The following is a 72089-nucleotide window of genomic DNA, read 5'->3' on the forward strand; positions in this document are numbered from 1 at the left end:
ATCTTGACCACTTCCTGTTGTGCTGTATATTGATTTTAGAAAAAATGTTGCCATTTATGGATGTGTCCTTCATCCTTATAAACTCCAGTGAATACAAGCCCAGTCTTTTCAATCTTTCCTCATATGACAGTCCCGCTATCCAAGGGATCAATCCCGTGTACCTACGCTGCACTGCCTCAATTGAGACCAAAACTGTACGCAATACTCCAGATGTGGTCTTACCAGAGCCATATACAACTGCAGAAGAACCTCTCTACTCCTATACTGAAATCCTCTTGTTGTGAAGGCTAACATTCCATTAGCTTTCTTCACTGCCTGCTGTACTTGCACGCCGACCTTCAGTGACTGGTGTACAAGGACACCCAGATCTTGCTGTACCTTCCCTTTGCCTAACTTAACCCCATTGAGATAATAATCTGCCCCTTTGTTTTTGCCACCAAAGTGGATAACCTCACATTTATTTATATTATACTGCATCTGCCACACATCTGCCCACTCACTCAACCTGTCCAGGTCACCCTGCAACCTCCTAACATCCTCTTCACAGTTCACACTGCCACCCAGCTTTGTGTCATCTGCAAACTTGCTAGTGTTGCTCCTAATTCCATCTTCCAAATCATTAATATATATGGTAAACAGTTGCGGCCCCAACACCAAGCCTTGCGGCACTCCACTCCAATTTTGAAAGTACTAAAGCAAGCTGCATTGCCTTTGATTTTGAAGGTGCTAAAGCAAGTTGCCTTTGGTTTTGAAAGTGCTAAAGCAAGCTGCTTTGCCTTTGGTTTTGAAAGTGCAAAAGCAAGCTGCCTTGCCTAATTAGAGCTGCCTTGCCTAATTAGAGCTGCCTTGCCTTCTATATAATTAAAAGTCTAATCTTGATCACTTCCTGTTTGCACTTTATATTGATTTTAGAAAAAAACGCTACCACGTACGGCTGTGATTTTTGGCCATCTTACTCAGTCCCCCTCCGCTCATCAGTTGCTGAAGATTTTTCCGTCGATGAAAAATAAAAGTTAGTGTTTTAAAAAATGTTGAGATTCTCTCTCCTGAAAGCCACGCCCCTTCCGGGGGGACTATAACACCCGGAAGTGTGGAGGTGCCTCAGTTCTCTGCAAGATGGGGGAGTGAGAGGATGCTTGAAATTGTATGAAACTGTACTTGAATTTGGTGCCCTTGCACCCTGCTTGAAATGGAATTTCAAGGAATAGCCGTGAGTCAACTGCGAGCCCACCAGCCGTGAGTGAGTGAGCTGCCAGCACAACAGGCTTGAGTGACTGAGCCGCCAGCCCAAGAATCCATTCGACCCACAATGTCCATTCTAGCCCTCTGGAAACCAGTCCCTTCAGCGCATGACAACCATACTAGTGCTCCAGAAAGTCCCCGTTGGGGGACCGTGTGATGCTGGGACCCAACGGGTCCCACTTAGTTTCGTACCTCATAAATTCTGATATTGACACAAAACCATGCAAACTAGTCAACATGTAAAGATACCTTTGTGTCAGTATTTTAAAAAAACTAGATTCAAGAAACAATATTATGACTGATAAAGCATTCTTCAAAATAGTTATGTCAATAGTATTTGTCAGAAACCATAACGAGCACTGAGCAAAAGCCAACGCAAGAAAAATTCTGGCATTTTTAGTCCAGAAAATTTGAACAATGAATCATCTTTTGGAAGAAACGTTTAGTTATGTGGTGATCAATCAAATTCCATTAGTTCCCTGCTTCATCTTCCACCGCAGTTTCTGCAAAGATCATTTTAGCCTGCAGCAGCTTCAGAGTTGCAATTCTGCCAGACAGCACGAGGCATGACTTAACTGAAGCAAACTGATCTCTGCTTGTTTCACTTTCTTGCTGGAATACTGGAAACACAGACTTTCGCAATTGCTCAATAAAAGCCAGAAAGAGCTACATTTTGCTATCAATTCATTTGCAGACAGAATTCTTTATTAAGATGACTAATTGTCTAATTGTCGTGTTGCCATACATCATTTACCAAAGTAAAAAGTCTGAAAAAACATTACACATTGAAATTTTATTTTTTTCTTTTATATTTTTCATAGTTTGTTTTTGAATGTATAATCATTTACAGTAAAGTGACATAGAAACATCGAAGATAAACACAAAGTACTGGAGTAACTCAGCAGGTCAGGCAACATTTCTGGAGTAAAGGAATAGGTGATGTGTCGTGGTCGAGACCCTTCTTCAAACAAAAAAAGAATCAAAATTTCCTTTATTCGGGATAAAAGATATGTACAGAATAAGAACTTGCAAAATTCCCGACATTCTCCACGGCTGCACATACATTAGTTAGCGTTCTATTTGATAGTGTTCCCTTGATAGAGACCCTTCTTCAGACTACATAGATTATCAGATTAAGGAGGAAATGATTAAAATCAAATGACAGGGTGCTTGTAATTTATTCCCTTGTTTGTAGCCAGGATTGGGAGAAGCACATAGGCTAACTATTGAGTTAAGTTAAGTGAAATTGGCATATTAAGAGGTCCATCCTTCCTAATTAAGACACTGCAAAATACATTCAGTTAATAGTGTTATTATTTATTTGCCTAAAGTTGGGTAATTAGTGGTTCATTGCTTCTGAACATACATTGCTCCAAGGTACACACGTGCCATGACCTGTAATACTAAGTGTATTTCCAAAGTGTACTTTCCCCAATTTCCAAAGTGTACTTTCTATGAGACAGCAATTCATTTAGTTTCAAGGGCTTTTACTCTATTTGATTTATAGCATATAGGTTGTAAGAATTGGTGTCTATGTGAATATGCAAGAAATGGAAAGATATACAGTTCACATGCAGGCAGAGGAGATTAGTTTAACTTGGCATCATGTTGAGCGCAGACATTAATGGACTGAAGGGCCTGTTTTTAGGTTGTGCTGTTCTATATTCACCAAAGAAAAGGATCACAAATGCTATGAGTGAGAAAGTTGCTGAGTTTGTGGCCGAGATAAAACAGAGAAAGACGTGATATTCTAAAGAAGCCCAGTATGGAAACAGTGCTCTGTAAAATGGTCGCTTAGTCCACGTTCAATTTCTCCAATGTAGAGATGCCACACAGCAAGCATCAAACGCAGTAGCCAAGGTTGGAAGGGATGCAGGTGAACCTCTGCCTCAAATGAAAGGGCTATTTAAGTGCATGAATAGTGGTAAGCAGGATTGGGTAGGGACAGGCGTTGCACCTCCTACGGTTTCAGAAGGAGCAGTAGGGAAGATTGCCAGTTGGAATGAGTGGACCAGGAGTAGTGAAGAGAGTGGTCCTGGTGGAAACCAGAGAGGGGAAGAGAGGAAGATGAGACTGGTGGTGGGATTTCATTGGATCTGGCGGGAATGGTATATTGGATGATATGTATTGGATATGGAGGCTGGGAGGGTGATAGAGTCAATGGTGGGGAGTTTGTGCTGGGTGATGAACTGGGCTACATACCAACCCTCTGGATTTCTTGAGATCTTGGGCAGAACTGTTCCCAAATCAAGCTAAGTTGCAATCCGACATATATGCTTTCTTTTAATACATATGATAGGAATTTGTAAGTCACTGGAGACATGCCAAATTTCTATTTCTGAGGAAGTAGAGGTGCTAGTGTGCCTTCTTGGTTGTGACTTCAATGTGTTTGGTCCACGACAGTTCATTAGTGGAATTAACTCCAAGGAAAGTTCTCAACCATTTCCACATTGGCACCTTGATGCTGTTGGGCATGTGCCTGACCACGCTTCCTGAAATCGATAACTAGCTCCTTCATCTTTCTGACATTGAGGGAGGAGTTGTTGTCCTGACACCATATTATTAAGTTCCTTAAATCCTTACTGTACTCCATCTCCTCACTGTTTATGATTTGGCCCACCACAGTGGTGTAATCTGCAAACTTGTAGATGGAGTAGGAGCCAAATTTGGCCGCACAGCCATAAGTATATAGGGAGTAGCTGAGATCGCGTCCTCCTGGGGCAACCGTGTTGAGAATGATTGTGGAGAAAGTGTTGTCATCTATCCTCACTGATTGTGGTCTGTTGGTCAAAAAGTCGAAGATCCAGTGACAGAGTGGGATGCCGACTCCCTGATCTAGGAGTTTGGAGATATTTGGATGGGATTATGATGTTGAAGGCAGAGCCACAGTCGATGAATAGGAGTTTAACGTAGGAGTCCTGCTGTCTAGGTGTTCCAGAGATGAGTTTCGGGTAAGGGAGATAGTGTATGCTGTGGACCGTTGTAACAGTCATGAGACAGAGCATAGAAGGAGATCGAGAACCTTGTGTCCTGGTGTTGAGTAACAACCTTTCTCTCAATGTCAGCAAGACAAAGGAGATAGTGATCGACTTCAGGAAGCGAAGAGGTACCCCAGTTTGCATTGAAGGAAGATTGGCGCCGAAGTAGAAATGGTGAAAACCTTCAAATTCCTAGGAGTCAATATCACCAACAACTTCTCCTGAACCACCCATATTGAAACAACGACCAAGGAAAGCACACCAACACCTCTACTTTCTTAGAAGGCTTAGGAAGTTTGGCATGTCTCCGACAACTCTCACCGACTTCTACAGATGCACCATAGAAAGCATTTTATCAGGATGCATCACAGCTTGGTTTGGGAACAGCTCCATCCAAGACCGCAAAAAATTGCAGCGCCAACCTCCCTTCTATTGTCTCCATTTATACCTCACGCTGCCTCGGCATGGTCAGCAGCATAATCAAGGACGAGTCGCACCCTGGCCACTCCCTCTCCCATCAGGCAAAAGGTATAGGAGTGTGAAAATGCACACCACCAGATTCTTCCGAGCTGTTATCAGCCAACTGAATCATCCTACCACAACCAGAGAGCAGTGCTGAACAACCGTCTACCACTTTGGTGACTATCCTTGATCCGTTGATCGGACTTTGCTGGCTTTACCTTACATCCCTTATCATGTATCTATACACTGTAAATGGCTTTCTGCTGACTGGATAGTAGGCAACATAAGCTTTTCACTGTACCTCGGTGACATGTGACAATAAACTAAACTAAACTAGTGCAATGGCTCAAGGGTGGCAGGGAGGCTGGAGTTAATGTGCATCATCACCAGTCTCTCGAAGCACATAATGATGGTGGAGGTCAAATCCAATGGACGATTGTCATTAAGGCGCACTATCTTACTTTTCTTTAGCGTCGGGATCATGGTGGTCATCCTGAAGCAGGTGGGGACCTTGGAATGGAATAGCTGGAGACTAAATGTGTAAGGAGGAACTACAGATGCTGGTTTAAACTGAAGACTGAAGAGTTACTGGAGTAACTCAACAGGTTACTCCAGCCTTTTGTGTCAGTTAGAGGTTCTAAGATGTCTGTAAATAGCTCTGCCAGCTGGTCTGCATAGGACCCGGGGATGTGGTGGACTCAGCCCAGTTAATCACAGAAGGAGCCCTCCCCACCATTGGAAGCATCTGCATGGGTCCTGTATGAAGAATTTATGCATAATTTATGTTTTTGTGTGTTGTTTAAATCTATGTGCATGTGACGTTGCTGAAAACGAGTTGTTTTTTTACCTATACCTCGTTAAATGTGCACATGACAATATTGACTTGATTGCTGTTTGCAAACTGGCGGTCACATTTCCCACAATACAGAGATATCTCTACTTCAAAAGAATATCACGTTGTTTTGAGATATCAGAGACTGTGGATGCTGGAATCTGGAGCTGGAGATAAACTGTTGGAAGAACTCGGCAGGATACACAACAGCTGTGGAAGCAAAATAATGATTTATGTATCAGGCATTTTATGTCTTGACCCAAAATGCAATCCTAAGACTCCACAGATACTATTTGACCTGCTCAATTCTTCCAGCAGTTTGTCATTGGCTTTAAAGTGCTGAAGTACTGTATGGGATGTAAGGAGGTATGCGTGGAAGGCAACAGGGGAAATGGGAAACAGGGCAGGATAAAAGGAAAATGAGGGACTTTGGGGCATGACATGGGTGTACTAAAGAGGGGAAAGGAGCAGGATGACCAGAAATGTGGGAGACAGTGGAAGAAATTAGTGTGTTCCACGTCAGTTGGATGAAGGATAATAAAACACAAGATATTTTTTTATACTCAATATTTGCATTTATTTAACAGGCAGAGTAGCTTAACTGTAACACCAGAGAATTCAAAATATGTTAACTTATTTATTCACAAAATGTTGGGACTGCTGGCAAGGGCAACATTTACTACACATCCATGACCGTTCTTTAAATGGATTGCTTTTTTTTCAACTGAGGCAGTGTCATTGGTGAGGTCCAGTGAACTAATGGTTGTGATTTATGTTCCTGGTTATAGAAAATCGATGCAGGAGGTGGTCATTTGGCCCTTCGAGCCAGCACCACCATTCATTGTGATCATGGCTGATCATCCACAATCTGAGGTGGATGATCAGCCATGATCATATTGAATGGCGATGCAGGCTCGAAGAGCCGAATGGCCTACTCCTGCACTTATTTTTCTATGTTTCTATGTCTAATCAGTAACCGTGCCTGCCTTCTCCCCATATCCCTTGATTATTTATTCTTTCACTTTTAGATACATTATCAATGGCAGAGAAAATGGTTCATATGCCTCCAGCTACTGTTACCGATCTGCCTTCTGATACCATACAACACAAATCTGAAGTTGAAGTGGAGGACTGGGTTGGGTTAATCCAGTAAATAATTATGATTGCGGTGAGTACATGTCTTCAAACTATCTTCATTATTGCTACTTTGTTCATGGGTCATTAGTTTAGACTTCAGACTTTAGATACAGCGTGGAAACACGCCTTTCAGCCCACTGCGTCTGCGCTGATCAGTGATCACCCCGTACACTAGCACTTTCATACATGCTAGGGACAATTTTTACAATGTATAGAAGCCAGTTAACCTATAAGTCTTTAGAGTGTGCGAGGAAACTGGAGCACCCAGAGAAAATCCACGTGGTCACAGGGAGAACATACAAGCTCTATACAGACAGCATCTGTAGTCAGGATCAAACTTGTGTCTCTGCTGGCATAAGGCAGCAACTCTATCGCTGCGCCAAGAAGTTCAAAAGAGATTTGTTGGAAGGCGCTTGGCACAAAACAGTTTCCCCTGAATGTTATAAGTGTATAAAACTTGTTTGGTAAAGTAAATTGCATAATATTTCATTAGGGCATGTCAGTACTAAACTGAGAGAGGGAGGGAAGAATGACAACAAAAATACCTAGAAGAGCAATAACCATATCCAATAAGCACAAAAACAAATTTATTGCAGCTGCCATAATCCACCTCAATGATCAATCTCTGGGACATTAATGGATAAGGAGAAACAATCAGTGTTGTTGTGAGGAGCCGTGTGTGGGACATTCAGCTAAGTATAGAACCACTGCGGTTAAAAACTAACGACCCCGCCGTGCTCTTATTTCTTTCACTATCTCTCACCCTTCCCATCATCCTGCTCCTTCCCCTCCTTTGATCTTCCATCCCAAAGTCCCTCATTTACCTTTTAATCCTCTTAAGGATAAAAAAATTTAAGGTTAAGATTTCAATTGATTAGGGAGGGAGGCCACCGTTGCTGGGAATCCAGTCTTCTAAACGATTTGTTAAACAGGAAGCTCTTCGCCAGGATCTTATGAAATATGAATAGTATTTCTGCCTCCATCATGTCCCAGACCTGCATGATCCCCCGAGTGAAAAAAATACCCCTTCAAATCTGCTCTAAATAAATCTCTGTAGAATTATGAAAGATACAAATAGGACACAGTCAGAACCTTTTTCCCCCAAGGTGGAAATGTCAAATATTAGAGGGCATAGCTTTAAGGTGAGAGGGGCAAAGTTTACAGAACATGTGTGGGGCAAATTTTATACACAAACAGTGGTTGGTGCCCGAAACATGCTGCCAGGGACTGTAGTGGCGACAGATACAATTGTGGCATTTAAGAACCTTTTGGATGGGCACATGGATATACAGGGAAAGGAGGGACATGGATTATGTGCAGGCAAACATTAGTTTAACTTGGCATCATGTTCCGCTCGTTCCATTATCATTGTTCAGGTCTTTTCCAGGCCGATCTTGTAGAATATCAACACAATGCGGTCAGCGGCAGCTGTGGTGACGTCTGCTGTGAATATTACCTGGCATGGTGGATATATTTAGCATTTCCTTCTTATTTCAGATCTCTAACCACAGAAGTTGTTATGTTTTATTGTCTGGAATAACATAGTCATACTGATACAGTGTGGAAACAGGCCCTTCGGCCCAACTTGCCCACAGCGGCCAACGTGTTCCAGCTACACTAGTCCCACCTGCCTGCGCTTGTTCCATATCCCTCCAAACCTGTCCTATCCATGTACCAGTCTAATTGTTTACAAAACGATGGGATAGTCCCAACCTCAACTACCTTCTCTGGCAGCTTGTTCCATACACCCACCACCCTCTGTGTGGAAAAAATTACCCCTCGGGTTCCTATTATATCTTTTCCCCTTCACCTGGAACCTATGTTCTCTGGTCCTCGATTCCCCTACTTTGGGCAAGAATCTCTGTGCATCTACCCGACTTAATCCCCTCATGATTTTGTACACCTCTATAAGATCACCCCTCATCCTCCTGCGCTCCAAGGAATGGAGACCCAGCCGACTCAACCTCTCCCTACAGCCCACACCCTCTAGTCCTGGCAACATCCTTGTAAATCTTTTCTGAACCCTTTCAAGCTTGACAATATCTTTTCCTGTAACATGGAGCCCAGAACTGACCACAATATTCTAAACGCAATCTCACCAACGTCTTATACAACTGCAACATGACCTCCCAACTTCGATACACAATACACTGACTGATGAAGGCCAATGTGCCAAAAGTCTTTTTGAGCACTTTATTTACATGCAAACTTCATACTGGCAGCACCAAATGGAAAGGAAATGTTTGGAGGGATATGTGCCATGGGTATGAGTCTATGCCCTTAAACCTATGCGTAAATCTATATCTGAATGTGGGGTTGTCTAAGGAATGGGTTTCAAAGCTGCTGAATCTTTCCACAACACAAGGAACTGCAGATAATCATACAGCATGGAAACAGGCCCCTCACCCCAACTTGCTCACAACAGCCAACATGTCCCATCTACTAGTCCCAGCTGCCTGCGATTGGCCCATATCCTACTAAACCTTTATCCAATCCATGTGCCTATCTAAATGTTTCTTAACAGTTGTGATAGTACCTGGCTCAACTACCTCCTCTGGCAGCTCGTTCTGTACACTCACCACCCTGTTTTTGAACCTCTCAGGTTCCTATTAAATCTTTAATGACAGAATCTTGAGCAAAACACAAAATGCTAGAGTAACCGTGGGTCAGACAGCATCTGTGGAGGGTCTTATAACTAATGAACATTAGGGAATTGACAAGCAACATTTCGGGTCAGGGACCTTTCAAACTCATTCTGGCAGTCCGGTGGCACCATTACAGATCGGCCTTGCCTGGAATGGGTGCTGCCTGCCAGGACTAGAAGATACCACTGGAAAAAGGATGGAAGGAGAGGGGATGGGACAGGAAAGGATGGGAGTGGAACGAGAGGAAAAAATAAGGGGAAAGGATGTAAGGGGAGGGGGAAATGGAGAGGATATAATTGGAGGGGATGCAAGGGGTGGGATGTGAGGAGGGAGTGAGGAGATGGGTGGGGTGAGTGGATATAAATACAGGGGGTGTACGGTTTGGGCGGGGGGAGTGAAGGGGATGTAACGGATGGGATGTGGTAGTGGTGGGCATGTAAAGGATGGGTGGGGCGATTGGAGGTGATGTTAGGGATGTAAGGTGGGAGTGGAGGGGGTGGGGTGAGGGAGTGGAGGTCATGTAAGGGGAGGGGATGGGGAGTGGAAGGGATGTAAGGAATGGGTGGGGGAGTGGAAGGGATGGGGTAGTGGAGGAGGGGATGGGATTAGTCGAGGGGATGTAAGGGATGGGTGGGGGAGTGGAGGGATATAAAGGATAGGGCATGCAAGGGATGTGTGGGGGGAGTGGAGGGTGTAAAGGATAGGGCGAGGGAATGATGTGGGAGTGGGGCGATGTGAGGGATGGAATGAAGGGGGAGTAGAGGGAATGGGGGAGTGGAAGGGATGCAAGTGCAAGGAATGGAGTGGATGGGTGGGAGGGAGTGGATGTTATGGGAGGGGATGTAAGAGATGGGGGCGGGGGGGAGTCGATGTAAGTGCAGGGAATGGGATGGGGGAAGAGGGGGTGGTGTAAGGGGGGAGAGGAGGTGGTGTAAGGGGGAGAGAGGAGGTGGTGTAAGGGGGGAGAGGAGCTCTGTGCGGGGTGGATGGACATGGAGGGGACAGAGGAAGCAGCCGGACGGCGCCGTTGCTGCTGCAGCCGCAGATCCGCAGATCAGCTGATCGCCATCGTGTCGTCCCGCCCCCACCCTGGTCAACCAACGCCCCTGACATCATCCGCTTCGCCCCCATCGCCGGGTGTTCACCTTCCCCTGCGCCCCAGGCGCTGCGCTGCACTACACTACAAGACAAGACACGACGCTGCACCACACTACACGACACTGCGCTGCACCACACTACACGACACTGCGCTGCACTACACTACACGACACTGCGCTGCACTACACTACACTACGCTGCGCTGCACTACACTACACGACACTGCGCTGCACTACACTACACGACACTGCGCTGCACTACACTACACGACACTGCGCTGCACTACACGACACTGCGCTGCACTACACTACACGACACTGCACTACACTACACGACGCTGCACTACACTACACGACGCTGCACCTCACTACACGACACGACGCTGCACTACACGACACGACGCTGCACTACACGACACGGCCCCGACACGACGCTGCGCTGCACTACACGGCCCCGACACGACGCTGCGCTGCACTACACTACAAGACACGACGCTGCGCTGCGCTGCGCTGCACTACACGGCCCCGACACGACCATTACCGGGACCACAGGCGCCTCCATGACGACGGTTGCCCGACGGTGATCGGCAGCACCCGCCCACTCCGCTCCACTCCGCCCGCTGATTGGCTGGGAAGCGGCGCGAGGGGCCGGGACCGGGCCTCACTATTGGTTCCCCCGAGCGTCAATCACAAGCAACATCCGGAGCGGCAGCGCGGTGATAACAAAACCGTGTTTTAAAGCAATTTCACCTTAGGTTTTCACCGTTGGGAGAGGTCCCCGCCACCAGCTGTCATTAGGTTTGCGTGTTTGCCGTCTTAAAAACCCGCACGTGGCGTTTAAAGTTGTTTATTGTGTGGTTTTACAGCAAGATGAACCCGCCCCCTTGTTCTGATTGGTGGGGGCGCGGCCTGTCCCGGGCGCTGATTGGATGAAGGGGCTGTCAGTCACCTTCCGTTTCCGGTGGAGGGCCGGTGCGTGGTCGATGGGGCGGTGACGGAGGCGGAGGCGGAGGCGGAGGCGGTGACGGAGGGTAATGGCCGGCGGGCCAGTGGCCACCCAGCTGGCGGCTGCTGCTGCTTAACTCATCCTACACTTCCGCTGCAGCTTGACGGCGGCGGCGGGGACCGGACCGGACCAGCCCAGCGATGGACAGCGAGCCGGTGGTCAACGGTTACCATGGCGGCGGCGGCGTCGGGAGTCAGGAGGGTGAAGAGCAATGCGGGGCCGCGGACCGGCCGCCGGCTCCCCTCCCTCCACACAAGCCGGCGCCGGGATCCGGCCTCCAACCGGGCCGAGCAGCTGGAGGCAAGGACACGGTGCCGGGCAACAGCAGCAACTGGCAGCCGCAGCAACAACAACAACAACAACTGCAGCAGCGCCGGGAATCGGCCAAGAAGAACAGACCCCGTGAGTGTCCGAGGGACCGGCGCCTGGGTCGTGGGACTGAGTGGGGGAGGGAATCCTGATGGGGGGGGGGGGCTACGGTGGTTCAGGGGGGTTGGGTGTTTGCGGTGCCTGGGGGTGTGATTATTCAATGGGGCGTGAACCCCCTGTGTGGGTGTTCGGGGTGACTGTGTGGGTGTTCGGGGTGACTGTGTGGGTGTTTGGGGTGACTGTGTGGGTGTTCGGGGTGACTGGGTGTTCGGGGTGACTGTGGGTGTTCGGGGTGACTGGGTGTTCGGGGTGACTGGGTGTTTGGGGTGACTGTGTGGGTGTTCGGGGTGACTGGGTGTTCGGGGTGACTGTGTGTTCGGGGTGACTGGGTGTTCGGGGTGACTGTGTGGGTGTTCGGGGTGACTGTGTGGGTGTTCGGGGTGACTGGGTGTTCGGGGTGACTGGGTGTTTGGGGTGACTGTGTGTGGGTGTTTGGGGTGACTGTGTGTGGGTGTTTGGGGTGACTGTGTGTGGGTGTTCGGGGTGACGGTGGGTGTTTGGGGTGACTGTGGGTGGGTGTTCAGGTTAACGAAGGGCAGGTTCAAGGTGGGTGGGTGCCCGTGAGTGGGATCTTGGGTCTTGAGTGCCCGAGTTTGTGGGGTGGGGGTGGGGGGGGGGGGGGGCTGGTACAGGTGTCTGGGGTGCCTGGACGCGAGTGGTTCAATGGAAGCTGGGTTGCTGTGGGTTGGGGTCCTGGGTGTATGAGGTGGGGGTGGGTGGTACATGGAATACATGAAGGTCGGGTGCCCGTGGGTGGATGTTCGTGGAGCCTGTTCTGTGGGGTCTGTGGATGTTCAGGGGAGGGGGGTCCGGGATGCCCGAGGTTGCTTGAGTGGGGTGAGGTGATGTAGGTGGGTGTTCGTGGTGCTGGTGGGTGGGTGCCCGGGGGTAGGGTCCGATGTGCCTGAGTTAGACAAAAATGCTGGAGAAACTCAGCGGGTGAGGCAGCATCTATGGAGCGAAGGAATCGGTGACGTTTCGGGTCGAGAGCCTTCTTCAGGTGTGTCTGAGGTGGTGGTTCAGGGTGGCGGGATGCCCAGGCATGGGGGTGTGTTTGGTGTGTGGGGTTGGTTTGCTGGCGAGACTGAATGGGTGATGAGAGAGGGGTGGTGGAGGGTCTTGATGCCACATATGAATTTATTTCAGTTTACTGTCCCTCTTACTCATATATTCCAATTATTTTGTTCAGGCAGTCTAAAAGCACATTAGGGATAAGTGCTCCATCATCTTTGTTTTAAAAAAAAATGTTTTTGGAGTAGTTATCTTGCATTTCACTGTGTGATATGGGGGGGGGGGGGGGTGTTCTTGTTTTGTAACTGGAATCATAATTTTGATACCCATATTTAAGGATGTGGAAGCAGAAGTTCAAAACCATTGAAGGCTGGGGAATTTTGAAGATCAAAACAGTGCAGGAGGAACTCAGCAGGTCAGGCATCTGGGGAGGGAAGGACAGGTGCTGTTATGAACCTTGATTCTTCAGCAGACTAGATTTAATCTACAGTCAATAATGTCTTAATTATGTAGGAAGTTGAGTGAGGAAAACTGATTAATAGTAATAATCAAAATTTTCTTATGGTGTTTAGTGAAGAAAATCTATGTTCCATTGATAAGACCAGGCATATGGGGTATGTCGTGTTCAAAAGGGAACTGCAGATGCTGGAATATCGAAGGTACACAAAATTGCTGGAGGAACTCAGCGGGTGCAGCAGCATCTATGGAGCGAAGGAAATAGGCGACGTTTCGGGCCGAAACCCTTCTTCAGACTGATGGGGGGTGGGGAAAGAAAAGGATATGGGGTATGTCATTGGGAACAAAGGTAATGTTTCCTAATGTAAAGGGTTGTAAATGGTCAGAAATCTGTCTCCGTAGTCATTTTATATCAGCTTTGTTGGATTTTTTATCTCAAATTATAGTAAAGATGAAATGGGCAGAAATGCATTCTTGAAGCTCAGATTGCTTAGTTGTTGCTTGTAATTCCAACAACCCGGGTTTTATGTACTCTGAGAAGTTTGCACTTTTCCCCTGTGCTCATGTTTATCCCATATCCGAACGATGGACTGGTTGTTGGGGTGATTTACAGCAGCCAAATAGCCGAACTGTTGGTTGGTGTGGGAGATTTGGGGTTGAATTGATGAGCATGTGAGAGAGAACAGCATGGAAAGAATGGATGGTTAAAATGAGATTGCTCTGACAACCTAACAACCTATGTCCCACGGTCCTTAATTCACCTACTCTGGGCAAGAGACTGTGCATCTACCCGATCTATTCCTCTCATGTTTTTATACACCTCTATAAGATCACCCCTCATCCTCCTGAGTTCCAGGGAATAGAGTCCCAGCCTACTTAACCTCTCCCTAGACCCTCTAGTCCTGGAAACATCCTCATGAATCTTCTCTGTACCCTGTGTAGGAAAGAACTGCATATGCTGGTTTAAATCGAAGTAGACAAAAAATGATGGATTAACTCAGCGGGACAGGCAGCATCTCTGGAGAAAAGGAATGGGTGATGTCGCGACCTGAAACGTCACCTATTACATAGAAACATAGAAAATAGGTGCAGGAGTAGGCCATTCGGCCCTTCGAGCCTGCACCGCCATTCAATATGATCATGGTTGATCATCCAACTCAGTATCCTGTACCTGCCTTCTCTCCATACCCCCTGATCCCTTTAGCCACAAGGGCCACATCTAACTCCCTCTTAAATATAGCCAATGAACTGGCCTCAACTACTCTGGGCAAGAGACGATTTAAACCAACAGAGAAGGCCTCAACTACCTTCTGTGGCAGAGAATTCCAGAGATTCACCACTCTCTGTGTAAAAAATGTTTTCTTCATCTCGGTCCTAAAAGATTTCCCCCCTTATCCTTAAACTGTGACCCCTTCTTCTGGACTTCCCCAACATCGGGAACAATCTTCCTGCATCTAGCCTGTCCAACCCCACAAGAATTTTTTAAGTTTCTATAAGATCCTCCCTCAATCTTCTAAATTCTAGCGAGTACAAGCCGAGTCTATCCAGTCTTTCTTCATATGAAAGTCCTGACATCCCAGGAATCAGTCTGGTGAACCTTCTCTGTACTCCCTCTATGGTAAGAATGTCTTTCCTCAGATTAGGAGACCAAAACTGTACGTAATACTCCAGGTGTGGTCTCACCAAGACCCTGTACAACTGCAGTAGAACCTCCCTGCTCCTATACTCAAATCCTTTTGCTATGAATGCTAACATACCATTCGCTTTCTTCACTGCCTGCTGCACCTGCATGCCTACTTTCAATGACTGGTGTACCATGACACCCAGGTCTCGTTGCATCTCCCCTTTTCCTAATCGGCCACCATTCAGATAATAGTCTACTTTCCTGTTTTTGCCACCAAAGTGGATAACCTCACATTTATCCGCATTATACTGCATCTGCCATGCATTTGCCCATTCACCCAGCCTATCCAAGTCACCTTGCAGCCTCCTAGCATCATCCTCACAGCTAACACTGCCCCCCAGCTTCGTGTCATCCGCAAACTTGGAGATGTTGCATTCAATTCCCTCGTCCAAATCATTAATATATATTGTAAATAGCTGGGGTCCCAGCACTGAGCCTTGCGGTACCCCACTAGTCACTGCCTGCCATTGTGAAAAGGACCCGTTTACTCCTACTCTTTGCTTCCTGTCTGCCAGCCAGTTCTCTATCCACATCAATACTGAACCCCCAATACCGTGTGCTTTAAGTTTGTATACTAATCTCTTATGTGGGACCTTGTCGAAAGTCTTCTGAAAGTCCAGATATAACACATCCACTGGTTCTCCCTTATCCACTCAACTAGTTACATCCTCGAAAAATTCTATAAGATTCGTCAGACATGATTTACCTTTCATAAATCCATGTTGACTTTGTCCAATGATTTCTCCACTTTCCAAATGTGCTGCTATCCCATCTTTAATAACTTATTCTAGCAGTTTCCCCACTACTGATGTTAGACTAACTGGTCTGTAATTCTCCGTTTTCTCTCTCCCTCCCTTTTTAATAAGTGGGGTTACATTACCTCCCCTCCAATCCTCAGGAACTACTCCAGAATCTAAAGAGTTTTGAAAAATTATCACTAATGCATCCACTATTTCTGGGGCTACTTCCTTAAGTACTCTGGGATGCAGCCTATCCGGCCCTGGGGATTTATCGGCCTTTAATCCATTCAATTTACCTAACACCACTTCCTGGCTAACCTGGATTTCACTCAGTTCCTCCATCTCATTTTATCCCCGGTCCCCTGCTATTTCCGGCAGATTATTTATGTCTTCCTTAGTGAAGACAGAACCAAAGTAGTTATTCAATTGGTCTGCCATGTCCTTGTTACCCATGATCAATTCACCTGTTTCTGACTGCAAGGAACCTACATTTGTTTTAACTAATCTTTTTCTCTTCACATATCTATAAAAACTTTTGCAGTCAGTTTTTATGTTCCCTGCCAGTTTTCTTTCATAATCTATTTTCCCTTTCCTAATTATGGGGTATGTCCTCCTCTGCTGGACTCTGAATTTCTCCCAGTCCTCTGGTATGCTGCTTTTTCTGGCTAATTTGTATGCTTCATCTTTTGTTTTGATACTATCCCTGATTTCCCTTGTTATCCACGGATGCACTACCTTCACTGATTTATTCTTTTGCCAAACTGGGATGAACAATTGTCGTAGTTCATCCATGCAGTCTTTAAATGCCTTCCATCGCATATCCACCGTCAACCCTTTAAGAATCAATTGCCAGTCTATCTTGGCCAATTCATGTCTCATACCCTCAAAGTTACCTTTCTTTAAGTTCAGGACCCTTGTTTCTGAATTAACAATGTCACTCTCCATCCTAATGAAGAATTCAACCATATTATGGTCACTCTTGCCCAAAGGGCCACGCACAACAAGACTGCTAACTAACCCTTCCTCATTACTCAATACCCAGTCTAGAATAGCCTGCTCTCTTGTTGGTTCCTCTACATGTTGGTTTAGAAAACTATCCCGCATACATTCCAAGAAATCCTCTTCCTCAGCTCCCTTGCCAATTTGATTCACCCAATCTATATGTAGATTGAAGTCACCCATTATAACTGTTTTACCTTTGTTGCACGCATTTCTAATTTCCTGTTTGATGCCATCCCTAACTCCACTACTACTGTTAGGTGGCCTGTACACAACACCCACTAGCGTTTTCTGCCCTTAGTGTTTCGCAGCTCTACCCATATCGATTCCACATCCTCCAAGCTAATGTCCTTCCTTTCTATTGCGTTAATCTCCTCTCTAACCAGCAATGCTACCCCACCTCCTTTTCCTTTCTGTCTATCCCTCCTGAATATTGAATATCCCTGGATGTTCAGCTCCCAGCCTTGGTCACCCTGGAGCCATGTCTCCGTGATCCCAACTATATCATAGTCATTAATAGCTATCTGCACATTCAACTCATCCACCTTATTACGAATGCTCCTTGCATTGAGACACAAAGCCTTCAGGCTTGTTTTTACAACACTCTTACCCCTTATACAATTATCTTGAAAAGTGGCCCTTTTTGATTTTTGCCCTGGATTTGTCTGCCTGCCACTTTTACTTTTCACCTTGCTACCTATTGCTTCTACCCTCATTTTACACCCCTCTGTCTCTTCGCTCACACATTTAAGAAACCTCCAGTTTAAATTCCATTTGGAATATTTTGGAGGACCAAGAAACTAAGAAAAACACTTTCCCTTTAACTCCATCCTCGACTATCCCATTTGACACCCCCACCCTCTTTATTCAGTTTAAAACCACCCGTGTAGCAGCGGCAAACCTGCCTGTCAGATTTATTATCTGTATGGTGTACCCTTTCCAGCTTGACAACATATTTTCTGTAATATGGTGGCCAGAACTGAGCACAATATTCTAACGTCTTATACAACTGCAACATAACCTCCCAACTTATATACTCATGTATAACAGAAAACACTGAAATGCACTGTCTTGTTAAAGCAGCATCTCAAGGGAGAAATGGCACAAAGGTCTGAAACGTAAATTGTTTTTATCAAGATGATACTTGAGTTCCTGAATATTTCTACCATTTTCTGTTTTTATTCCGGTGATAGAACAGTAATTGCCAGCTAGAATGTGCCAGTAGGTTTACAATTTGTCGTGCTTGCTGATCCAAATACCCATGTTTCCAACTTACAATATTTGTCTTTGACCCATTCTAGATATTGCTTTGATATGGGAATATTTTTTTTTTCATTGTTTGAATGTTTGAATCTAATTGGTTCACCTATCATCCTAAATACGTTTTCCAACATTTGCAATTGAATGGGCTATTCCGTGTGATTAAAATCTAAGTACATCAAAACTATGATGAGCAGGTTGGTGATCCATAACACAATATTGTCATTTTCAGTTTTATTTTCATTACCTGGGCTCGTTTTGAAATCTTTGTTCATATATTATTCGGAATTAATCCTGTTTTTTGTTGAATGGCTGGCCAAAATGTAAAAATTAATTCCTGTTGTGAATTATGTTCAATACATGTCCATTATCAGATCTCCCTGTAATCAGTTAACGTTTGAGCAATTTTGAATTCACTTCATGGTAATAATAATAATAATGGATGGGATTTATATAGCGCCTTTCTAGAATACTCAAGGCGCTTTACATCGCATTATTCATACATTCCTCAGTCACACTCGGTGGTGGTGAGCTACTTCTGTAGCCACAGCTGCCCTGGGGCAGACTGACGGAAGCGTGGCTGCTAACCTGCGCCTACGGCCCCTCCGACCACCACCAATCACTCACACACATTCACACACAGGCAAAGGTGGGTGAAGTGTCTTGCCCAAGGACACAACGACAGTATGCACTCCAAGTGGGATTCGAACCGGCTACCTTCCGGTCGCCAGCCGAACACTTAGCCCATTGTGCCATCTGTCGTCCCTGGTAAAGTTAATTCTGACTTCAGTTTTCCATTCATTTTTGTCAACAATGATGATTATTAAGCACAAGGGAATGCAATAGACATCATTACATGGAATCTAATGCGTGAAAATGGATACATCTTCTTTGTGTAATTGATAAAATGGGGGTGTTGGAGCAAGGTTGGAAAGAGTGGAAGGAAGACATTTTCTTCACTGTCTTTGGAATTTCATGAACTTAGAATCTTTACCCTTTAGTATTTCAGCTAAAAACACTAGAGCATATATTTTCTAATTTTCGTTTGTTTTACAATTTTACCAAGTCAATTAACCTACAAACCTGTACATATTTGGCGTGTGGTTGAAAACCGGAGATCCAGAAAAAACACAAGTAGGTCAGGGGGAGAATGTACAAACAGCACACATGGTAAGGATTGAACTGGGATCTCTGATGCTGTAAGGCAGCAACTCCACTGTTCTGCTGCCCTATGACCAGCCATTTTATACTTACCATTTGGGCATTTTTCAAGAAATATGTACAAACTCTCACCTGAGTATATACTGAAGACTCTTAATTTGCCTTCAATAATATAAATAACAATCACTAGAATTGATGAAATGAATAATCTTAGCACATAGTATAGTGTGTGGATATTTTACATCACCAAAAAACAAAATATGCAATTTCCATAGATTTCTGCAAAGATTCATCAGACAAGTATTAAAGATGATGAATTTGGTGCATGAAGCAGGATCAAGTAGACTGTCTACATTCTGAATCTGTATATATATCTCAAAGTTAATTTTTTTGCTGAGCGGTCCACTCATTGAGCAACTTCAACTCCACGAAGATCAAAAGATCGAAGGTGAAGGGATTATTATAGGAATTATGGGGTCAAGCTATGATGGTCTTTGAGGTTCATGCGGTATGTTTCACTCCTCGTGTGAGGGGGGTGTGTTTCACCTTTAATTGCTGGTAACTCAATTGCATTGGTGCTATTTCCAATACTAGTGGAGACTTAATTTCCTCACTGCCAACTAGCATGGCGGCACAGCGATAGAGTTGCTGCCTTACAACGCCAGAGACCCAGGTGCGATCCTGACTGTGGGTGCTTGTCTGTACGGAGTTTGTATGTTCTCCCCGTGACCTGCGTGGGATTTCTCCGGGACCATAAGTGATAGGAATAGAATTCGGCCAATCAAGTCTACTCTGCCATTTAATCATGGCTGATCTATCTCTCCCTCGTAACCCCATTCTTCTCCCTTCTCGCAATAACCTCCGACACCTGTACTAATCAAAAATCTATCTCTGCCATAAATATATCCACTGATTTGCATTGAAAAATAGAAAATAGGTGCAGGAGTAGGCCAATCGGCCCTTTGAGCCAGCACCGCCATTCAATATGATCATCCAAAATCAGTACCCCGTTCTGGCTTTTTCCCTCCACTTGGCCTCCACTGCCCTCTGCGGCAAAGAATTCCACAGATTCACCACCCTCTGATTAAACATTCACCACTCTCTGACTCAAACTGCCCTCCTTGGTTCCTCTTCTGTCTGTCTCTCTCTTTCCCCCCACCCCACTCCCCCTGACCTCTCCTTATTCTATACCCTCCTGACTCTCTTACCCTGTCACTCCATTGCACCCTCACCCTTGCATCTCCTTCCTGGCCCTTTCACCTCTCTTTCCCTCTTTCCTCCCTCTTCCCCCCACCAGCCTCTTTATCCTGCCACTCTCTCCTCTTGCTCTATTGAGGAGTTGAGGCGTGAGATAATCTGTGATCATATTGAATGGCTTGAGGGGCCTGGTGCCTCTATGAAGAGATCCAGCACAGAAACAGACCATTCGGCCCACCGAGTGTACACTGCCCCATTGCTTATTGTGTTCTTATCCCAATCTTTCAATCATCTTCTTCTCCCTCCCTGTTGTTTATGCCCTCATTCAATCCCTCAATCTTCACCGCTACTTTCCCAGCGCTATTCCTTGCCCCCCCCCAGCACCCAACTCCCCTTGATTGCCCCTGCCCTGTGATCTCATCTCTCCCTCCTCCCTGCCCACCTCTCCCCTGCTGGGTGAACCAAAGCTTCAGTGTTCCAGATCAGCTTTGTGTGACACTGGCTCCCCCTGTCGAACGATCGCCGCACCGCTGAGCCGTGTCTCCTCCCCATCCATCTCCCCAGACTGTTATATATTTTGGAGCTAGAAGCTCACCAGGTTAGTCCGTGCAAGGTCATAATGATCTCCGGTTTCCTCCCACACTCCAAAGATGTACAGGTTTGTAGGTAAATTGGCTTGGTGAAATTGTAAATTGTCCCTTGTGTGTGTAGGATAGCGTTAGTATGCGCAGATCGCTGTTCGTTGTGGACTCAGTGGGCTAAAGGGCCTGTTTCTGCACTGTATCTCTAAACTAAACTAAATTTCCATTGTGCTTCTGCTTTCATAATGTCCTCTTGCCTTCACATTGTCCATCTGCCTCTTTCCTTCTGGGTCTGGATCTCTCCATTTTGGCTAATGCTTACGATACAATAGAACTGTCTTTATCCCAGGAGGGAAATTGATCTGCCAACAGTAATAAAACACAAATTAAAACGACTAGTGGAAAGGATTGGGGATGTGCAAAAATTGCGGAGGGGGCTGGGGTGGGCGGAGGGGGTCAGTTTACCCCACGACAGAAGGGGAGAAGGAGTGCAGTTTGATAGATGCAGGAAGATTGTTCCCGATGTTGGGGAAGTCCAGAACAAGGGGTCACAGTTTAAGGATAAGGGGGGAATCTTTTAGGACCGAGATGAGGAAAACATTTTTCACACAGAGTGGTGAATCTCTGGATTTCTCTCCCGCAGAAGGTAGTTGAGGCCAGTTCATTGGCTATATTTAAGAGGGAGTTAGATGTGGCCCTTGTGGCTAAAGGGATCAGGGGGTATGGAGAGAAGGCAGGTACAGGATACTGAGTTGGATGATCAACCATGATCATATTGAATGGCGGTGCAGGCTCGAAGGGTCGAATGGCCTACTCCTGCACCTATTTTCTATGTTTCTATGATAGCCACAGGGAAGAAGGGTCTCCTGTGGTGTTCTGTACTGCTTCTTGGTGGAACCAATCTGTTTCTGAAGGTACTCCTCAGGTTGACCATTGTGTCATGGAGGGGGTGTCCAAGATGCTCCGTAGTTTGAGGAGCATCCTCCCTTCCCAGACCACCTCCCTTGAGTCCAACTCCGCCCACAGGACAGACCCAGCCTTCCTGATGAGTTTGTTAATGCTATTGGCGTCTGTGGCTTTCGCCCTCCTGCCCCCGCACACGGCAGCGAAGAAGGTGGCACTGGGTACCACCGATTGGTAGAACATCTGCAGCATCTTACTGCAGACATTGAAAGAGTGGTGCCTTCTTAAAAAGTACAACTGGCTCTGTCCCTTCTTGTACAGGGCCTCAGCAGTCCAGTTTACTATCAAGGTACACTCCAAGGTGTTTGTACTCCCTGGTAAACAGCACATCTACACCATTGATGGAGATGGGAATCTCCTAAAGCCCACCACTAACTCCTTAGTCTTGTCGGTGTTGAGCTGCAGGTGATTCAGCCCACACCTCTCAACAAAGTCGTTGTCTACACCTCTGTATTCAGCTTCCCTCCCCTCACTGATGCAGCCCACAATTGCAGAGTCATCTGAAAACTTTAGGTGGCAGGAGTCCGAGTTATATCTGAGGTCTGAGTTGTAGATCGTGAACAGGAAGGGAGAGAAGACCGTCCCCTGTGGGGCCCACTATCATGTCCGATACATAGTTCTGTAGCCTGACATATTGTCATCCAGTCAGGTAATTGGTGAACCAGGACACCAATGGAGCATCCACATGCATCTTTGTCAGTTTGCTCCCTAGCAGTACAGGCCGGAGAGAAGTTAAAAAAACATGACTCTCAGTGCTTCTCGGCTTATCCAGGTGAGCATAGGAACGTTGGAGCAGGTGGATGATATTGTCCTCAACCCCCATCTTTGTTTGGTAAGTCTCTCCAGGGACTTCATGATGTGTGAAGTCAGCGCCGCCGGTCTGTCATTGGAGGAGCTGGAGCGCATCCTCTTTTGTACGGGAACCAGGCAGGTTTACTTTGCGGTCCTAACTATACTGTCTCCAACCCTGCCTCCATTTAAGGATTCTCCCAATTTTTCTATTTGCTCCAAAATTTACTTTCCACATACGTGGCTCAAGATAGCACCTCGTTCCCTGAATCATGACTTCCTCTTCACTGCATTTAAAAGCTGGCCAACAGCATCTTCAGAGTTTTCTGCCTCTTAAGTCTTTGCCCTCATCACACATGATTCCTTTTATGACTCTTGTCTTCTCCTCGAGCCCTACTAATTACTCCCCTTGAGGCAAATATACCATGCAGCCATGAGATTTCCACATCTTTCCTCTCCACCATCTAGGGATCCAAACAGTCCTTCCAGATGAAGAATACTGTAATTTCTTGCACTTCCAATCTGGTGTACTGCATCCAGTGTTCACAATAATGTTTTTTTTACATTGGAGAAACCAAATACAGATTGGGTGGCAGCTTTGAGGCACACAACTGTTCAGTCCACAGGAATCGTCCTGAGCTTCCTGTTCCTCTTCTCATGCTCGCTCTTCTCTTGTCTGTTGCCTGTGGCATCATTGTAACATGGCCCAATGTGCGTGAGGAATTTCATGTCTTCTGTAGCTCGACTATTCCTCTGTGCTCTCACTAACTGTTTATCCTTAAAAGCTGGGAATCGACCATGCTCTCTCTCCATAACTTCCCCTGTGAACTTGGTGACCATGCCAAACCTGGTCTTGCTGCCAGAGATATTGCCTTTATCCTATCCACCTTTCCCTGTAGATTGATACTGCCTTGTTTGTCACATCATCCCAGTTCTGATAAGGGATCATTCCTTCTGATGAGGGAAACTAACTCTTTCTCTTTCCATACTGCTGTGACTTGCTGAGTTTTGCTATCATCTTCTGTTATTTCTGACATGGCATGACAAACTGGATGCACAGATCTTTTCTTCCACTGAGGAGTCAAAACCATTTTCAGATTATGGGGTAATCCATTTAGGAAAGAAGGAGCACTCTTGTGCTGTGTATCTTTGGAAGTTTCTATAGTGGAAACATCACCTAAAACAGATTGGTTGATTGCTGATTGATTAAGATTCAAGTGATGTGCAAAAAAATGTGGGGAAATGGTGCTAGCATAGAAAATAACCATGGTTTCGAACGTTGGATGAAGCCTTGAAGAGTCAAATTCACGTCCTTATTGCTTGTGTTTGAGCAGGAATACCATGTTTATGATTTTTCTCTGATTAGAAATGTTGCCTTTATTTTCTTTAATAGCCTTTCCATGGTTTGGCATGGATATTGGTGGGACTTTGGTGAAACTGGTTTACTTTGAGCCAAAAGACATTACTACTGAGGAAGAGCAAGAGGAAGTGGAAAACCTGAGAAGCATACGAAAATATTTGACTTCTAACGTGGCTTATGGATCAACAGGGATTCGTGATGTGCATCTTGAACTGAAGGATTTGACAATTTGTGGACACAAAGGGAATTTGCATTTCATAAGATTTCCCACACAGAACATGCCAGCTTTTATTCAGATGGGAAAGGCCAAACACTTCTCAAGTTTGCACACAACTCTCTGTGCCACTGGAGGTGGAGCATACAAATTTGAACCAGACCTACGAACAGTATGTATATTTTGATTTTTGCTGACCAAAATCTAGAGCGTGTGGTAATAATCTACTTGCTTGTTTCATGTCTTTAGCTCATAAAAAGGCAGCAAGTTAGTCTGGAAACTTTAATTGACAAATCAGTTTCTGCCTTAGAGATTTTTTAAGTGGGGATTACGATTCTTGGGTGGTCGATCGGATGCTAAAAGATGTGTGACCATCTCTGCTTGAAGTAAATGTTATCCTGCAGACTGGAGAACTAGTTGTTTAATCATTTAGCTTAAAAATCATTGGCTTCATCGATTCGTCCGTATAAATTAGTGTAAGAATGGAATTTTAGGAGGTTGATTAAATTTATTGTTTATAAAATACCTCTCGTTCCTCTTTAACAACTTTTTCTTCTCCACTCTATCGGAAGACGAGTCCCAACCCAAAACCTCTGTCCATTTACCTCCATAGATGCTGCCTGGGCTGCTGAATTCCTTCAGCGCTTTGTTTTACACTCGACATTCCAGTAACTGTAGTCTGTTCACCCCATTTTAAAATTACCATTTTATGTTCATCTGCCAGTCTTATGTCATGTCCCCTTTTTTAAATCGGATTTTCTCCTTAATGAATGGGCCTATGGTTATGTGAATTTTCAGAAATTCTAGGGAAAAAACATGCACCAATTATGAGCTTCCTACTTTAAAAAAAAAATGGATTTCATTTGGAAGAATGCCATATTGGTTAATTGTACTGCAATAGTTGAAAAAATAGTGTTAGCTGTATATTTAGTAAAATAATTTAGGAGTTATTTCTCTTGCTAAGTTTTTATCTATCATTATGTTTGTTCTGTACTTGTATGAAACAGGAGCTTAACAATTTAATCTCTAAGGACATTGGTCAAGTTAGTCCATTCAACATACTATTTTTTGAATTTTTAGTTTGACATCTAACAGGTGTGACTTTAAATGCTATGATACAATTCAATTACTTTTTAAAATTTTGGAAAATGAAGAGAATCTTTCCAAAATTCACTAAATACAATGCAATGATCTGAGTGATAATAAAATATGATAAGAGACCTACCAGTCCATACTAGAATTTACAAGCTGAAGTTCTAGTACCATAAGTTTGGCCTGTTCTCAATCCTTTTGTCTTGAGTTTCAATTAACCTTGTGCTTCTGGCATATTCTAAAGAACAAACATTTATGGTCATGTTTGCTTGCAATGACTTGCTAGTTATGAGTTTTGTTATATTACTGTTTTTGTCATGAATGAACATGTTTACATTTGCAGGATGTCTGTTAAATAAGATTTGATTCTGATCTGTCCTCTCTTGTCCTCCATTCAATTATTTTCAAAAGTATATTAGATTTACTTGATTAGTTAAGGTATCAAAGGTTATGGGGAGAAGGCAGGAGAATGGGGTTTAGAGGGAAAGATTGATCAGCCATGATTGTGGAGTAAACACGATGAATTTGAAATAAATATTAACTTAGTTATGTAGTTTGAGCTGAAATAAAACGGAAAATATCTGCTTTCTTTGGATTTTTCTGTCCATTGTTGGAGTGAGGCCCAGCACAAATCGGAGGAACAGCACCTCATATTTCTCTTGGCTAGTTTACACCCAAGACGTATGAACATTGACTTCTCTAACTTCAGATAGCCCTTGCTTTCTCTCTCTCCACATCCTTCCCCTTTCCAGTTCTCCCACTAGTCTCACTGTCTCTGACAACATTCTACCTTTGTCCCGCCCCCTCCCCTGACATCAGTCTGAAGAAGGGTCTAGACCTGAAACATCTCTCCAAAGATGCTGCCTCACCTGCTGAGTTACTCCAGCATTTTATGTCTGCCTTCTTTGGATATGTATTTGACATTACAATATTTTGATTCCACTGAAGTCCGTGGAATAGCCAAGTAACTTAATTCAGAAGATTTTATTCTGCATATGATTTGTTCCATAACAATAAAAATGTAGTGTCCATTGGTTTGCTTATTGCAAATAAATATTTTTGACTGTTTTAAAATGGATACTGCTCCTAGTTGGAAGTTGTGTCTCCAATTAAGATTAACAACACTGACATTGACATAGAGTTGTGTTAACTAGAACGTTTTTCTTGGGTTCATTGTGGAAATATTCTAGCTAGTTCCAAGAACAGTTGCCTGCAGCCACGCGACGGATAACAAATCCATTCCTTGGGTCTCCTAAATGCTTGTTCATGTGTACCGGCTATATATTAGGCAGATGCTAGTAAACTGGGGCGGATCTGTAACTTTCACTTCTGAGCAGATGATACTTGCACTGGAGCAGGCAGGTGAGAAAGAACTAATTAATTTGAAATATGTTTTGAGTTTCTTTCCTTACTTGGCAGTAAGGTTTAATTTGAGAAGTCTTCAGTAGGCTTTCTGTTCCACGGGTGTAAATAGAAAATGTGTTTAGACTTGGTTATTTTTCTGGTAGATTTAGATGGTGACTGAGTTTGTTTATATTAGAACTTTGGAGAAAATGAAATATATAAATTTAACAATTTAAAATTGGATAATGAATGAAAAGCTTTGGTTGAATGCCTGCTATAACTGTTACTTAATATTGAATCTGGCTTTGTGTAAAACGTTATAGATTGCTAATCTGCAGCTTCGAAAACTGGATGAACTTGACTGCCTTATCCATGGAATGATGTATATCGACGCAATGGGCTTCAATGGATGTGCGGAGTGCTACTACTTTCAGCAGCCAACTGATCCAGAAAGATGTCAAAAAATGACATGTGCTTTGGATAATCCGTATCCATTATTACTGGTGAACATTGGATCAGGAGTCAGTATTCTTGCTGTTTACTCCAAGGATAATTACAAGCGGGTAACTGGTACCAGGTAAGCAGCAAATGAGACGGACATTTTTCAAAGGAGAAACATAAAGCCAAGCTTTAGTTTAATTGATTATCATGTGTACCACTTGGAAAAACATTTCCTTCTCTTGGTAATGTTATTTTTTGATGGACAACTTGAAATTGGCTGAATGATGAATACAGAATACAACTTAGTTAATGCAGAAACAATGAACTGCCCGTGCTAGTTTACCAAGGAATGACAAAATGCTGGAATAACTCCTAATCCCAGAGAACATGAATATGTGATTCTTGGGTTGGGTCCCTTTTTCATCAGTCTGAAGAAGGGCCCCATAATATCTATGTAATACTTGAGTTAATGCTTAGGCTGTTTCATGAGATGTTTAGAACTTGGTGCAGAAGAGGGGAAAGGGGGCTGTTAGTTGCTTTTGTCTACTGAATGAGGCGCTATGTAAAACAGCAGACAGCAAAGAAATTGCAGAGAGTTGTGGACGTAGCCCAGACCATCACGCAAGCCAATCCCTCTTCCATCGACTCCATGTACATGTCACGCTGTCTCAGCAAGGCCACCTTCATAAACAAGGGCGAGTCTCACCCCCGATACTCCCCCCTTTTCCCCTTTCCCTTCAGGTGAGGTTTGAAAACATATACCTCCAGATCAGGGTCAGTTTCTTCCCAGCTGATATCAGGCAACTGAACCATTCTACTGCCAACTGGAGAGCAGTACTGACCTACCATCTATCTCATTTGGACAATCTTTAATCTGACCTTACTGGACTTTATCTTGCACTAAACGTTATTCACTTTATTCTGTTTATCTGTTCACTGGACAGCTTGATTATAATCATGTATAGTCTTTTTGCTGATTGTATAGCACACAGCAGAAAAGCTTTTCACTGTGCCTCGATACACACGACAATAATAAATTAAACCAGAACCAGATTAAACTCCTTCTCCAAATTTAATCCTGTTAGTCTGCACGCAACTCAAGTCAGAATATGTTGAATAACATGTTGGGGCAATTGAGCTAATTCCCAGGACTCCAGCACAGGTTTGGATCCTGCAGAGCTAAACAGCCACATGCACCTTAGTCTCCTATCTCACATCAACCACAAGTGGTAAAGGTCACGTAATAAGGTTAGCCAAAAGGTAGACAAAATTGGTGGTGAAACTCAGCGGTTGTGGCAGCATCTATGGAGCGATGGAAATGAGGAAGGGTTTCGAATCTGAAGGAGTCTGAAGAAGGGTTTCAGCCTGAAACGTTGCCTATTCCTTTGCTCCATAGATGCTGCCTTACCTGCTGAGTTTCTCCAGCCATTTTTTTTCTTCTACCTTTGATTCTCCAGCATCTGCGGTTCCTTCTTGAACACGTAGTAAGGTTATCTAAATAACCGGTCAAACGTCATCATGGTGGTGCAGATGTATAGCTGAGGTTCAATTATCACTTGGATAAGAAATAACAAGGCTTCACACAAGGGCCATGCCTTTCAGGACATGATTAGTATGGTGTCTTGACACTGATCCAGTCCTTAATGATAGGGTCACCTTTTTCCTCCTGTATCCAACCATACACTCATTATAGCACCCAAATAATTTTTTGTAACATGTTGCCTCATGTTTCCTAAAACTTATCTTTAAACATTTATTGTAAATTTATATTGGGAGCAAATATGGTTTATACATAATATCACCATACATATAATGCTCAATTGATCATTTAAAGGAAAGATTTATGCTTAATTTTGCAGAAATCTATTTTTGGTTTTCATCCAAAAGATTACCAACGTTTAAATCCTTGAATTATTTGTGTAATCCTTGTGCAGTATTGTTTAATAGTGAAACAGTTTAATGTCAATTGCAGAAAATAGTTGTATTTAAAAAAAAAAAGTCAGATCAACAAATAATGAGTTGGTCTGTGCAGAAGGAATATCACAACTCCTTTTTCAAATCCCGATTCCATCTAACTATTCTGAAATTCTTGTGAAAGCATGATGATAAAACACAGTCCTAACCATCAAAATAACGGCAACTTCACTTATTTCTCTGGTAACTTTAATTTTAAGAAAAGCTGTTGCCATCACAATGAATTTTGATGCAGAAATCGTATTCGCAGGACAAACGCCAAAGACTTGAATGAACTATTGTCATGCCTTGTTCTCAACTTCCAGCCTGTGCACTATGCATTCCAAAAACAATGACAATTTGCAGCCTTTATCACGTGCCTCATTTTCATACGTTTTACACATCTTGCTCTTTCATCTTTAAGCAATCATTCAATAACTCCAATTTCTGTATACAAGATTATATAAATACACGTTTTCTCTTTCCCCAAAATGTTGCTAAATCGGTAGTACTTATAGTGAGTGGTCTTAGTGATCTATAGCCTTGATTTAGCAATACCAAAACTCCATTAAAAGGGGTTTGTAAATCATCTTGCTGTTAATCACTTCTGCTTTTATCTTGCTTCTGCACCTTCCTCCCGTCCACTACCACCATCCTCTGCATTCCACTTACTAAAAGTTGCCTTACCACCTCCCCCTGTTCCAGTGGAGTGGTATTCCTTTTGATAAGAGGTTCATAATAATAATAATAATACATTTTATTTATGGGCGCCTTTCAAGAGTCTCAAGGACACCTTACAAAAATTTAGCAAGTAGAGGAAAAACATGTAAGCGGAATGAAATAAATAGTAGAGACATGACTAGTACACAAATTAAAGACAGAATTCAATTCAAAACACAATATGAGGCAATTCAAGCACAGATTAAAAGGGAGGGGGACGTGGGGCTAAGGATAGGCAGAGGTGAAGAGATGGGTCTTGAGGCGGGACTGGAAGATGGTGAGGGACACGGAATTGCGGATCAGTTGGGGGAGGGAGTTCCAGAGCCTGGGAGCTGCCCTGGAGAAGGCTCTGTCCCCAAAACTGCGGAGGTTGGATTTGTGGATGGAGAGGAGACCGGCTGATGTGGATCTGAGGGACCGTGAGGGTTGGTAGGGGGAGAGGAGGTCAGTGAGATATGGGGGGGGGGGCAGATGGTGGAGGGCTTTGTAGGTGAGCACCAGGATTTTGTAGGTGATCCGGTGGGAGATGGGAAGCCAGTGAAGTTGTTTGAGGACTGGAGTGATGTGATGCCAGGATTTGGTGTGGGTGATGAGTCGGGCGGCTGCGTTCTGGACCAGTTGGAGTCGGTTGATGTAGGTGGAGCTGATGCCAAGGAGAAGTGAGTTGCAGTAGTCCAGTCGGGAGGAGATGAAGGCATGGATGAGTCTTTCAGCAGCGGGAGGTGTGAGAGAGGGTCTGATTTTGGCGATGTTGCGGAGGTGAAAGAAGGAGGTTCATGGCCTGCTTATTAGAATTTGGGAATTCTGCAGAGTTGCCAATTGTTTTATAACACTCCTGTGACAAGGCTTGGGCCACTTTATTGCACCAAAGTTGCTGCCTGTTAAGTCGAGCCAACTGTCTAATGCAAAAGCAGCCAGAGGGTTGCTGCTTGTGTTAACAACGAAAGCATTGACAGTAGTACCTCAAAATTACACATAAGCATTGGAATACAATACATGGAAACTTGATGTGCTTTGCGATGCTCTTCATAGTTATATCTTGTTGTAAAATTCAAGGAACATTTTCTGTTTCCTGATCTGCAAAAGGCGGTTAATGTTTCTAATTCGTTTGCAGATAATTACTGTTTGTACTTTCAACGCAAATTATGCCACTAGGTGGTGCAAGTGACACAGCATAGTCGAATGCATTATTTTAAAGAAACTATTTTACTTTAAACTTGTCCACATGTATAGTTTGTAAAATTGCCCATAATGACGTGTGAAAATTTACTTTCAGTCTTGGAGGTGGCACCTTCCTTGGGCTTTGCTGCTTGCTGACTGGCTGTTCAACCTTTGAAGAAGCCCTTGAAATGGCATCACTTGGGGAGAGTACAAAGGTGGATAAGTTAGTAAGGGATATCTATGGTGGAGACTATGACAGGTTTGGACTTCCTGGCTGGGCTGTGGCGTCCAGGTGAGAGCATTATTACTTGTTTTTATTTCTTAACCTTTGCAGACTGAAGTGGTATATTTTAAAAAGACAAATCTAGTTTATTGACAAGAACATTTTTGCAATTTAAATTACCTGCTTCACTGAAGCATTTTAGAACTACGTGCATATTTTCAGCAGATTGCACGACAAACGCACATTTAACTAAAAGCTTAAAATTAAAAATTGAGATCCTATTGCTCATGGTTTTTTTGCCTGGAATATTTTGCTTGCAATTAGAATGAGCAAAATGTATGCCTTGAGACAAATTCAGTGTCGAAAACTTAGCTCTAAAATATGAACGAGCTGGATGTCGCTTAATTGTTTTGCTCTAATTTGAACACTCTTGTTATTGTGCACCCTGGCTAAGTACAATTCTTTAAACTGAGGTAGTACATAATAAAATGACATTTGACCATGGTAGGCATCCCAGCTCAAACTGATTCTGGTGTGCAACATCCATCATGGGGTTACTAGATATCAAGGATGCAAAAACAATATTTGCAGGTTAGGAACAAGTACAAATCCAAAGGACTCTTAATGATTTCCATCTGCATTGTAATAATTGTAACAGTTTCTGATTTACTACTAGGTGCACACTAATCCCTCAAGAAATGATCAGATAGTATAGGGAAAGATGCAATAGCCATCAAGGTATTTAGTGAAATTTCAAATTTGATTCAATAGTATTTTATTGTCACATGCATGGAGGTGCAATGAAACGCTTTTTGCATACAATTCAGTAAAGGTATTGTCATACATAAGCACATTTAAGATTCAGTTCATGTACAGGAATAGTACACTGAGTCCATATACAAGAGTCGCCAGGTTTGGTACCATTTTCAAGTCTTAAGTTGTTGTAAGTGCAGAGTTCTTAAACTGGCCATAAAGACCCACTGTTGTGGCGGCATTGCAGAGGAAGCCATTGATATCCTCCACCATTGCTGCATCGTTGCATGCTGCTGCAGATTGTGTCCAGTCCACGGAATTCCCCTGTGGTCAGCATTTGTGCCAGCCTGGTACCATTGGCAGAAGAGGCCATGCTGAGCACTTTCTTCAGCGGTGGCTGTAGCTTGGGGAATTTCCCTGTCTCCTGCCAGTGGACAGGGCGAGTGCACTCAGTCACTGCACATCTGATGGCAGGATGGTTGCCTTCTGGCTGATCCAATGCAGCTGAGGCCAAGGTTTCTTCGGGAAACTTGGGAAGAGAACATACATTAATACTAGTCATCTATTATGTTTTAAATACAAAAAATGCTTATCCAAGAGTTGACTGCAATTTGTAGTGATTTATAACAATTAGACTTAAAATTCACTCATTTTGCTAAGGACTGAGTGCAGAAATGAAGAATCAATTTTGTCTTGCCAAAACTTGCAGTATATGCATGATGGATAACCTTTGTTTCCCTACTCCAGTTTTGGGAATATGATGAGCAAAGAAAAACGGGAAGCAGTGAGCAAAGAAGATTTGGCCAGAGCAACTTTGGTCACCATCACTAACAACATTGGTTCCATAGCCAGGATGTGTGCACTGAATGAGGTTGGAAGAATGCTTTAAAACCCCTTTGTATGTAATCTGAAATAATTAGCATAAATTTGGTTTATGTGCAGTCATTGAGTAAATCTGGCTCGCATCAAGGAAATGCTTGTTTGTCAGTTGAAAATCTACAATGCAGACTTAAAACTGAAGGAAATATTTTTAAGATAGTGCAATGCTAGTTATGTAGAGAATATTTTAAATTCTTAAATCATTAAGCAGACGCCAATGGTTCAGTTTGCTCACAGTTCTGTCTTATTTGAAGAATTTCTATCTAATAGGAAGGAATTGTTGCTTTGTGTTTTCAGCTTCTTTACAGTGCTGCCTTGTAGCATCCAAATCAAGCAGCATTGTACAGGGCTATGAAAGCACCAAGACCTGTACTTCATGTGTGAATGTTCTAACAGCCATCTGGGTAGAAATGCCAATATTTATGTTGAGAAATGAATGTAATAACAAATAATGATCTAAATGTAATAATTAAATATTCATGGTTGGACTATAAAATGACTGTACCCTAGTATATTGAAGACCTTCTTAACCACTAAGAGTTCACTCTTAAAGACTTCCTTCCATGTACAACATCTGGTTGCTCTTCATCCATCTGACAGACCCAGGGTGATAACTGAGTGTGCTGAAGTGAGGGGTTTGGAAATGCTGCCTTGTCACAATGTTTTTTTTTTAACCTAAGCATTACCTGAGATAAACTATTATCTGCTCACTTCAACCCTCAATTATTCCCATTAATATTTGAACAGCCACACGTTTCTCAACCACCTTCATAACTCTGTCTTGACATTCAGGAAACTTTTTATAACTTCCAGTATGCATGCTTTACTAATGCTTTGACATCAATATTACTATACTCTAATGTATATTTTGTTTTGCCTGTTTTGCAGGTTTGGTCTAGTGACCATATCTTTGATTTTATTGATGACTATGATTGGATTTCTAAATTTCTTAGTGCATTTTACTCGTAATTTTCAGCAATTCCTTCCATGCTATAGACCCTTGCTGTACCCTATAGAACCATCTTTGTACAGATATGACTAATATAATGCAAAATCATTTGTATAGACTTGCAACAGTAAGATCTTTTACCTATGTTTCCCTCAAAACAGTCATTGTACACCTTCCGCTGTTTCAGTCAGCTCCATGTTTTATCAAGTACATCTATTGCATTCAGCAACATTCCATGTAAAACTACTTGGTATACCAATAACATAGTCAGCCATTCGTAACTCATGTCAACTTGCTGGTAATTCCTATCTTTAGACTTTAGTGATACAGAGTGGAAATAGGCCCTTTGGCCCACCAAGCATGTGCCGACCAGCAATCACCCCGTACACTAACACTATCCCACACACTCGGGAAGATTTACAATTTCACCGAGGCCAAATAACCTACAAGCTTGCACACCGTTGGAGTGTGGTCACAGGGAGAACATACAAACTCATTATGGACAGCACCCATAGTCTAGATTTAATTTTGGTCACTGGTGCTGTAAGACAGCAACCCTACTACTGTGCCACTATGCCACACTCGCCCTGATCCAAAACAGTAAGGGTCCTGTGCAAAACAAAGCTGCCATGCAGTAATGGTTTGAGGAGATAGGTTAAGGTCCAGAAAAAGCCATGTACAGGAACTGGCTGAACAGACTAACAGCTGGCAAAGCTGCTTTACCTAGTTTTACTAGCAACAAAATTGGTCAAGGGGCATTGAATCTTCCTGCTGTTCTGGAAAAACAAAGTATTAACGGATCTTTTAAATAAAGTGATTAACGATTAACAGACATCTTTCCAGTTTAGTTCTAAACTGAATATAAAAGGTTCTCTGTCCAACGTTGTAAATTTGCCTTTTTGTGCCCTTCTCACTCTAATTCCATACCTTCCTATTTTGTGATGTGAATTTAAAGGTTTGTGGCATTGGGTGGGTTTGAAGAGCAGCAAAGATTATTCAACCATGACTAAATATAACCCAGGGCACCAGAATTTCTGCTGCATATTTTATCTCTTTTGAAGAATTCAAATGGTCCTGTCACTGCATTCACTGTGGTAGTATGCATACATATTCTGCATTGCAAATGTAAAGATGCTTAAAATAGTCTGGTCCCGATTGTACTGAAGCTGTATGATTATGTGTCAATAATGAATCACTTCTTTGATTTTTGTTTTGTGTATTGTGTTGATCTATTTGTGATTACTTCTGAAGTCTGCATTTGTTTTGCACTTGTCCTCCTGTGTAATATGGAGTTTTTAAAAGCTATTCATTTAAGATCCCATTTTAATGTTCTGCCCTGGTAAATTATTTAAGACCTTTGTATGTTAAATATATTATCAAACATGGTAAGCTGCTTGCTGATGAGCAGATATTACACCACTAATTTATTCATATTTTGCCGATTAACCTTTAGCAGATGACATGAGTAAAGTTGTGGTGAACTTGTAAACTCCTGCAAATGACTGAAAAGCAGTTCTGCATTTAATTTACACTTGTTTGAACTTCATGAGTGTCATTGTGCATTAGCTTGGTTACATTTTAAATTGGAGTAACTACAGAAGCCTTTACCTTGACCCATTATTTGCTGGGTCAAATAATGGCCTTGCACAAGTATATTTTGTTTTTATATAAACTTATCTTATTTCAGGTACCGTATTTCCCGGCAATGAAGACGCTATTTTTTACCCTAAAATAAGGCTCGAAAATTTACCTGCGTCTTGGAGGCCCAAGGCTAGATTGTTAGCCAAGAAAGATAGACTTGGGCTAAATTGCTTTTAAAACATGGGGGGCGGGACACAATGAGGCCCAACACGGGGGTCGACAACCTATGGCCCAGATCTGGCCCGTAACCTGGCTCTTTTGTGTGACCTATCCTTTCATAGTCATAGTCATATATGATGGAAATGTGCCCCTTGGGGGTCAAATTTATTCTGTCAACCAAAATGGCCCCATCTATGCTAGTCCCACTTCTCTGGGTTGGGCCCATATTCCCCCCCCCCAAAAACCTTGGCTACCTGTCAAAATGTATTTTAAATATTCTTACGGTACCTATCTTAACTTCCTCTTTTGGCAGCTCCTCCCACCATCCTTTGTGGAAAATTTGCTCCTCTGATTCCTATTACATTTATTCCCGCTTGCTTTATATTTCTGCCTTCTAGTCTTTGAATTCCCCATCCTGCAAAAATTCTCTGTGTCAGCCCTATCTCAGTCCTTCATGATTTTGTACACCTCTAAAGATCACCCCTCAGCCTCTTGCACCCAAGGAATAAAGTCCTAGCCTGCCCATCCTCTCCCTACAGGCCAGGCCTTTGAGTTTTCCCTGTGACCACATGGGTTTTCTCTGGGTGCTGCAGTTTCCTCAAACACTCCGAAGACTTAATGGTTTGTAGGTTTATTGGCTTCGGTAAAGATTGTAAATTGTCCCTCGTGTGTAGGCTAGTGCTGGTCGGCGCGACTCGGGCCGAAGGGCCTGTTTCTGCCCTGTATTTCTAAATTAAACTAAACTTCCACCAATGTGCTTCAGTGACAAATTTGGTAATCTGCCCTTCAGTAGATTGCATACCAATGATAAAATAAACTTCTAAACATTTGTAGAATAAATGGGCATTTTTTTACAAATCAGCTCCTGAAGGTTATAATTCAGTTTTGTAATACTGGTGGCATGCCCTTGTATCATAGCGAGTTAAATTGCATATTTCACTTTGAATAACTTGAGATTTTATTGCAGTTATTTCTCTATGCCTAAGATTTTTATATTTTCCTGTTTAGAATATTAACAGAGTGGTGTTTGTTGGTAACTTCCTGAGGATAAATACTTTATCCATGAAGCTATTAGCCTATGCCTTGGATTATTGGTCAAAGGGACAATTGAAGGGATTTTTCATGGAACATGAGGTGAGTGCTTTCAGAATGCGTATGTGGAATATTTTGTAAGAAACTGTTTGTGTATGTTGCTGTTTTTGGTATTGGTAGTAATTCAACGCACTGTGATAAATCACATGGCAAGATGCATGCCTAAAGGCCCTGTCCCACTTCCGTGTCCTTGGCACGCAAATTACGCGACCTCGTGGTCGCGTTGAGGCGCACGGGCATCGTGTGGCCGCGCGGGACCGGTCCCACTTAGAAGCGGGGAGAGGTATGTAGTTGTGCGCGACATCGCGCGCAGCTCTGAAATTATTGTAGCGAACAAAATCTTTGCGCGCCAACGGCCTGTCGTGTAACTGATGGCCAAAGTGGGACAGGCCCAAGACCCTGGCGCGACGCAATGTCTCACCTTCACAGCAGCAGAAGCAGGCAAACAATCGTCGAACTCAGCCTGGGGCTCACGGCTGTTGCGGTCCGGATCTGCCCCCACTTCTACTCCCAGAGCGGGGCTAAAAAATTGAAGATAGACACAAAATGCTGGAGTAACTCAGCGGGACCGGCAGCATCTCTGGAGAGAAGCAATGGGTGACGTTTCGGGTCAAGACCCTTCTTTCAGACTGAAGAAGAGTCTCGACACAAAACATCATCCATTCCTTCACTCCAGAGATGCTGCCAGTCCCGCTGAGTTACTCCAGCATTTTACGTCCATCTTCAAACGACGTCATGTGCTCCAGACGGCTGTGCGGTCGAATAAAGTCGCGCGTGGCCTTCGCGGGACCGTTGCGCCTCAATGGAACCACGAGGTCACGTAATTAGCGTGCCAAGGACACGCAAGTGGGACAGGCACTTAATGCTCATCCCAACAAAGTTTCACAACTCTAGTTTTAAATGTCCTGTATGATGTACTCCGATTCAGAAGTTTTTGCATGAAGAAGCTAATTCCTCACAAATGTAAATAGTAATATTCAAGAATTAAATAAAATGGCACTATACCAATGATAAAAAAACAATGCTTTTTTTTTCTCGTGGCATTCATGGCTTGGCAAAGCTAATTGCAGCTTAGCTTGGTTGGTGGTGCTGATATTTGATTTTGAGTATGCGCACTAGGGGAGCGGTGCTGCAATAAAACAAATTTTCACAAGGAAATTTCTGTAACTTCATTTGAAGAACAGGGTTTTGCGTTGTGTTTTCTACTTGACCACCAACGTCCTTCAAACCGATTGGTTGTCTCGTTTTTAGTATGCCATTTGTTGCTAATTCTAATTGACTGTAAAGCACTTCTTCAGAAGAAGTAGTATTTGCAACCACCTATCTGGCATGCATCTGTGTTCCGAAACTCCCAGGTGATGATCCTTCCCTCATTGGTGACTTCACTGTTAAGACCTGCCATCTTATTGATAGATGGCATACCTTAAAATCTAAGAGACACAAATTCTGGAGTAACTCGGTGGGTCAGGCAGCATCTCTGGAGCAAATGGATAGGTGGTGTTTTTGGCCGGGACCCTTCTTGAGACAGACTCCCACAGTTATCTGGACCACACTTCTTCCCAACCTGTCTCTTGGAAAGATACTATCCTCTACTTTCAATTCCTCTGCCTGCTGTATCTGCCCCCAAGTTGAGGTTTTCCATGTACGGATATCTGAGATGTCTTTCGTATACGTGGTTTTAACCCCCTCATGTCATACACGTGTCTCCTCTGTGTCCCTTAGTACTGCTCTCGCTTTCCCCTTCTCCCAGACGCCACAAGGACAGTGTTCCCCTGGTCCTTTTCACCCCACCAGCCTCTGCAGCCAACACATCATCCTCCCCCATTTTTTTTTTAGAAACCTGTTCAATGATTTTTGTTGTCTTATTTTGACATGGAAAAAATGCTTGTTTAATTTGCTGTTTCATGCTCTAACACCATTTTTTTTAATTGTAGGGTTACTTTGGAGCTGTGGGAGCTTTACTCGAGCTTTTTAACTCTGTTTGAAACTCCATCAAATCTCTGGACTGTGGTTCCTTAATGAGGGTGCTGTGGAAGAGAAGACAGAAACAAGAAAAAGTTCAATACAAGTTGTGACCTAATTAGATACCTTGAACTCTTATTTATGGGGATGTTTGGGGGCAGAGGAAAGGGAATGGTCTGTTTTTAATCCATACTTAAAGCACCTTTTAATAAAATTGTCTATAAACATCTGCACTTTTATATTTATTTCAGCTAAAGTTAGGAAAGAATTGAGAGCTATATTTTGTTTGTATCTTGCATTTTTTCTATTCTTCTATGGCACCTCTTTAGAGAATTATTTTTCTAAACTGGAAATGGCAATTTATTAAAGGAGGGACACAGATACATTTCAACTTTGCTTGGAAGGGGATGAGGGGAGCATCTTTTGAACCTTGATCTAGTTAACTATTAAATTTCACAATCCTTTTGAATTTTAAATTTCACTGTCTTTGTATAGTTTATAATGTATGGTAACTTAAAGTATTGTTTATAACTGTAGTGAAATATAAAAATAGTTATCTACTTGGTATCATGCTAATTTTCTGCTTTTTTTTTTTTTGGATCTAAGATATCCCGATTCCAGCTAGTGAAATATTAAGAGCTGGGAAATTTTGAGTTTCATTGTGCTTGCATTCAATCCTATATCAATTTTCTTTATGTAGCATTGACTGGTAATTTCCTTTTGACTCTCTGCTGCTTAACCATGTATTAATTACAATGGTACATGTTGAATGAACATGTGTAGAGGCATGGTAGACTGGTTCTCTGCCCAAGTGATTGAAGCAGCCATGGACTGACCAGCATCAAATGCTTATAACAGTTTCAGATTTGAGCTGTTACAAACGGCTCAACTTCCATATTGAAGGTTTGAGCGACTGAAGACCTCTTGATTAAGTTATTCTATTTTAATTCTTTCCACATGTCCACTTTATTCTCAATAATCTGGTTATTCTGCAAAGAGTAAATTGAGTCAGATATTTAATGTGTGTATTGAAACAAGTTTTTCACTTTCTCTATTTATTTGTATTGCACATGTAAAAATAAAAACGTTTCCTAAAGGAGCTATTGAATAGTGAGTTTTTAAATTGCATGTGGTGGCAACTTTGATCTTTTGTGGTTAGTAAATACTATGATGATCAGACATTGGATTATTTTAAAATAAAAATTCAAATTAGAATTTTCTGAGCTTCGTTGTTGCGACATGGGATGCATCTTAAATGAGCCAGAAGATGGTGTGAATCGATCCTTGGCCAAGAGAAGGAGTGGTGTATTCAGCAGATCTTTAATGATTTAATATAGAGCAATGCAGCCCAGGAACAAGCCCTTCAGTCCTCGATGCTTGTGCTGTATTGAATATGCCTGCACGTGATCCATTCATGTGCAATAACCTCTTGAATGCCATTCTATCATCGGCTTCCACCACTACCCATGGAAGTGTTCTAAAGTCTTTTCCACCCTGGAAAAAGGTTCAGACTGTCAATGCTATCTGTGCCCCCGCCGTAATGTTATACAGTGCCCTCCATAATGTTTGGGAGAAACGGAGCTGGTCCTTACCCTCAATAACTTCACGTTTGACTCCTCCCATTTCCTCCAAATACAAGGCGTAGCTATGGGCACACGCATGGGCCCCAGCTACGCCTGCCTCTTTGTCGGTTACGCCGAACAATCCTTGTTCAATACGTACCAGGGCCCCATCCCCGACCTCTACCTCCGTTACATTGACGACTGCTTTGGTGCCACCTCCTGCACCCGCACACAACTGACTGACTTCATCCACTTCACCACTAACTTCCATCTGGCACTCAAATACACCTGGACCATTTCCGACACTTCCCTACCATTCCTTGACCTCACTATCTCCATTGCAGGTGATAGACTTCTGACCGACATCCACTATAAACCCACTGACTCCCATGGCTATCTGGACTACACTTCTTCCCACCCTGCTTCCTGTAAGGACTCCATCCCCTACTCCCAATTCCTCCGTCTACGCCGCATCTGCTCCCAGGATGAGGCGTTCCACACCAGGGCATCTGAAATGTCCTCATTCTTCAGGGAACGGGGGTTCCCCTCCTCCACCATAGATGAGGCTCTTCCCAGGGTCTCTTCCATACCCCGCAACACTGCTCTCTCTCCCCATCCCCGCACTCGCAACAAGGGCAGAGTCCCCCTAGTCCTCACCTTTCACCCCACCAGCCGTCACAACAAGTAATCCTCTGTCAGTTTCGCCACCTCCAACGTGACCCCACCACTCGCCACATCTTCCCATCTCCTCCCATATCTGCCTTCCACAAAGACCGCTCCCTCCATAACTCCATTGTCAATTCTTCCCTTCCCTCCCGTACCACCCCCTCCCCGGGCACTTTCCCTTGCAACCGCAAGAGATGCAACACTTGTCCCTTTACCTCCCCCCCTCGACTCCATCCAAGGACCCAAGCAGTCGTTCCAGGTGCGACAGAGATTCACCTGCACCTCCTCCAACCTCGTCTATTGCATCCGCTGCTCTAGATGTCAGCAGATCTATATCGGTGTGACCAAGCGGAGGTTGGGCGATCGTTTCGCTGAACACCTCCGCTCGGTCCGCAATAACCAACCTGACCTCCCGGTGGCTCAGCACTTCAACTCCCCCTCCCACTCCATATCCGACCTCTCTGTCCTGGGTCTCCTCCATGGCCAGAGCGAGCAACACCGGAAATTGGAGGAACAGCACCTCATATTCCGCTTGGGGAGTCTGCATCCTGGGGGCATGAACATTGAATTCTCCCATTTTTGTTAGTCCTTGCTGTCTCCTCCCATCCCTCAGCCTTCGGGCTCCTCCTTTTTCCTTCTCCCCACCCCCGATCAGTCTGAAGAAGGGTTTCGGCCCGAAACGTTGCCCATTTCCTTCGCTCCATAGATGCTGCTGCACCCGCTGAGTTTCTCCAGCATTTTTGTGTACCTTCGATTTTCCAGCATTTGCAGTTCCTTCTTAAACACATAATTTATTTATTTGCCTCTGTACTCTTCCCCAGTCTTTCCCTCTCTGATACAGGAGTTTTAGTTTAGAGATGCAGCAAGGAAACAGGCCCTTCGTTCCACGCTGACCATTTATCACCTATGCTGACTAGTTCTATGTTGTCTCACTTTCTCATTCATTCTCTGTATGTTGGGGTCAATTTTATAGAGGCCAATTAACCTACAAACTAACACATCTTTGGTATATGAGAGGAAACCGGAGCACTCGGCGGAAGCCGACGAGGTCACAGGGAGAATACATAAACTCCACACAGATAGCACCCGAGGTCAGGATCAAACCCGGGTCCTGCTGCTCTGAGGTATCAATCAATTTGGTGAATCATTCATTGCACTTTCTGATAATTAGGTAAAGATCCAAGGAACAATATCTTAGTGGTTTGGATGCTCAGTATCTACTCCATTCAATCATGGCTGATCTATCTTTCTCAACCCTATTCTGCATTCTCCCCATAACCCCCTGTGCCCATTGTGAACATCTCGTTTGGTTCGTAAATAGATATTTACACACTATTCTGGCCTGCTGCCACATTACATATCAGTTTATGCATTTAAGTGACTTATGGTAGCTTCAATATATTTTTCCTTTAATTCAAAACTACATTCTTACCATAATTTCCCCAGGATGGAAATGTCAAAGACTGGAGAGTACTATTTTAAGTTGAAGGGTAAAGTTTAAAGAAGATGTTTGGGGGAAGTTGTTATTTACAGTGGCGGGTGCTGGTGGTGTTGCCAGGACTGGTGGTGGGGATAGAGACAATAGTGGCGTTTCAGAGCCTTTTAGATAGGCACATGGATATGGAGGGATTTGGTTCATGTGCAGCTTAGTTTTACTTTACATCACGTTCAGCATGGACAGTGTAGGGCGAAGGGCCTGTAACTGTTCTATGTTTTATATTAACATCATGAGATTGGGTCAATGCTAAATATTCTCTGCCACAAAAGGTAGTTGAGGCCAGTTCATTGGCTATATTTAAGAGGGAGTTAGATGTGGCCCTTGTGGCTAAAGGGATCAGGGGGTATGGAGAGAAGGCAGGTACAGGATACTGAGTTGGATGATCAGCCATGATCAAATTGAATGGCGGTGCAGGCTCGAAGGGCCGAATGGCCTACTCCTGCACCTATTTTCTATGTTTCTATTAAGAAATAACAAAAATACACACTGTACTGCCACAAAGTGGAGCTAACACTGGGTGCATTACTAATATGCACACGGGAGTATAGGGATGGAGAAATTGGGAGTTATTATGTTGATTTCTGAACAAGTCATTTTTATTTGGGGATAAATGGCAAATTCTTTTATCTACTTAAGATCACTGACAAATTACAAATAGGTTAAAACAGGGATCAGAAACCTCGATTTTTCAGGGCAATGAAAGCTTGTGATCCCAAATTAATTAAAACTTGGGATACTCTCTTTTATTTTGGGTATACAATGACTGTAAACTTAATCTTAATTTGTTTGGCAGCATAAGTGAATGCACAGTTAATATGATTAGGACCCTCAGTTTATTCAAAAAGCCCCTTTGTTGTTTCATGGCATCTTTTCTAAGGTTGCATTGTTAATTTTGTCAATTCAATTTCAATGATCTTAATGATAATTCTTGACAGCAAAATAAATAATCAAGTGGACTGTCTTAAGTTCCCCCATAAAAAAAAAAAAAGAAAAATCTCACTCTAAAATAAATAAAAATTACCTATGTGTCTTTAATTATAAAGTTGTGTTGTTGAGCTTGGTGAATATTTCCCTACTATTGATGCATGGCATGCTAACTTGTAGATTCCTAGCTTATGTGTACGACCATAAGACATTGGAGCAGATTTATGCCATTTGGCCCGTTGAATCTGCTCTCATTCGATCATGCCTGATCTATTTTTCCCTCTCAACCCCATTTTTCTGCCTTCCAGTAACCTTTGATGTCCTTACTAGCCAAAAACCTATCAATCCCCCTGCAGCCTGAAGGGGCTCGACTCAAAACATCACCTATCCATGTTCTCCAGAGAAGCTGCCTGACCTGTTGACTTACTCCAATACTTAAACCAGCATATAAACCATCTTTAGTTCCATATCTTACTAACAAAGACACTTTCAATCCAACACCTTTCCCATATCTACCTTCTGAAATGAATTCTGCATTGTTCAAGAATCTTTCTGTCTATTCATTACATTTACATATGAGCTTAAGCTTTTTTTTAAATACCTATTTGTTGGGAATGTTTCTTGCTACCATTTAGTTTGGCCTAGAGCTATGGGAAAGCTAGTGATTATTATTTAAATACGCTGATCTGTAAATTGATACTTCAAACAGTTCAATTACTTGTGAATATGATTTTGACATCCTGATTGACTCTTAAATCCTAACTTTGGAAGCCGGATACTAAAAATGTGCAGCATGCATGAAATTTTAAAAATTACAGGCTTTTCTCCAGATGTCGTGTTTCACATTATAACAATCTCTTGGTTTGATCAAAGTTTGAGTGACGGGGTAGAAACAACATAAAAGCGTTATTTAATTGAATAATCAGAAGTCTGCTGGTGATTTGTGCAAAATACTGGAACAGACGTTTGCCAAACATCTTGAATTCTTTATTGTACAATGTGAGCCTTGTGCCAGTTAAAATAACAGCTGGACATCACTCATCTGGTCTTAGGATGCCCCGAGCATTTTAACCCAGTGGCGTATTTGACCCAGAGATGAGCGTTGGCATCACCATGTCACCAATGCCATGCCCGCTTTGTAACATGACCCTCTGAATGTTTTCATCCACTGTTATGCTGGAAAGGGTGCAGAAAAGATTTACTAGGAAATTGCCAGGATTCAAGGGGCTGAGCTATAGGGAGAGTTTGAGCAGGATAGAACATGAGAGAATTAGATCGGGTGAATGCACACAGGGTAGGGGATTCGAGAGCCAGAGGACATGGGTTTAAGGTGAGGGGGGGAAAGATTTAATAGGAGCCCGTGGCGTAATGTTTCCACGCAGAGGGTGGTGGGTGTATGGAATGAGCTGCCGGAGGAGGTACGTTAGTTGAGGCAGGTTACGTCGCAACGTTTAGGAAATATTTGGAAAGGTACATGGATATGACAGGTTTAGAGGGATATGAGCTAAAAGCAGACAGGTGGGACTAATGTAGATGGGACATGTTAGTCGATATGGGCAAGTTGGACCCAAGGGCCTGTTTCCATCTTATAAGACTGTGACTGAAGAAGATTTCAATGGGAAGCTTAAATCACTATTCTCATGGAACATAGAACAGTACAGCACAGGGACAGCCCCTTCTGTCCACAATGTCCATGCCCAACATGCCAAGTTAAACCAATCTTCCCTGCCTGCACATGATTCATATCCCCTGCATATCCTTGTTCCTGTCTAAAAGCCTCTTAAACATCACTATCATATCAGTCTCCCACTGCCAACCCGGTAGTGCACTTGGGAAGTCAAACAAAAGTAGCAACCACCAAACATGGTTAAGGTGAGAGGGGATGTGCAAGGTGACTTTTACACAGAGGGGGGTGAGTGCCTGGAATGCATTGCCAGATAAAAGAGCGATATTTAAGAAGCTTTTTGATAGGCACATGGATATGGAGGGATATGTATTATGTCCAGGTAGATAAGAGATGTAGACAAGGGCGTGTTTCCACACTTTAAGACTCTAGAAGATTTCAATAGTAAGCTTAAATCACTTTTCTCATGGAACATAGAACAGTACGGCACTCCATTCATGAGTCCACAATGTCCATGCCGACATTGTCTTGGCATTGTGTTCGGCACAGATATTGTGGGCCTAACGGTATATTAGTTTAGTTTAGCGATACGGCGCGGGAAATAGGCCCTTTGGCCCGCCGAGTCCACACGACCAGCGATCCCTCTCACACACACACACACACACACACACACACACACACACACACACACACACACACACACACACACACACACACACACACACACACACACACACACACAAACCCTAACCCTAACACACACACACACACACACACTAACCCTAACACACACACACACACACACTAACCCTAACACACACACACACACTAACCCTAACACACACACTAACCCTAACACACACACACACACACACACACACACTAACCCTAACACACACACACACACTAACCCACACACACACACTAACCCTAACACTAACACACACACACACACACACACACACACACACACACACACAAACACTAACACACACACACACTAACCCTAACACACACACACACAACAATTTTTCAATTATACCAAGCCAATTAACCTACAAACCTGTATGTCTTTGGAGTGTGGGAGGAAACCGAAGATCTCGGAGAAAACCCACGTGGCCACAGGGACAGGGTACAAACTCTCCAGATTGTACCTGTCGTCGGGATCAAACCCGGGTCTCTGGCGCTGTAAGGCAGTTGCTCGGCTGCTGCACCACCGTGCTGCCCAATACACCACGCAGTACACTGTGCTGGACTGTTCTATGTTCTAACACGGAGTTAGCTGTGTCTCCTGTGTTTGCCCCAACCTCGGCTTTCAGTACGAATGGGTCAGAACCAGACCTGCCCAGCACTCCTGCAGTGACTCTGCGGCAGGTCTTGCGCTCTGTGTGCAACATGTTAGCCACATCAAATCAAGAGTCGGTTACCCTGTATGGAAATCAGTTCATCAAAGTCATGATGACATCTGGGTTAAGATGACCATCTGGCAGTCCATAAATAGAGTCACAGGCAGTCTTGGTAGTTTCATATGCTTTTAATTTTCTGATAATTATGGCCAATTATAGAACAATTTTAATTCTAAGATGTTTGAAGTAATGAGCTCCAAGATCAGTTTGATGACTGGCAAAACAGGAAAGTGCTTTTAGATGCTGAGGGGAAGTTAAGGGGTGGAATAATCTTCACCCTTCTATAGTTACCCAACCAGATGCAACTAAATTTAAAGTAGCTCTTTCTTCCCAATAACCCTCTCTGGCTTGTCCTCCCTCCACCACCTCCAGTTTAAATTCCATTTGGAATATTTTGGAGGACCAAGAAACCAAGAACCAAGAAGAACTAAAGTGTAACATGAATCTACATTCACCCTCGAATTGTTCCTGTTTAGAATACAAGGTTACGGCATGGTGATTTTGAATGCTGTTTCTGTGAATTATTTCTAATTTCCTTTGAGGCGTGTGTCAGGTCAGATTGGGAGGCTGGGTCATAATCATGCATGTTTTCTTTTTTAACCTTAAACTAAAAAGAGACAGGCTGGGGCTTTATAAGAAACTGGTCAAGCTGCATTTGGATTATCGTGAGCAGTTTTGGGCCCCATATCTGAAAATAGGTGCATTCGGCTGATCATCCAAAATCAATGCCCCGTTCCGTTTTTTATCCCATATCCCTTGATTCCCTTAACCCCGAGAGCTAAACCTAACTCTTGAGTTGTTTTCAGACTGGAGGACTGTGACGAGAGGGCGCCCACAGGGGTCGGTGCCGGGTCCACCACCGTTTTATTTACGTTAATGATTTGAATGTGAATATAGGTAAGTTTGCGAATGACACTAAAATTGGTGGTAGAGTGGACTGTGAAGGGGGTTATCTACGATCACCCGGCCACACTCCGACTTCACTCTTACCATCGGGAAGAAGCTTCCTTGGAGTGTGTCCACAAATCCTCGTTTGCTCTGATCTCAAGTTACTGTGACACATCTGGCCTTGTTCTGGGGACTGAATATGTGTGTAAAACACAAAGTGTTGATGAAACTCGGCAGATCAGGCAGCATCTCTGGAGAACATGGAGAGGTGACCTTTTCGGGTCAGGACACTTCTTCAGATTGTTCTTCGAGCATTGCACATAATACCCCAAGGATAGATAATGCTTTCCACAATAAAGCTGACATCTCCCCTGATTCTTCACTGATATCTTTAGATCTGTATCTGTAATCCTCGACCCATTGTCTAATGGGAATAACCTCCCTAATTACAATGTCTAAAAGCATTATCTTGAGCAAAGCACAAAGTGCTGGAGGAATTTAATCAGTGAAGAGAATGGAAGGTGGCGTTCCGGGTCAGGACTCTTCTTCAGACTGATTGGAGATGGGTGGCGGAAGCTGGAAAAGAGAGTTTGGGATGGGACAAATCTCATCTGGAATCTGGAATTCTTTGCCACAGAAGGCTGTGGAGGCCAAGTCAGTGGATATATTTAAGGCAGAGATAGATAGATTCTTAATTAGTACGAGTGTCGGGTTATGGGGAGAAGGCAGGAGAATGGGGTTAGGAGGGAGAGATAGATCAGCCATGATTGAACGGCAGAGTAGGCTTGATGGACCGAATGACCTAGTTCTGCCCGATCACTCATGATCTTATGAAATCCTGGGAAGTGGAGACATTAGGCAAATCCTGGCAAGGAAGGGCGGATGCTGAAATCTTGAATAAAACAAAGTGCTGGACTAACTCAGCGGGTCAGGCAGCATCTGTTGGAGGGAATGGCTGGACCATCGTGTGACAAGTATGTGCCGTTTGCAGCCCCATTACCTCCCTTTAGACTTTAGAGATACAGTGTGGAAATAATAATAATAATAATAATAATACATTTTATTTATGGGCGCCTTTCAAGAGTCTCAAGGACACCTTACAAAAATTTAGCAAGTAGAGGAAAAACATGTAAGGGGAATGAAATAAATAGTAGAGACATGACTAGTACACAAATTAAAGACAGAATTCAATTCAAAACACAATATGAGGCAATTCAAGCACAGATGAAAAGGGAGGGGGACGTGGGGCTAAGGATAGGCAGAGGTGAAGAGATGGGTCTTGAGGCGGGACTGGAAGATGGTGAGGGACACGGAATTGCGGATCAGTTGGGGGAGGGAGTTCCAGAGCCTGGGAGCTGCCCTGGAGAAGGCTCTGTCCCCAAAACTGCGGAGGTTGGATTTGTGGATGGAGAGGAGACCGGCTGATGTGGATCTGAGGGACCGTGAGGGTTGGTAGGGGGAGAGGAGGTCAGTGAGATATGGGGGGGGGGGCCAGATGGTGGAGGGCTTTGGAGGTGAGGACCAGGATTTTGTAGGTGATCCGGTGGGAGATGGGAAGCCAGTGAAGTTGTTTGAGGACTGGAGTGATGTGATGCCAGGATTTGGTGTGGGTGATGAGTCGGGCGGCTGCGTTCTGGACCAGTTGGAGTCGGTTGATGTAGGTGGAGCTGATGCCAAGGAGAAGTGAGTTGCAGTAGTCCAGTCGGGAGGAGATGAAGGCATGGATGAGTCTTTCAGCAGCGGCTCACCGACCATGATTCCCCCGTACACTAGCACTCTCGCACACAATAGGGACAAGTATTTTCTTATTCTTACAATATGAAAACAGGCCATTCCGGCCATTTAATTTATGGTAGCTCCTAGAACGTTCCTATAAGACCCTTTCCCCATCTATTTACAAGTACCTCTATCTACATTTATGATTTATCCACCAAACCCCTTCACCATCCTCACCCTGAACTAGTGACAATAGACAATAGGTGCAGGAGCAGCTATGTTACAGTATTGTTTCCTATAAAATAAAGAAGACTGAGAGTTAAGCAAGATAAATATATTTATAACGAAAGGTCAAGCAGAAGGACAGGGCAGAGTGACTAGGAGGACTTAGGTTTGAGGAAATACTTCCTCTCTCAAGATGTTTTGTAATGCAGGTAACCTTCACAAATTAGAGGACTAGATTGGGTAAACGCACATAGTCTATTGCCCAGAGTAAGGGAATCGAGAACCAGAGGACACAGGTTGAAGGGGAGGGGGGGGGGGGGGGGGGGGGGGGGAGAGGGGGGGCGAAACATTTAATAGGAACCCGAGGGGTAACCCTTTTACTCAAAAGGTGGTGGGTGCTTGGAACGAGCTGCCGGAGGAGGTACAGTAGTTGAAGCAGGGACTATCGCAACATTTAAAAAACAATTAGACAGGAACAAGGATAGGATAGGTTTAGAGGGATATGGGCCAAATGCAGGCAGGTGGGTCATGTGTAGATGGGGCATGTTGGGCGGCGTGGGCTAGTTGGGCCGAAGGGCCTTGTTTCCATGCTCAACGAATATGACGTATTTATAATAACAGAAAATGCAGAAAATACTTAGTAGGCCAGGCTGCAGCTGTGGGAAGAGAAATAGAGTCATCGTTTCAAGTCGGATATCCCCATCAAAATGATATCCTCCACTCAGCAGTTTGAACTTCTTCTTCTTGCGTATGGCGTGCACAGCCTAAAGTTGTTGGACAACTTGTTCTATTTGATCTTATTTGATTGTGCACGCCAGGTTGATTGCATTCGTCGAAACAGGGCGGACCACGTGAAGGTTGCAATCTCCCACCCCAGCAGTTTGAACTAAAATCTGGGAAGTGGGATTTGTCTAAATAGCCATTGTGTTGTGTTGTGTTGCTGGCATGGTCAAATAGAGCCATGTGGTCTCTAAGCCTGAAATAAATAACATTCACAAAATATCCCCGTGACATTTCAAGTTGCTTGCGTCTTCCAAGATACTCTTGGCAAAGGCCAGCACTTGTTTAAAAGGTGTGACCCGAAACCCAGTATGTGCCTTGTATGTATTGTAAATAAACCTCACCAGAGCACGCCCAACTTCCCACAGCTGAGTCAGGCTTCCTGATGGTTTGAGTTAGTGAAAAGGGATTGGGGAGGAAGTGTAGGAAGGAACTGCAGATGTTGGTTTATACCGAAGGTAGACACAAAGTGTTGGAGTAACTCAGTGGGTCAGGCAGCATCTCTGGATAAAAAGAATAGGTCATCAAGTGGTCAATCAGTGGTCAAAAAGGCTTTTGGCACATTGGCCTTCTTCAGTCAGAGTACGGAGTATAGAAGTTGGGAGGTTATTATGTGGCAGTTGTATAAGACATTGGGGTGAGAGTATTGTGTTCAGTTCTGGGCACCGTGTTATAGGAAAGATATTGTCAAGCTTGAAAGAGGATGTTGCCAGGACTAGAGGGTGTGAGCTATAGGGAGAGGTTGAGTAGGCTGGGTCTCTATTCCACGGAGCGCAGGGGGATGAGGGGTGATCTTATTATAGAGGTGTATAAATTCATGAGAGGAATAGATCGGGTAGATGCACAGAGTCCTTTGCCCAGAGTAGGGGAATCGAGGACCAGAGGACATAGGTTCAAGGTGAAGGGGAAAGGATTTAATAGGAATCTGAGGGGTAACTTTTTCACACAAAAGTCAAGTCAAGTCAAGAGGGTTTATTGTCATGTGTCCCAGATAGGACAATCAAATTCTTGCTTTGCTTCAGCACAACAGAATATAGTAGGCATGAAGGTGGTGGTTGTATGAAACAAGCTGTCAGAGGAGGTAGTTGAGGCTGGGACTATCCCATCATTGAAGAAGCAGTTAGATAGGTACATGGATAGGACAGGTTTGGAGGGATATGGACCAAGTGCAGGTGAGTGGGACTAGTGTAGCTGGTACATCTTTGGCCTGTGGGGGCAAGTTGGGCCGAAGGGCCTGTTTCCACACTGTATCACTGGCTGACTCTATCACTTTAGGTGACGTTTCGGGTCGGAACCCTTCTTCGGGCTTTGTGGAGGAAGTGAGTGATTCAGGGCAGTAATAGAACAGCTCCCTGGCTGACTGACGTTCTAATGTAATTCATTCTTGGGATATCATTTTTAATTGCAATTTTACATTGGTATGTGCTTGTTTTGATCACAAATGCCATTCTCATTTCTTGTTCCCTTAATTAAGTACTTTTGTTATTTGCCGTTCCAGGTTTCTCTCTAGTTTTAGAATCGTAGATAGATTCACATGGCATGGAAACAGACCCTTCGGCCCGACAAAAGCCATGCTGACTATCAAGTACCCACAGTGGTGCAGCGGTAGAGATGCTGCCTTACAATGCCAGAGACCCAGGTTCGGTCCTGACTACAGCTGCTGTCTGTACAGAGTTTGCACATTCTCGCTCCGGTTTTCTCCGGGTGCTTCGGTTTCCTCCCACATTCCAAAGACTCACAGGTTTGTAAGTTAACTAGCTTCTGTAAACTGGCCCTAATGTGTAGGATAGAATTAGCATATGGGTCGGCAAGGACTCAGTGGGCCGAAGGGCCTGTTTCCACGCTGCATCTCTAAACTTGGACATCCTTGTGATTGAGGCAGTGCAGCATAGGTTCACGAGATTGATCCCTGGGATGGCGGGACTGTCATATGAGGAAAGGTAGAAAAGACAAGGCTTGTATTCACTGGAGTTTAAAAGGATGAGGGGATAGCTTATAAAAATATATATAATTATAAAAGGACTGGATTAGATGCAGGAAAATTATTCCCAATGTTGGGCGAGTCCAGGACCAGGGGCCACAGTTTTAGAATAAAGGGGAGGCCATTTAAGACTGAGGAGAGAAAAAACGTTTTCACCCAGAGAGTTGTGAATTTGTGGAATTCCCTGCCACAGAGGGCAGTGGAGGCCAAGTCATTGGATGGATTTAAGAGAGAGTTAGATAGAGTTCTAGGGGCTAGTGGAGTCAAGGGATATGGGGAGAAGGCAGGCACGGGTTATTGATAGGGGACAATCAGCCATGATCACAATGAATGGCGGTGCTGGCTCAAAGAGCCAAATGGCCTCCTCCTGCACCTATTTTCTATGTTTCTATGTTTCTATGTAAACTAAACTAAACTAAACTAACTTACCTATTTACACCAATCCTAAACTAACCCCATTTATTCTCCCCACACACGGCATCACACACACATTAACCACCCCCCTTGATATTATATTAATATCATTCATTCGCTCCTTTTACCCCATCCCTATCCGCTCACGCATAGCCCCCAAATCTGGAGAGAAAGGGGGGGGGGGGGGGTAGAGAGAGAGGGCAGAGAGCGAGGGGGCAGAGACTGAGAGAGAGGAGCAGAGACAGAGAGAGGGGCAGAGACAGAGAGAGGGGGGCAGAGAGAGAGGGGGGAGAGGTAGTGGAGGGGGAGGAGAGGGGGGGAGGGAGGAGAGAGGGGGGCGGTGGGACGGAGGAGGGATAGGTGGGAGGGGGAGAGAGAGGTGGGAGGAAGGGGGAGAGGAGGGGGGAGAGAGGAGAGGGGAGTGAGGAGGGGGTAGAGAGGAGGGGGAGAGAGAGGGAGGGAGGAGAGGGGGAGGGAGGATAGGGGGAAGGAGAGGGAGGGGAAGTGGAGGAGGAGGGGGGAGAGGAGGAGGGGGGAGAAGAGGAGGGGGAGAGAGGAGGAGGGGGAGAGAGGAGGAGGGGGAGAGAGGAGGAGGGGAGCCGGTCGAGTGATGTCACTTGCAGCGCATGAACACAGCGTGCAGCCATTGTGACGTCATCACATCATCAGCGGTTTTATTTTCTGAGTTCTTTCAGATTTGTGAACATTTTGATGAATAATTCGAGAAATAATGAATGAATTTTTCAGATGTGGCAATGTGGAAGGTCTTGCAAAAAAATCACAAGCTGCAAGAGGAAAACCCCCGCTCCTTGGACAATCGCCAGCTGACCAACAACCTGAGCGAGTTCTATTGCAGGTTCAATAAACAGAAACTTAACCCTGGTACCCCCACACCCCACCCCCAACCAACACTTCACACCTACTCACAGCGTGAGTTTGAAAAGATTGGACCCTTCCCCACCTACTTCTCCGCAATCACCACTTCACACCTACTCAATCCCACCTCCCATTTTCCCCTTGCCCGACCATTCATTATTTCCCCATCAAGTATTTCATGGAGAACGTACACTGCAGAAGGAGGCCATTTGGCCCATCACGTCTGTGCTATTTGATAGGTAGCCATCTAACCTAAACCCATGAGGTCACAGATCCCCAAGTATTTGTCCAAGTAGTTCCATACGTGACGAGGGACTCTATCAAGAAGCACTTAGGAAGTCTAGGAGTGAAAGTAAAAGGACAATTAGGAAAGTACAGAGTGTGGAAAATATACCACTGGCTGGTTAAATAAATATCCAAGGATGTTTTACGTAAGTAAGGAACAATTGGGAAACGAAGAAAAGCACTCCAGCAAAGCATTCGACAAGGATATTAAATGAAATATTTGAAGGGATAAACATGGTACGAGAGGAAGTATGAAGAGGGGTAGCATCGTTAAAAGAGCATGAATTAGTGGATCTGGATAAAACGTGGTAAAGGAGAAGCAGTAGAGGGCTGTTTGGTCCCTTGAGCCTGCTCCACTATTCAACAGTAGTCATATATTGTGATACAGATGGAAACAGGCCCTTTGGCCCAACTTGTCAACACCAATCAACATGCCCCTTCTACACTAGTCCCACCGGCCTACATTCGGCCCAGCAAGTCTACTCTGCAATTCAATCATGGCTGATCTATCTCTCCCTCCTAACCCCATTCTCCTGCCTTCTCCCCATATCCCCTAAACCCCATAGTAATCAAGAATTTATCTATCTCTTCCTTAAAAATATCCATTGACTTGGCCTCCACAGTCATCTGTGGCCCTTATCCCTCTAACCTGTCCTGTCCAAGTACCTGTCTAAATATTTCTTATACATTGTAAATATTATCCGGCTGATCCTCTGTCTCGTACACATTCCCACCCTCTTCAAATTACCTTTTGGATCAGGCAATCTCTTCACCTCGCTCTCTAAATATATTACATGGCTCTATGGGTCAAACGTGAGCAGACAGTATGGGACTGGCTTAGATGGGCACATGGTCAGCATGGACAAGTTGGGTCGAAGGGCCTGTTTCTATTCTTTATGGCTCTGGGACTATGTCTTGGAGTCCAATAGACTCTACAGCAGAGAATCCCACAGATTCACTCTCTATCTGTACATTAACCTATTAACCAGACAGCTTCCTCAACACTTCATGATGATCCTTGCCTCACGCTATCAAAGATATTACTGTTGTCTCCGCCCTCTTTCCCTTCACCCGCTCTGAAACTTAAAACTAACTTGGTTCTCTTCTCCATAGCTCAGATCTGAAACATTAACTCTGCTTCTCTTTCTACCGATGTTGCTTAATCTGCTGAGTCTTTCCAATAATTTATCTTCATATATCAGAATATTTAGTAACATAGAAACATAGAAAATAGGTGCAGGAGGAGGCCATTCGTCCCTTCGAGCCAGCACCACCATTCATTGTGATCATGGCTGATCGTCCCCTATCAATAACCATTGCCTGCCTTCTCCCCAAATCCCTTGACTCCACTAGCCCCTAGAGCTCTATCTAACTCTCTCTTAAATCCATCCAGTGATTTGGCCTCCACTGCCCTCTGTGGCAGGGAATTCCACAAATTCACAACTCTCTGGGTGAAAACGTTTTTTTCTCACCTCAGTCTTAAATGACCTCTCCTTTATTCTAAGACTGTGGCCCCTGGTTCTGGACTCGCCCAACATTGGGAACATTTTTCCTGCATCTAGCTTGTCCTGTCCTTTTATAATTTTATATAGTTTAATTTTAAAATATAGTCTGGGATACGCAGCGTTTTAGAGTAAAGGCATTTCTCCTCATCTCAGTCCTTAATATCTTATGCCAAGTGATTAAAAAATATGTCCAGTTCTTAGGTTTGCAGCATAGAAGACAAAGACAAGGAAGTAAGAGAGACTTTTCCAAGGTGGCGTCCAGGCCAGGTGACTTGCTGCTTGCTGGTCCTAGAAGTGGAACTGCAATCATCCATTGTCATAAGATCATAAGTGACAGGAGCAGAATTAGGCCTTTTGGCCCATCAAGTCTACTCTGCCACTCAATCATGGCTGATCTTTTTCGCCCTCCTAAACCCCATTCTCTTGCCTTCCCCCCATAACCTCCGACACCCATACTAATCAAGAATCTATCTCTCTGCCTTAAATGTATCCACTGACTTTGCCTCCACAGCCTTCTGTGGCAAAGAATTGCACAGATTCTTCTTCCTCAAAGAAAATCTTTTAATTCTGAGGCAATGACCTCTAGTCCTAGACTCTCCCACTAGTGGAAACATCCTCCCCACATCCACTCTATCCAAGCCTTTCACTATTCTGTACTTTTCAATGATGTTCCCCCTCATTCTTCTAAACTCCAGCGAGTACAGGCCCAGTGCTGTCAAACGCTCATCATATGTTAACCTACTCATCCCTGGGATCTTTCTTGTAAACCTCCTCTGGACCCTCTGTCGAGCCAGCACATCCTTCCTCAGATATGGTGCCCAGGATTGCTCACAATATTCCAAATTGCAATATTCCATATTCCATTACAATCGCTCCACTCATTTAAACTTAAAGGGCCTTTTCACGGGGCGAGTTGACGCAAGATGTCACCAGAGTGAAGAGGTCGTGGTCCAGCACGAGTCTCGCACGATATAACGGCAGTAGATAAAGAGTTCCCACGGTACTCGGCATTTATGTTATTCGTGCGAGTGACTTGGCCGTTTCCCGAGCTGTCGCGTTAAATCTTGAATGAACATCGTGAACTACACGTGACACAAATGATGTAACTTTTTTTTTCACACACTATATATATCCTCCCTTGGTTGAATCGGCTCATTTGGAGACATGCCTTTACGAAATAATTTCGAGTACAGGATGTTGATTTTTTTCATTGACGCGCTGCATGCAGCTGCCCACTATGTGCATCGAAAACGCTTGCTTGAAGGCAGAAGGGAGAGATTAATTAAAAAGAGAATTAAGAGGAAGTCTCAAGCATTACAAGTGAGAATTGCCTGCCCTCATGCATAATTCTTTTTATGGCTCTTTTTTTTTTTAGAGATATGATTCAAACTTCAAACACAGAGGGTGTAAAAGCTGTCTGCGACTTTTTTACTTTGCAGCTGCAGGGCAGACAGACAGACTTATAAGAGAAGTTTAAGTTAACTGCAAACACAGCACTTTTACATCAATAGCAATGTATGTTTTTAAATCTTGGATAACATTAAATGGTTCTCCTCTTGATGAACTTATATATCGTTATATAAACTCACATGAGCACTCGGGAAACTCGGCAGCCTTCGTCTCCAGCAGGTTCCTTTTTCTCTCCCTGTTTCTATAATCCTCTCTGGATTTATCGTACAGAATCTCGTTAAATTGGAACCATTCTACAAGTTCCCCCTCTTGTTCCCTGGTGAAGTTATATGACTTTACCTTCTGCCATCTTCCCTTTACATAAGCGTCTGTAGAGGCTATTCCTACAACGGCTACTGGGGAGGCAATCTGAATTGCACCTTGCTCACCCTCTCCCTGCTCCAAGGAGCCCACAGGCAGTGTTATCTGTGGCATCTCCTGTTGCCTCTCCACCTGTCTCTCTTGCTGCGTCTCCTCCTCATTCTCCTGCATGGCAAAAACATCTCTGACCCGCTTTACCCCCTTCCTTTGAGATTTTCTGGGAGCCATCTCTGCAAGTGTTCCTGTTAAAAAGATTATCCAACAATGACAATTAGGTGGGACGTCCTCGAAGGACACATGTTCCCATGTGTCCTTTTGAGACCACCTTTTTTAGTCACCCTCTGTCCCCTCTGTCCAGCTTCCGGGTTTACCGTTCGCAGGAGTTCCCACGCGCTATATCTCTAAAATCTGAAGTTATGTAATGTCTAAAGGAACTGCAGACGCTGGTTAATGCTGGTTAATATGCACAGAAGGACACAAAATGTTGGTGTAACTCAGCAGGTAAGTCAGATCTGGGAAGAAAAGCATAAAAAGCTGGAGTAAGTCAGCGGGTCAGGCATCATCTCTGGAGAAAAAGAATAGGTGACGATTCGAATCGGAGCCCTTCTTCAGACAGCCTAATCGGAATTGAGTCTGAAGATGTGTCTCGTCCCGAAACATCAGCTTTTTTTCTCCAGAGATGCTGCTTGACTCGCTGAGTTACTCCAGCTTTTTGTGTCTGTCTTCGGTTTAAACCAGCATGTGCAGTTCACTCCTTACACGGGTCTCTGCACAACATTGATTGGTAGCGTTCCGGACCCCTGGACCCGAGGACTCCGACCTGTATCAAAGAAGTACATGTGAAAAATATCTCACGGACCATAAAAATGCGTAACCTTTCAGTAAAGTCCCTTTTAAAGTCCCTTTTAAAGATTATAGTTATTTTCTTGAATCTCATTAACATAACTCATGAATAAGTTGATGTCCATATGCGGATGTAAATCTTTATTTTTATTTATTTTTTAAATTCAATCCCACTGAAGATAATTTTTAATCACCTTCTGTCCCCTCTGTCCAGCTTCCGGGTTCACCGTTCGCAGGAGTTCCCACGGTACCCGCAAGAGTTATTACGGATATCGCACGGATATCGCACTGGCCACTACGTTCATATAATGTTGCAATACTCAACCACAAGTGTACAAGTCACTCTTGGAGAAATTCAAACTTTCTTGAATTTTCTCCCGAGTGACCAAGTTACACGATGACCTGCCGTTAGCGCTACGGTGGTCCACGGTGGTCCACGAATGCCGTACTGTTATCGCACGAGGTTCCCACGATGTTGAACTCTGGTTAACTCTTGCGTCAAGTCGCCCCGTGTAAAAGCCGCATAAATTATACTCCAACAATAGATCTTTACACTGTAGATGGCACATTGATAATCACTGACTGGATAGCGTGCAACAAAAGCTTTTCACTGTACCTCGGTACACGTGACAATAAATGAAACTAAACTAAACTGAACCTTTTCTCAGAGGGCATTGAATCTCTACAGTTACCTGTCCTGAAGGGTTGTGGAGGATAGATCATTGACGGTATATAAAAAGGGCAGCACAGTGGTGCTGTGTTACAGGGCCAGAAACCCAGGTTGGATCCTGACTACGAGTGCTGTCTGTATGGAGTTTGCACGTCCTCCACGTGACCTGCGTGGGTTTTCTCTGGGTCGCTAGTGTGTGTATGATAGTATTCATCTACGGGGATAGCTGATCGCTGGTGGGCTGAAGGGCCTGGTTCTGCACTGTATCTCTAACCTAAACTAAAATAAACTAAACTAATACATTGTGTAGGAAAGAACTGCAGATGCCGGTTTGAATCGAAGATAGACACGACATGCTGGAGTAACTCAACGGGACAGGCAGCATCTCTAAAGAAGAAATGGGTGACGTTTCGGGTCGAGACCCTTCTTCAGACTGATGTATTTTCTAACGCATAATGATATTAATAAACGCATCAATTTTCTGGTGTAAAGTTACCCGGAATTTAGTATTGCTTTTGGAAAGCTGCGATGTGCTCAGACAGAAGATGAGCTGCAGGAATGTTGTGCTCATTCCTGACATGACATGGAGGCCCCGGAGAGGGTGCAGGAGAGATTTCCCAGAATGTTTCCAGGGGTGAGAGACTGGTGCTGAGACGTCAGAGAAACAGGATTTGTTTTCCATGGGACTGAGAAGATCACAAGGTTATCCGATTTAATCTCATGGATGGTATTTATAGTGGATAAAGAAAAAAAGGTTTCCGATGTCAGAGTGGAGGGAGGGAGGAGGGGAGACTGCAAGAGGGGAATGAGGGAGGGAGGGAGGGAAACACTGCAGCGGGGAGGGAGGGAGGGAGGGAGGGAGGGGGAACCTGCAGAGTGGAGAGAGAGAGTGAGGACGGACGGGAGGGCGGGGACAGGATGCAGGTGATCAACTAAACACCTAAAAGTGACATGAGAAAGATATAACCCAGCGAATGGCCCGAGTCTGGCAAGTACTGCCAGTGTAGCAGTTGAGGCAGAGGGACAGTAGGGTGTTATGGGCTGAATGGCCTTTTCCTATGCTGTAACTATGCTGTGATTCTGATTCCCTGCACCCTTCGCTCCCACAGCCACTCTGCTGTAACATCAGTGTGAGGAATAGATCGGGTAGAAGCACAGAGTAGGGGAATCGAGGACCAGAGGGCATAGGTTTAAGGTGAGGGAGGAAAGATTTAATAAGAATAAGGTGGCTGTATGGAATGAGCTGCCAGAGGAGGCAGCTGAGGCAGGGACGATTGCTACGTTTAAGAAACATTTGGACAGGTGCAAGAAAGGGCAGGTTTAGAGGATATGGACCAAACGCAGGCAGGTGGCACTAGTACAGATGGTCAGTGTGCGCAAGTTGGGCCGAAGGGCCTGTTTCCACACTGTATCGCTCTATGACTATGTCAGTGCAATCTGTTGACGTGGAACAGCATTGGCAGGAGACCCCAGGGCGTGTCGGAAAGTAAGTCGGAGCATTAACCAGGGATAAGAGCACTGAACAAACAGCACACGCAAACTCAGACAACGTTGGAGTTAGTTGTGGTGATTTTTCCTTCAGTTTGTATTGCTGAAGAAATCCTGATGTTGAAGCAGCCAGCTGCGAATCCACTGCCAGGTCCAAGTCAGAGTCGGGCTCTAGTTGGGTGGAGCTCTGCAGGCAACATGATCAGTTTAAGCTGTGTTTACCACTGTGTTTCCTGAGGCTCATGCTGGCAGCGATTCTTTGAAATTAAAAACACAATCAACAAACGTTGAGGAAAAGTTTAGTTTCCTGGATGGAAGTGCCAGAGACAAAATTAAAGGTGGAAAATTTGCTTGGCCTTCCAGCCTAAAGTCCCTGTAGGTTCCTTGTCCACCTTCCATGTGCACGTGGATATCGCAGGCACCTCTTTGGATGCAGAGTTATCTTAATGGAATAATAATTCAATGATGTTTAAGAAGGAACTGCAGATGCTGGAAACTCGAGGGTTGACAATAATAATTCAATGACCTGACTTCATATCCCACTCTGACAGCTCTGGAATTTCAGCCCAGAAGTAAAACATAATCCATTCGTAGGTAAAGAAGGCTATTGGTTTGGGAACAACTCCATCCAAGACCACAAGAAATTGCATGGAGAATTGTGGATGCAGCCCGGGCCATCGCACAAACCAACCTCCCTCCCTTTGGTAGATCCTTTTCTCCACAGATGCTGTCTGACCTGCAGAGTTACTCCAGCATTTTGTGACTATCTCCCTTCCATTGACTGCCATCAACACCTCACGGTGCCTCGGCTACCCCAGATACCCCCTCTTCTCCCCTCTTCCATCAGGCAAGAGCTACAAAGTGTGAAAACCCACACCTCCAGATTCAGAGACAGTTTCTTCCCAGCTGATATCAGGCAACTGAACTATCCTATCAACAATTAGAGTGCGGTCCTGAGCTACCAACTCCCTCATTGGAGACCCTCGGACTATCTTTAATCAGACTTTACTTGACTTTATCTTGCACTAAATGTTATTCCCTTTATCCTGTATCTGTACACTGTGGATAACTTGATTGTAATCATGTGTAGCCTTTCCGCTGACTGGATAGCATGCAACAAAAAGCTTTTCACAGTAACTTGGTAAACACTACGTGACAATAAACTAAACTAAAGCTACCAGATTGTAGTAAAAATCGACCTGGTATGTGAGGCAAGGGAATCTGACATCCCTACCTGCTCAGGCCTTATTGTGACTCCAAATCCACAGTAATTCAGGGTACACAAAAATGCTGGAGAAACTCAGCCGGTGCAGCAGCATCTATGGAGCGAAGGAAATTGGCAACGTTTCAGGCCGAAACCCTTCTTCAGACTGATCCCACAGTATTTCAGATTGGTCTATCATGGGTACTGCCTCCCCACCAGCATCTTCAGAGACCCACATCACCCTGGCCACAAACTCATACTTATATATATATATATTCTGTCCCGAACCAAAACATCACCTATTCATCTCCTCCAGAGCTGCTGCCTGTCCCACTGAGTTGCTCCAGGACTTGTGTGCTTTTTTCCCAATAAAGTGGATTGAATGAGGCCAGGAAAATGTTTGTGTTCTTGGGCAGGCGATGTATGGGAAAAGTGACTAATACTCGTATAGTAGAATGGGTCCAGCACAGAATGACCAGCTAGCCTTTGGCACAAGTATCCAGTTAATCCCTGTTCATGCTCCACACACCGTCATGAGTCAAGAGTGTTTTATTGACATATGTCGCAGCTGCTGGTTTACCTAAAACACAAAGTGCTGGAGTAATTCAGTGGGTCAGGCACCAGCTCTGGAGAAAATGAATAAACGATGTTTTCGGGGCCAGGGCCTTTTTCAGGCTGATTATGGGTTTGGGGGTTGTGGTGGGGGGGGGGGGTTTGGAAGATAGCTGAAATACATTTCCTCCTCCATACATTGAGTGGAAAGAAAGGTCTCAACATGAAACGTCACCTATCCATGTTCTCCAGAAATGCTGCCTGACCCACTGAGTTTTTGTACCTTTAATTATTCCTATCCCCTGCCTGACATGCTGACCATTTCCAGCATATGCTTTTTGGTTTTATTTCTGATTTCCAGTATCTGTAGTTTGTTTTTTTAAAGTCTCCTCCGGTAATCTTACTTCAATAACATAAGGCGCTGATTTTATCTTGATAGGACATGACGTGATTTCAAAGCTTAGCAAAATTAGTTGTTATAATTCACAAAGATAACAGTAAGCCGTTATTATTGTGTGTGTGGGTGTGTGCGTGCATGCGCATGTGTATATGTGTGCATGTGTGTGTATATGTGTATGTGTGCGTGTGTGTGTATATGTTTGTGCGCATGTGTGTATATGTGCATGTGTGCATACATGTGTGTGGGTGTGCCCGAGCGTGCATGTACGTATATGTGTGTGAGTATGCGTGTGTGTGCCCGTGCAAGTATGTATGTGTGTGTGCCTGAGCGTGTATGTATGTATGTGTGTATGCACGTGCGAGTATGTGTGTGTGCGCGTGTGTGTATGTATGTGTGTGTGTATGTGTGTGCGTGTGTGTTTGTGTGCGTGCATGTGCAAGTATGTGTGTGTGTGCGCGTGTGCGAGTATGTATGTGTGCGCGTGTGCGTTTGTGTGTGCACGTGCGAGTGTGTGTGTCAGTGTGTGTGTGTGCATGCATAAATGTATGCGCGTGTACGTGCGTGCCTGTGCCGTAGAAATGAAGCTAAGGCTAAACATATATCATCATGAAGAATGCTTTATAATGTTCCCACCTGCACTGTGCAGATCATGTCAGCCCCACCCAGGGTTCTAGTGTCAGCAGTGGAAAATCATGGAACCATTCAGGGAGCACTTGAGGAGAAGGAATCAGAGTGAATATCTCATCAGAACTTGGCTTTCCAGCATCTACAGTATGAGGCGTCAGTGCTGAAAGCGTTGTGAAAGGGCAGGGCGACAGGGAAGCCAGCTGCACATTCCTTTCCCACAGCAAGAACATTCTCGTTCAAACTGAAAGAAAAAGCCATGCAAAGCTGAAAAGATTAGTAATAGGAAAGAAGATTTGAAATGTTATATTCAGTAATGAACATAGAACATAGAACAGCACAGTGTAGGAAGGAACTGCAGATGCTGCTTTACATGGAAGATAGACACGAAATGCTGGAATAACAGCGGGACAGGCAGCATCTCTGGAGAGAAGGAATGGGTGACGTTTCAGACCAAGTCTGAAGAAGGGTCTCGACCCGAAACGTCACCCATTCCTTCTTTCCAGAGATGCTGCCTGTCCCGCTGAGTTACGCCAACATTTTATGTCTATCTTATAGATCAGCACAGGAACAGGCCCTTCCTCCACCATATATGTGCATGCACATAATTCATTTCCTTCTATTTTCTGCATATCCATACATTTTCTATGGGGTTAGTGGAAATGGGTGGTTGGTGGTCGGCACAGACACGGTGGGCCGAAGGGCCTTTTTTCCATGTTGTATCATTATGTGATTCTATTTGAATGGCAACTCAGATCAAACAAGCGTCTAGATCTCCGCAGATTAGTCTCGTTAACGACAATATTGTACATCTGCCTTCACCACCACCCTTGGTAGTGTGTTCTACCACTTGCCCCACACATCTCCTTTAAACTCTGCACCTCCACCATAAAAGCTATGTCTGTCTAGTGTTTAATATTTTCATTCTCTGACTGCCTACAATATCTAGGCTTCTCATCATTTCATATAATTCTATTATGTCTTCCCTCAACCTCCGGCGTTCGAGAGAAAACAATTTAGCTCTCTGACCTCACTTTGTAGCTATCCCTTTTCTTGTTAAACCAGCATCCGCGTAAACCAGCATAATATAGGGTTAGTGTAGGAAGGAACTGCAGATGCTGGTTTATACCTGTTAGACACAACATGCTGGAGTATATCAGTGGGTCAGGCAACATCTTGGGAGAAAAGGAATAAGTGACGTTTCAGGTGTGAAACTCTCTCTTGAAAACATCCAGTGAATTGGCCTCCACTGCCTTCTGTGGCAGAGAATTCCACAGATTCACAACACTCTGGTTGAAGAAGTGTTTCCTCATCTCAGTCCTAAATGGCCTACCCCTTATTCTTAAACGGTGATCCTTTCTCCAGAGATGCTGCCTGACCCGCTGAGTTACTCCAGCATTTTTTGTCTATCCAGAGTTAGTGTAAATGGATGGTGATGGTCGGCACAGATACTTAGGGCCAAAGGGCCTTTCTCCATGCTGTATCCATCTTGTGGCTCTATTTGAATAGCAACTCATTGATCAAACAGGAGTCCAGGTCCTGCAGCCAAATCCATGGATGTGAGAGGGGAGCTATGTGGTAGTTTTGTGGTGGAAGATGACATCTTTCCCTTGGCCCATATGCTAAGTTTGAATATTACCAAATCATCAGATAAAAAAAAGGAAGTCTTAGTCAACAGAACAACTTTGAAATCCAAAACCGAGAGTTTTATAACTACTTAGGAATCTTTACCTTAGTCTTTTAGACATACAACGCGGAAACAGGTGCTTCGGCACGCCAGGTGCGCCCCGACCAGCGATCACCCCGTACATTCGCACTATCCTATACACCGTGGACAATTTACAATTTTATCAAAGCCAATTAACCTACAAACCTGAACGTCTTTGGGATGTGGAAGGAAACGGAACACCCGGAGAAAACCCACGTGGTCACAGGGAGAACGTAGAAACTCCAAACAGACAGACAGGATCGAACCCGGGTCTCTGGCCCTGTGGGCAGACCTGCCATTCTCAAGAGATGATTGTCAATAAATCCTTTGAGGGGTTTACCTTAGAGTGAGGTGAGTACACGGAACTAATAATGACAAAGAACAGTTCCAGGGAACGTTTAATGTTGTTAAGATGTTGTTGGCTCATCGTGGAGAGAGAGAAAGATGCAAGGAAGTGTTGATAAGACTGATATGAAGTATACATGTCGGCTGTTATTCTCTATCCGTGCTGTAGATTTTGCTGAATTTGAAATGGGCTGGACAGGATTTTCAGGTGGACACCAGGAAACCACATTAAATCTTAATAATCCGAGATCAAGTGCCAGCTCCTGTTACATTAAACAACTGGCGAGATTATCCAGCTCCTACCCCTCTCTTGGTCTGAAGAGGAATAGGAGAGCTGACTGCCAATGGAGTACTGGAATAGGAGAGCCGATTGCCGAAGTATTTCACCATCTGTGCTCACTTTCATTTAGTTTAGAGAAACAGATCCTTCGGCCCACCGAGTCAGCACCGACCCATGATACCTGTACATTAACACTATCCTACACACATTAGGGACAATTTACAATTTTACTGAAGCCATTTGGTGATTGGAACATGGAAATTTGAGTTGAGTTTAGTTGAGTTGAAGGTAGACAAAAATGCTGGAGAAACTCAGCGGGTGCGGCAGCATCTCTGGAGAGAAGGAAATAGGCAACGTTTCGGGCCAAAAACCCTTCTTCAGATTGATGTGAGGGTGAGGGGGCAGGGAAGAAGAAAGGAAGAGGTGGAGCCAGAGGGCTGAGGGAGAGCTGAGAAGGGGAAGAGAAAGTAAGGAACTACCTGAGATTAGAGAAGTCAATGTTCATACCGCTGGGGTGCAAACTGCCCAAGCAAAATATGAGGTGCTGCTCCTCAAATTTACGGTGGTCCTCACTCTGGCCATGGAGGAGGCCCTGGACAGAAAGGTTGGATTCTGAATGGGATGGTGAGTTGAAGTGCTGAGCCACCGGGAGATCAGGTTGGTTATTGCGAACCGAGCGGAGGTGTTGGGCGAAGCAATCGCCAAGCCTACGCTTGGTCTCACCGATGTAGAGCAGCTGACACCTAGAGCAGCGGATGCAATAGATGATGATCTGGAGGAGGTGCAGGTGAACCTCTGCCTCACCTGGAAAGACTGCTTGGGTCCTTGATTGGAGTTAAGGGGGGAGGTAAAGCGACACATGTAGCATTTCTTGCGGTTGCAAGGGAAAGTGCCCGGGGAGGGGGTGGTTTGGCTGGGAAGGGACGAATTGACCAGGGAGTTACGGAGGGAGCGTCCTCTGTGGAAAGCAGACGGGAGGAGATGGAAGATGTGGCGAGTGGTGGGGTCACGTTGTAGGTGGTGAAACTGACGGAGGATTATTTGTTGTATGTGACGGCTGGTAGGGTGAAAGGTGAGGACTAGGGGGACTCTGACCTTGTTATGAGTGGGGGGATGGGGAGTGAGAGCAGTTACGGGGTATAGAAGAGACCCTGGTGAGAGCCTCATCTATAGTGGGGGAGGGGAAACCCCGTTCCCTGAAGAATGAGGACATCTCCGATGACCTGGTGTGGAACACCTCATCCTGGGAGCAGATGCCGCGTAGACGGAGGAATTGGGAGTAGGGGATGGAGTCCTTACAGGAAGCAGGGTGGGAAGAAGTGTAGTCCAGATAGCCATGGGAGTCAGTGGGTTTATAGTGGATGTCGGTCAGTAGTCTATCACCTGCGATGGAGATAGACAATAGACAATAGACAATAGGTGCAGGAGGAGGCCATTCGGCCCTTCGAGCCAGCAGCGCCATTCAATGTGATCATGGCTGATCATCCCCAATCAGTTCCTGCCCTTCTCCCCATATCCCCTGACTCCGCTATTTTTAAGAGCCCTATCTAGCTCTCTCTTGAAAGCATCCAGAGAACCTGCCTCCACCTGTCTCCACCGCCCTCTGAGGCAGAGAATTCCGCAGATTCACCAATCTCTGTAAGAAAAAGTGTTTCCTCGCCTCCGTTCTAAACTCCTTATTCTTAAACTGTGGCCCCTGGTTCTGGGCTCCCCCAACATCGGGTGCATGTTTCCTGCCTCTAGTGTGTCCAACCCTTAACAATCTTACATGCTTCAATGAGATCCTCTCATCCTTCTAAACTCCAGAGTGTACAAGCCCAGCTGCTCCATTCTCTCAGCATATGACAGTCCCGCCACCCTGGGAATTAACTTTGTGAACCTACGCTGCGCTCCCTCAATAGCAAGAATGTCCTTCCTCAAATTAGGGGAACAAAACTGCACACAATACTCCAGGTGTGGTCTCACTAGCACTGTAAAACTGCAGAAGGACCCTTTGCTCTTATATTCGATTCCTCTTGTTATAAAGGCCAACCTACCATTCGCTTTCTTCACTGCCTTCTGTACCTGCATACTTACTTTCATAGACTGATGAACAAGGACCCCCAGATCCTGTTGTACTTCCTCTTTTCCCAACTTGACGCCATTTACATAGTAATCTGCCTTCCAGTTTTTGCTACCAATGTGGATAAACTCACATTTATCCACATTAAACTTCATCTGCCATGCATCTGCCCACTCGCCCAACCTGTCCAAGTCACCCTGCATTCTCATAGCATCCTCCTCACAGTTCACACTGCCACCCAGCTTTGTGTCATCTGCAAATTTGCTAATGTTACTTTGACTCCCTTCATCCAAATCATTGATGCATATTGTAAATAGCTTGTAAGATAGTGAGGTCAAGAAATGATAGGGAAATGTCGGAAATGGTCCAGGTGTATTTGAGTGCCGGATGGAAGTTAGTGGCAACATGGATGAAGTCAGTGAGTTGTGTGTGGGTGCAGGAGGTTGAGTTGAGTTTGTTTTAGTTTATTGTCGCATGTACCGATGTACAGTGAAAGGTTTTTAGTTTAGTTTAGAGATACAGCATGGAAACAGGCCCTTCGGCCCACCGGGCCCGCACTGACCAGCGATCCCCGTACATTAGCACTATCCTACACACACTAGGGACAATTTAGATTTACTGTAAACCAAGCCAATTAACCTACAACCCTGTACATCTTTGGAATGTGGGAGGAAACCCACACTGCTCACGGGGAGAACGTACAAACTCCGTACAGACAGCACCCATAGTCAGGATCAAACCCGGCTCACTGGCGCTGTAAGGCTGTATCTCCATCACTGCACCACTGTGCCACCTAATCTAGATGTCCTCCAAAGTCCTGTACCGTGAAGAAATTGGGATAAGATATGAAGTGTAATGAAAGAACTAGAAAGCCTGAATAAACTGCTGGTAATTTCATGAACCTCCTCCTCAGTCTGAAGAAGGGACCCAACCTGAAACATTCTCTCTTCTGAAGAAATTCTTGGCTAGGAAAGGAGTAGAGGGAAACAGGACTAATGCAGGGAAATGGAACGAGCAATGATATAATCACGGTTGGCAGGGTCGAGGTGGCTTGGAAGGGTTCATCTCTGTGCTGTGATCCTCATGGCAACAGGTGAAAGGGCCCTCCAAAGGATGTAACTTTGCTTCATATTCGGTGGTATCCTGTATCTGCCCTTGGTTCTCCTTTGGCGCTAAGCGCCTAAACGTCATATATTAATCCTCTCCCTGCAGATGATGAGGATTCTTATGCCCCTGTCCCACTTAGCAAACCTGAACGGAAACCTCTGGAGACTTTGCGCCCCACCCAAGGTTTCCGTGCGGTTCCCGGAGGTTTTTGTCAGTCTCCCTACCTGCTTCCACTACCTGCAACCTCCGGCAACCACCTGCAACCTCCGGCAACCACCTGCAACCTCCAGGAACGCACGGAAACCTTGGGTGGGGCGCAAAGTCTCCAGAGGTTTCCGTTCAGGTTTCCTAAGTGGGACAGGGGCATGTCTTTAGACTTTAGAGATACAGTGCGAAAAACAGTCCTTAGGCCCAGGAAGTCCACGCCAACCAGTACACTAGCACTATCCTACACACTAGGGACAATCTACAATTTTACCGAAGCCAATTAACCTACAAACCTGTATGTCTTTGGAATGTGGGAGAAAACCAGAGCTCCCGGGGAAAACCCACGCAGGTCACGGGGAGAACGTGCACTAACTCCCTACAGACAGCACCCATAGTCAGGATTGAAGCCGGGTCTCTGGCGCTGTAAGGCAGCAACTCTACTGCTGCGCCACTCGACCTTCATTTGTTTTAAGATGTTCAACAAGCTGTAAAATGGACCAAGGCAGTCCCATTAACTTTCCCGAGTTGCCCAGTCGTCATATCTTTTTCTTTGGTAAAATCAGAGGAGAAATATTAATTGAGGATCTTGACCATATCCTGTGACGCTACATGTAGTTGTCCACTTTGATCTTTGACGGACTTCATTCTCCTCACAGTTACATTTTATTTCCAACAATAAACATATAACATTTGACGTGTAACGTTTGACAATAGACAATAGACAATAGGTGCAGGAGGAGTAGGCCATTAAGCCCTTCGAGCCAGCACCGCCATTCAATGTGATCATGGCTGATCATCCCCAATCAGTACCCCGTTCCTGCCTTCTCCCCATATCCCCTGACAGGTTCGATCCTGACTATGGGTGCTGTCTGTACGGAGTTTGTGCGTTCTCCCAGGTACCTGCGTGGGTTTTCTCCGGGTTCCCTCCCACATTCCAAAGAAGTACAGGTTTGTAGGTTAATTGGGTTCTATAAATTGTCCCTAGTGTGCGGGATGGTGTTAGTGTAAGAGGGGAAAGCTGGCCAGAGTGACTCGGTTGGCCGAAGGGCCTGTTTCCTTGCTGTATCTCTAAAGTCTAAAGAGCGCCAAAGAGAAGTTGCGAAATGGAGCCAGGATGCAATGGATGGGGTTCTGAGACCTTGAGGTTACATAGAAACATAGAAAGGAGTAGGAGTAGGCCATTTGGCACTTCGAGCCTGCACCGCCATTCAATATGATCATGGCTGATCATCCAACTCAGTATCCTGTACCTGCCTTCTCTCCATACCCCCTGATCCCTTTAGCCACAAGGGCCACATCTAACTCCCTCTTAAATATAATAATAATAATAATAATAAATTTTATTTAATGGGCGCCTTTCAGACATCTCAAGGACACCTTACATAGTAATCGGAATAAAAACATATAATCGGAATAGAACAGGCAAAAAAGACATCACAGAGACACAAATTAAAAACAGAATTCAATCCAATAACAGAAAATCATAAACAGAGTGTGAAATATAGCCAATGAACTGGCCTCAACTACCTTCTGTGGCAGAGAGTTCCAGAGATTCACCACTCTCTGTGTGAAAAATGTTTTTCTCATCCCGGTCCTAAAAGATTTCCCCTTTATCCTTAAACTTGTCCTGGACTTCCCCAACATCGGGAACAATCTTCCTGCATCTAGCATGTCCAACCCCTTAAGAATTTTGTACGTCCCCTCAATCTTCTAAATTCTAGCGAGTACAAACCAAGTCTATCCAGTCATTCTTCATATGAAAGTCCTGCCATCCCAGGAATCAGTCTGGTGAACCTTCTCTGTGCTCCCTCTATGGCAAGAATGTCTTTCCTCAGATTTGGAGACCAAAACTGTACGCAATACTCCAGGTGTGGTCTCACCAAGACCCTGTACAACTGCAGTAGAACCTCCCTGCTCCTATACTCAAATCCTTTTGCTATGAATGCTAACATACCATTCGCTTTCTTCACTGCCTGCTGTACCTGCATGCCTACTTTCAATGACTGGTGTACCAGTCATTGACAGGTTGACCAAAAAGGGAAGTTCAAGGAATGCCTGAATTGGATCAGAGTGGATTGGGATGAAAAGTTGTTTGTGATGAGAGCAGCTGGATCTTATTGGGTTGTGCATTCTTTACTTTCTTCTTTATTACTTCATTGTCACATGTGACAAGGCACAGTGAAATTCTTTGCTTGCGTACACAATATATACCAATAGCCGCCGCCTACGGTGGTGACAAAGTTATCTGGTACCTCCATCACTGGCAGAATATTCTGAACACTGCAACAAGGAAGCATTGATCGGACTTTGCTGGCTTTACTTTGCACTAAGTGTTATTCCCTTTTCGTGTAAGGCGAGCACGGTGGCGCAGCGGTAGGGTTGCTGCCTTACACCGCTTGTGGTGTCGGAGATCCAGGTTCGATCACGACTACGGGTGCTGTCTGTACGTTGTTTGTACGTTCTCCCCGTGACCACTTGGGTTTCCTCCCACACTCCAAAGAAGTACAGATTTGTAGGTTAATTGGCTTGGTGTAAGTGTAAATCATCCCTAGTGTGTGTAGGATAGTGTTAATGTGCGGGGATCGCTGGGCGGTGCGGCCTCGGTGGGCCAAAGGGCCTGTTTCCTCGCCATATCTCTAAAACTAAAACTAAATGTATCTATACACTGTGGACGGCTCAATTGTAATCATGTATTGTCTTTCCGCCGACTGGTTAGCACGCAACAAAAGCTTTTCACTCTACACGTGACAATAAATTAAACTGAAACTTAAAAGCAGAGGCTTAAGGAAGAGCCACGTCACACCCCATCTTTTCAGAAACTTCTTATTTATTTACAATTCCAGTCAATCACATGCAAATGTTCTCTCAAATACAATGCAATTAATTAGCAAAACAAAAGCCATCCAAATTTCAAAATAGCAATTAAATATACAAAAATATAGCTTACAAATAGCAATGTTTTAAAATATATTCTGCTGCAGAATTCATATATAAACACGTCTATGAAACCGATAAGCTGCGTTTCATAAACATTAGGGGGGGAATTTATTACACGGTGTCAATAGACCACCCACAAGAAGGTCACAGCATCTGCCCAACGTTACGCTGCTACTGAAGGGGTGGACACACGGTTTTTAGTTGACCTCTTCCAGCCAACACATGAAGGAATCCCACATATCTTCACTCATGTTATTCGCTAAAAAAACCCTCAATACTCGGTTGTTTACTGTGGCTTTCCTTGCACCTTCAAATGGCTCCCACCCTTTCTCTTCCCGAACGTGGATAGGACAGGTTTGGAGGGATATGGACCAAGCGCTGGCAGGTGGGACTAGTGTAGCTGGGACATTGTTGGCCAGCGTGGGTAGGTTGGGCCGAAGGGCCTGTTTCCACACTGTATCACTCTTAACGGGTGGGTCAGGATGGAGTGGAGAGAAGCTGAGAAGCTTCGTTCGGAAAAGGGGAGAAATGACCATGAAGAAGTGGGGGAGGAAATAGAGCGGAAAGTCCCCTGGAGGATCAGCACCATGCCTGTCATTCATGGATATCGCCAGAATGGAACTTTGCCGTGGGTGGTGGTGGTGGAGGCAGATACGATGGTGATATTTAAGAGCCTTGTGGATCAGCACATGGACAGGCAGAGAATGGAGGGATATGGATTATGGGCAGGCTGATAAGGGTTAGTCTTAGCATCATGTTCAGCACAGCCATTGTGGGCCGAAGGTCCTGCTCCTGTGCTCCACTGTTCTATGTGTAGAAAGGAACTGCAGATCGAAGATTGACACAAAGTGCTGGAGTAACTCAGCGGGTCAGGTAGCACCTCTGGAGAAGATCCATTTTTCCAGAGACTCTGCCTGACCCATTGAGTTA

The 72089-nt window shown here is 44.5% G+C and overlaps 1 protein-coding gene and 1 long non-coding RNA gene across 3 annotated transcripts; both read left to right on the forward strand.

The window, feature by feature from the left end:
• The first annotated feature begins 6580 nt into the window (after positions 1-6580).
• Positions 6581-39712, forward strand: LOC116982061 (pantothenate kinase 2, mitochondrial-like). Of its 2 annotated transcripts, none has more exons than XM_033035360.1 (7): positions 6581-6682; positions 24063-24415; positions 27003-27256; positions 31070-31246; positions 32678-32801; positions 36567-36692; positions 38585-39712. In XM_033035360.1, the coding sequence occupies exons 2-7, from the start codon at positions 24080-24082 to the stop codon at positions 38633-38635; spliced, it is 1068 nt and encodes a 355-aa protein (XP_032891251.1). In that variant the 5' UTR covers positions 6581-6682; positions 24063-24079; the 3' UTR covers positions 38636-39712. The 2 variants fall into 2 exon arrangements, with proteins under 2 accessions (XP_032891251.1, XP_032891242.1); XM_033035351.1 differs by lacking the exon at positions 6581-6682 and adding an exon at positions 11392-11801.
• Positions 28119-31030, forward strand: LOC116982076. The gene is made up of 3 exons (XR_004414345.1): positions 28119-28368; positions 28610-29804; positions 30566-31030. It is a non-coding gene; the product is annotated as an uncharacterized LOC116982076 (long non-coding RNA).
• Positions 39713-72089: the final 32377 nt, after the last annotated feature.

This window comes from Amblyraja radiata, chromosome 1 (assembly GCF_010909765.2).
Source record: "Amblyraja radiata isolate CabotCenter1 chromosome 1, sAmbRad1.1.pri, whole genome shotgun sequence".
Taxonomy (NCBI): Eukaryota; Metazoa; Chordata; class Chondrichthyes; order Rajiformes; family Rajidae; genus Amblyraja; species Amblyraja radiata.

Excerpts from the sequence above, each read along its gene's own strand:
- LOC116982061 (XM_033035351.1), top strand. The coding sequence starts at position 11,540 with ATGGACAGCGAGCCGGTGGTCAACGGTTACCATGGCGGCGGCGGCGTC. Across the intron at positions 24,416-27,002 it reads TTGAACCAGACCTACGAACA|ATTGCTAATCTGCAGCTTCG; the intron begins GTATGTATATTT and ends AAAACGTTATAG. Across the intron at positions 32,802-36,566 it reads GGATGTGTGCACTGAATGAG|AATATTAACAGAGTGGTGTT; the intron begins GTTGGAAGAATG and ends TTTCCTGTTTAG.